Below are 72,089 nucleotides of genomic sequence, written 5' to 3' on the forward strand. Positions count from 1 at the left end.
AGGGACTGAACAAGCACCTGTGTGGCCTGTGAGGAAAGAAATGGACGAATTCTTCTGATGTTATAAAGGAGAAATCCACATGAGCGTTTCAGAATAGCAATGTGAGAGGAGAAGGACAATTGATTGTCCATGGTTACCCCAAGGTTGCGTGCAGTAAACCGAAGGAGAGATCAGAGAATTGTCTAGGGAAATTGCAAGATCCTGAGATGGGGATGAATCACATGGGATGAACAGCAGTTCAGTTTTGGTGGGATTAAGTTTCAGCTGGTGAGTTGTCATCCATGATGAGATGTCAGCCAGACAAGCTGATATCCGAGCAGAAACATGAGAGTCTGAGGGAGGGAAGGAGAGGATGAGTTGAGTGTCATCTGCATAGCAGTGGTATGAAAACCCATGTGAGGATATGACCGCACCAAGAGATCGGGTATAGAGGGAGAACAGGACAGGACAGAGTACTGAGCCTTGTGGGACACCAGTGGAGAGTCTGCGAGGAGCAGATGTGGATCCCCTCCATGTCACCTGATATGACCGACCTTCCAGGTAGGAAGCAAACCATTGCCATGCTGCACCACGAATTCCTAGGATCATGAGGGTGGATAGGAGAGTCTTGTGGTTCACCGTGTCAAACGCTGCTGAAAGGTGAAGGAGGATGAGGACTGAAGACAGTTTGGCTGATCTAGCAGCATGTAGCTTCTCAGTGACGGCCAGAAGGGCAGTCTCTGTGGAGTGTGCCGGTTTAAAGCCAGACTGATTGGGATCTTGGAGGTTGTTCTGTGAGAGACAGCAAGACAGCTGATTATAGACAGTCCGTTCAAGGGTTTTAGAAAGAAAAGAGAGAAGTGATACCGGTCGGTAGTTGCTGATGACAGAGGGATCTAGAGTGGGTTTCTTCAGGATGGGAATAACTCTTGCTCTTTTGAATGAAGTTGGTACATGACCAGATGTTATGGAGGCATTGATGATAGTGGTGATGAAGGGGAGGAGGTCTTGAGAGATGGTCTGGAGCATTGTCGAAGGGATTGGATCCAATGGGCAGGTGGTAGGATTGCAGGATAAGATGATTTGCAGGATCTCTTCTGTTGTGAAAAAATAGATGCACCTTTACAGCAGGTGTGTTTATCGTTACCAATGAGGCACACGCACAACAGGTAATATCATTACCCAGGGTTGCCAAGTTTCAGCAAAATCTCTAAATCAGCTAAATCTCAAAAACCTGAGACTAGCCCTTTTCGTCTTTTTTTTTTATCAGCCTTTGCGTAGGGAAACGAAATCACTGCGGTGAACACACATTCCTGACCTACAAACATTCTCCACTCCATAATCCCCCTTCACCTCTCCTAATCTTTACAGTTACACTTACGGCATTTGGCAGATGCCCTTATCCAGAACAATAGTGCTTTCAAATAGTGTCTATCAAAAATACATTCTGGTACTGGCTCACTAGGTCACAAACTAGGAATCCCATCAGTCCAAAACTCAGCTAATTTAAGTACTTGAAGATGTAGGTCTTTAGACGTGGTTTGAAGGCTGCCAGTGACTCAGCTGTTCGGACATCTAGGGGAAGTTCATTCCACCACCTTGGTGCCAGAACAGAGAAGAGTCTCGATGCAGGTCTTCCTTGTACCCTGAGAGATGGAGGGACCAGTCGAGCAGTGCTAGAGGATCGGAGGGAGCATGGTGGCGCTCGAGGTGTGATAAAAGCTTTGAGATAAGTGGGTGCTGGTCCGTTTTTAGCTTTGTAGGCGAGCATCAGTGTTTTAAATCTGATGCAGCAGCTACAGGAAGCCAGTGGAAGGAGCGTAGCAATGGGGTGGTGTGGGAGAACTTAGAAAGGTTGAAAACCAATCATGCAGCTGCTTTCTGGATCAGTTGCAGAGGACGAATGGCGCTCAGAGGCAGAGCTGCCAGGAGCGAGTCGCAGTAGTCCAGTCTGGAAATGACAAGGGACTGAACAAGCACCTGTGTGGCCTGTGAGGAAAGAAATGGACGAATTCTTCTGATGTTATAAAGGAGAAATCCACATGAGCGTTTCAGAATAGCAATGTGAGAGGAGAAGGACAATTGATTGTCCATGGTTACCCCAAGGTTGCGTGCAGTAAACCGAAGGAGAGATCAGAGAATTGTCTAGGGAAATTGCAAGATCCTGAGATGGGGATGAATCACATGGGATGAACAGCAGTTCAGTTTTGGTGGGATTAAGTTTCAGCTGGTGAGTTGTCATCCATGATGAGATGTCAGCCAGACAAGCTGATATCCGAGCAGAAACATGAGAGTCTGAGGGAGGGAAGGAGAGGACGAGTTGAGTGTCATCTGCATAGCAGTGGTATGAAAACCCATGTGAGGATATGACCGCACCAAGAGATCGGGTATAGAGGGAGAACAGGACAGGACAGAGTACTGAGCCTTGTGGGACACCAGTGGAGAGTCTGCGAGGAGCAGATGTGGATCCCCTCCATGTCACCTGATATGACCGACCTTCCAGGTAGGAAGCAAACCATTGCCATGCTGCACCACGAATTCCTAGGATCATGAGGGTGGATAGGAGAGTCTTGTGGTTCACCGTGTCAAACGCTGCTGAAAGGTGAAGGAGGATGAGGACTGAAGACAGTTTGGCTGATCTAGCAGCATGTAGCTTCTCAGTGACGGCCAGAAGGGCAGTCTCTGTGGAGTGTGCCGGTTTAAAGCCAGACTGATTGGGATCTTGGAGGTTGTTCTGTGAGAGACAGCAAGACAGCTGATTATAGACAGTCCGTTCAAGGGTTTTAGAAAGAAAAGAGAGAAGTGATACCGGTCGGTAGTTGCTGATGACAGAGGGATCTAGAGTGGGTTTCTTCAGGATGGGAATAACTCTTGCTCTTTTGAATGAAGTTGGTACATGACCAGATGTTATGGAGGCATTGATGATAGTGGTGATGAAGGGGAGGAGGTCTTGAGAGATGGTCTGGAGCATTGTCGAAGGGATTGGATCCAATGGGCAGGTGGTAGGATTGCAGGATAAGATGATTTGCAGGATCTCTTCTGTTGTGAAAAAATAGATGCACCTTTACAGCAGGTGTGTTTATCGTTACCAATGAGGCACACGCACAACAGGTAATATCATTACCCAGGGTTGCCAAGTTTCAGCAAAATCTCTAAATCAGCTAAATCTCAAAAACCTGAGACTAGCCCTTTTCGTCTTTTTTTTTTATCAGCCTTTGCGTAGGGAAACGAAATCACTGCGGTGAACACACATTCCTGACCTACAAACATTCTCCACTCCATAATCCCCCTTCACCTCTCCTAATCTTTACAGTTACACTTACGGCATTTGGCAGATGCCCTTATCCAGAACAATAGTGCTTTCAAATAGTGTCTATCAAAAATACATTCTGGTACTGGCTCACTAGGTCACAAACTAGGAATCCCATCAGTCCAAAACTCAGCTAATTTAAGTACTTGAAGATGTAGGTCTTTAGACGTGGTTTGAAGGCTGCCAGTGACTCAGCTGTTCGGACATCTAGGGGAAGTTCATTCCACCACCTTGGTGCCAGAACAGAGAAGAGTCTCGATGCAGGTCTTCCTTGTACCCTGAGAGATGGAGGGACCAGTCGAGCAGTGCTAGAGGATCGGAGGGAGCATGGTGGCGCTCGAGGTGTGATAAAAGCTTTGAGATAAGTGGGTGCTGGTCCGTTTTTAGCTTTGTAGGCGAGCATCAGTGTTTTAAATCTGATGCAGCAGCTACAGGAAGCCAGTGGAAGGAGCGTAGCAATGGGGTGGTGTGGGAGAACTTAGAAAGGTTGAAAACCAATCATGCAGCTGCTTTCTGGATCAGTTGCAGAGGACGAATGGCGCTCAGAGGCAGAGCTGCCAGGAGCGAGTTGCAGTAGTCCAGTCTGGAAATGACAAGGGACTGAACAAGCACCTGTGTGGCCTGTGAGGAAAGAAATGGACGAATTCTTCTGATGTTATAAAGGAGAAATCCACATGAGCGTTTCAGAATAGCAATGTGAGAGGAGAAGGACAATTGATTGTCCATGGTTACCCCAAGGTTGCGTGCAGTAAACCGAAGGAGAGATCAGAGAATTGTCTAGGGAAATTGCAAGATCCTGAGATGGGGATGAATCACATGGGATGAACAGCAGTTCAGTTTTGGTGGGATTAAGTTTCAGCTGGTGAGTTGTCATCCATGATGAGATGTCAGCCAGACAAGCTGATATCCGAGCAGAAACATGAGAGTCTGAGGGAGGGAAGGAGAGGATGAGTTGAGTGTCATCTGCATAGCAGTGGTATGAAAACCCATGTGAGGATATGACCGCACCAAGAGATCGGGTATAGAGGGAGAACAGGACAGGACAGAGTACTGAGCCTTGTGGGACACCAGTGGAGAGTCTGCGAGGAGCAGATGTGGATCCCCTCCATGTCACCTGATATGACCGACCTTCCAGGTAGGAAGCAAACCATTGCCATGCTGCACCACGAATTCCTAGGATCATGAGGGTGGATAGGAGAGTCTTGTGGTTCACCGTGTCAAACGCTGCTGAAAGGTGAAGGAGGATGAGGACTGAAGACAGTTTGGCTGATCTAGCAGCATGTAGCTTCTCAGTGACGGCCAGAAGGGCAGTCTCTGTGGAGTGTGCCGGTTTAAAGCCAGACTGATTGGGATCTTGGAGGTTGTTCTGTGAGAGACAGCAAGACAGCTGATTATAGACAGTCCGTTCAAGGGTTTTAGAAAGAAAAGAGAGAAGTGATACCGGTCGGTAGTTGCTGATGACAGAGGGATCTAGAGTGGGTTTCTTCAGGATGGGAATAACTCTTGCTCTTTTGAATGAAGTTGGTACATGACCAGATGTTATGGAGGCATTGATGATAGTGGTGATGAAGGGGAGGAGGTCTTGAGAGATGGTCTGGAGCATTGTCGAAGGGATTGGATCCAATGGGCAGGTGGTAGGATTGCAGGATAAGATGATTTGCAGGATCTCTTCTGTTGTGAAAAAATAGATGCACCTTTACAGCAGGTGTGTTTATCGTTACCAATGAGGCACACGCACAACAGGTAATATCATTACCCAGGGTTGCCAAGTTTCAGCAAAATCTCTAAATCAGCTAAATCTCAAAAACCTGAGACTAGCCCTTTTCGTCTTTTTTTTTTATCAGCCTTTGCGTAGGGAAACGAAATCACTGCGGTGAACACACATTCCTGACCTACAAACATTCTCCACTCCATAATCCCCCTTCACCTCTCCTAATCTTTACAGTTACACTTACGGCATTTGGCAGATGCCCTTATCCAGAACAATAGTGCTTTCAAATAGTGTCTATCAAAAATACATTCTGGTACTGGCTCACTAGGTCACAAACTAGGAATCCCATCAGTCCAAAACTCAGCTAATTTAAGTACTTGAAGATGTAGGTCTTTAGACGTGGTTTGAAGGCTGCCAGTGACTCAGCTGTTCGGACATCTAGGGGAAGTTCATTCCACCACCTTGGTGCCAGAACAGAGAAGAGTCTCGATGCAGGTCTTCCTTGTACCCTGAGAGATGGAGGGACCAGTCGAGCAGTGCTAGAGGATCGGAGGGAGCATGGTGGCGCTCGAGGTGTGATAAAAGCTTTGAGATAAGTGGGTGCTGGTCCGTTTTTAGCTTTGTAGGCGAGCATCAGTGTTTTAAATCTGATGCAGCAGCTACAGGAAGCCAGTGGAAGGAGCGTAGCAATGGGGTGGTGTGGGAGAACTTAGAAAGGTTGAAAACCAATCATGCAGCTGCTTTCTGGATCAGTTGCAGAGGACGAATGGCGCTCAGAGGCAGAGCTGCCAGGAGCGAGTCGCAGTAGTCCAGTCTGGAAATGACAAGGGACTGAACAAGCACCTGTGTGGCCTGTGAGGAAAGAAATGGACGAATTCTTCTGATGTTATAAAGGAGAAATCCACATGAGCGTTTCAGAATAGCAATGTGAGAGGAGAAGGACAATTGATTGTCCATGGTTACCCCAAGGTTGCGTGCAGTAAACCGAAGGAGAGATCAGAGAATTGTCTAGGGAAATTGCAAGATCCTGAGATGGGGATGAATCACATGGGATGAACAGCAGTTCAGTTTTGGTGGGATTAAGTTTCAGCTGGTGAGTTGTCATCCATGATGAGATGTCAGCCAGACAAGCTGATATCCGAGCAGAAACATGAGAGTCTGAGGGAGGGAAGGAGAGGATGAGTTGAGTGTCATCTGCATAGCAGTGGTATGAAAACCCATGTGAGGATATGACCGCACCAAGAGATCGGGTATAGAGGGAGAACAGGACAGGACAGAGTACTGAGCCTTGTGGGACACCAGTGGAGAGTCTGCGAGGAGCAGATGTGGATCCCCTCCATGTCACCTGATATGACCGACCTTCCAGGTAGGAAGCAAACCATTGCCATGCTGCACCACGAATTCCTAGGATCATGAGGGTGGATAGGAGAGTCTTGTGGTTCACCGTGTCAAACGCTGCTGAAAGGTGAAGGAGGATGAGGACTGAAGACAGTTTGGCTGATCTAGCAGCATGTAGCTTCTCAGTGACGGCCAGAAGGGCAGTCTCTGTGGAGTGTGCCGGTTTAAAGCCAGACTGATTGGGATCTTGGAGGTTGTTCTGTGAGAGACAGCAAGACAGCTGATTATAGACAGTCCGTTCAAGGGTTTTAGAAAGAAAAGAGAGAAGTGATACCGGTCGGTAGTTGCTGATGACAGAGGGATCTAGAGTGGGTTTCTTCAGGATGGGAATAACTCTTGCTCTTTTGAATGAAGTTGGTACATGACCAGATGTTATGGAGGCATTGATGATAGTGGTGATGAAGGGGAGGAGGTCTTGAGAGATGGTCTGGAGCATTGTCGAAGGGATTGGATCCAATGGGCAGGTGGTAGGATTGCAGGATAAGATGATTTGCAGGATCTCTTCTGTTGTGAAAAAATAGATGCACCTTTACAGCAGGTGTGTTTATCGTTACCAATGAGGCACACGCACAACAGGTAATATCATTACCCAGGGTTGCCAAGTTTCAGCAAAATCTCTAAATCAGCTAAATCTCAAAAACCTGAGACTAGCCCTTTTCGTCTTTTTTTTTTATCAGCCTTTGCGTAGGGAAACGAAATCACTGCGGTGAACACACATTCCTGACCTACAAACATTCTCCACTCCATAATCCCCCTTCACCTCTCCTAATCTTTACAGTTACACTTACGGCATTTGGCAGATGCCCTTATCCAGAACAATAGTGCTTTCAAATAGTGTCTATCAAAAATACATTCTGGTACTGGCTCACTAGGTCACAAACTAGGAATCCCATCAGTCCAAAACTCAGCTAATTTAAGTACTTGAAGATGTAGGTCTTTAGACGTGGTTTGAAGGCTGCCAGTGACTCAGCTGTTCGGACATCTAGGGGAAGTTCATTCCACCACCTTGGTGCCAGAACAGAGAAGAGTCTCGATGCAGGTCTTCCTTGTACCCTGAGAGATGGAGGGACCAGTCGAGCAGTGCTAGAGGATCGGAGGGAGCATGGTGGCGCTCGAGGTGTGATAAAAGCTTTGAGATAAGTGGGTGCTGGTCCGTTTTTAGCTTTGTAGGCGAGCATCAGTGTTTTAAATCTGATGCAGCAGCTACAGGAAGCCAGTGGAAGGAGCGTAGCAATGGGGTGGTGTGGGAGAACTTAGAAAGGTTGAAAACCAATCATGCAGCTGCTTTCTGGATCAGTTGCAGAGGACGAATGGCGCTCAGAGGCAGAGCTGCCAGGAGCGAGTCGCAGTAGTCCAGTCTGGAAATGACAAGGGACTGAACAAGCACCTGTGTGGCCTGTGAGGAAAGAAATGGACGAATTCTTCTGATGTTATAAAGGAGAAATCCACATGAGCGTTTCAGAATAGCAATGTGAGAGGAGAAGGACAATTGATTGTCCATGGTTACCCCAAGGTTGCGTGCAGTAAACCGAAGGAGAGATCAGAGAATTGTCTAGGGAAATTGCAAGATCCTGAGATGGGGATGAATCACATGGGATGAACAGCAGTTCAGTTTTGGTGGGATTAAGTTTCAGCTGGTGAGTTGTCATCCATGATGAGATGTCAGCCAGACAAGCTGATATCCGAGCAGAAACATGAGAGTCTGAGGGAGGGAAGGAGAGGATGAGTTGAGTGTCATCTGCATAGCAGTGGTATGAAAACCCATGTGAGGATATGACCGCACCAAGAGATCGGGTATAGAGGGAGAACAGGACAGGACAGAGTACTGAGCCTTGTGGGACACCAGTGGAGAGTCTGCGAGGAGCAGATGTGGATCCCCTCCATGTCACCTGATATGACCGACCTTCCAGGTAGGAAGCAAACCATTGCCATGCTGCACCACGAATTCCTAGGATCATGAGGGTGGATAGGAGAGTCTTGTGGTTCACCGTGTCAAACGCTGCTGAAAGGTGAAGGAGGATGAGGACTGAAGACAGTTTGGCTGATCTAGCAGCATGTAGCTTCTCAGTGACGGCCATAAGGACAGTCTCTGTGGAGTGTGCCGGTTTAAAGCCAGACTGATTGGGATCTTGGAGGTTGTTCTGTGAGAGACAGCAAGACAGCTGATTATAGACAGTCCGTTCAAGGGTTTTAGAAAGAAAAGAGAGAAGTGATACCGGTCGGTAGTTGCTGATGACAGAGGGATCTAGAGTGGGTTTCTTCAGGATGGGAATAACTCTTGCTCTTTTGAATGAAGTTGGTACATGACCAGATGTTATGGAGGCATTGATGATAGTGGTGATGAAGGGGAGGAGGTCTTGAGAGATGGTCTGGAGCATTGTCGAAGGGATTGGATCCAATGGGCAGGTGGTAGGATTGCAGGATAAGATGATTTGCAGGATCTCTTCTGTTGTGAAAAAATAGATGCACCTTTACAGCAGGTGTGTTTATCGTTACCAATGAGGCACACGCACAACAGGTAATATCATTACCCAGGGTTGCCAAGTTTCAGCAAAATCTCTAAATCAGCTAAATCTCAAAAACCTGAGACTAGCCCTTTTCGTCTTTTTTTTTTATCAGCCTTTGCGTAGGGAAACGAAATCACTGCGGTGAACACACATTCCTGACCTACAAGCCAGTGGAGGAAGCGCAGCAATGGGGTGGTGTGGGAATCTTTGCAGTATAACTTACAACTGAAATGGTTCTGTTCATCATAGACACACTGACTGCACTTACACTTTGCCTGTTTGTGAAAATGGATTAGATTTATATTTTGAATATTTGCTATAAAACAAGATCTTGGAGCTGTGGAGTATTTTTTAAATTACCTCAATCTGGCAACCCTGCCATTAACGGTCCTGCCTGCTGCTCCTTCCCTGAGCGTGGGGCAGCGTGATTCCAGCCCCAATGGATTATTATTATTATTAGTGCTTGTTTGTTGCAGTTCCTATTTTATAATAATAACTAAATGATAGTGCAACATCTAGAAAGAGAAGCAAATCACTGGAACATCAGCTTATATATCCATCAAATAACAACGCTTTTTTAAAAATCGCTAGTCACTCAAAAGTGTTAATTAGCATTTAAACAGAATTTAAAACGTATGGAGTTGTGATTGAGGGCTTTATGCCTCTGTTCAGTGCCGTGACGCGTGTGAGCGAAGGAGGGCGAGGCGTCGAGCAAAGAGCTCGTGAGAAATCGTTCCAGAGCGCATGTTAAAGTTTGTGCGTGAGTAAATAAAAAGAAAAAATGAAAAGCAAGGCAATGCAGATGTATGAGGACATCGTTAAATATTTGACACACAGGTTCCTGTTCCAGTTTTATCAGCGTCCGTGAGGCGAGTTCAGCCGTGAGATAAGTCCAAAGTAAACTCTGTGCTATTTATCATGCTTGTCATCTATTTAAAGTAAATATACAATACTCCAGTAGATAGCGAAATCTCTTATTAATATATGTGCTAATATAAATAATAAAGCTGATGGATATGTATGAATTCTGATGAAATTCCCAGCGAGTAGCTTTCACACAGAAACACTTAAAACAGTTAAAACAGTTCACGCAGGTTCTTCATTTTGTTTTTCTAGATTTTTTTTTAAACTTTTCTTTGTTCTTTGTTCTTTATTGCTAATATTTAGAGGTCATTAGCATGAAAAGTGACATTAACACAGAAATTAAAGAACTGTAAAATAAAAGAAATAAGTAAAATCTAAAATAAAAAACACAGACCCTACATGTCATGCACTGACAAGTCGATATCCATCATTTTTCCCAAAATGATTCTGAATTCATGCGCTTTTCTACTTTCCTGATGTCACACTAACCCCAGTGCCTTTTACTGGGATTTTTAAACACACTTCTGTTTGTGTTTAAAGATTTATTTTATACATTTTATAAATGTACCTTTTGCTTTTAGAGATTTCTTTAAAAAAATTTACAAAAAAAGGAAGACTTTTTTGAGACTTTTCTACATTTATTCTTTTAACTTTTACTTGTGTTTTTGTTTAGTTTTGTTGCTAATTATTAAATGAACTTCTTAAAAATAAACTAAAATATGTATACTTCGATTTTTAAACACACTGTAGCCTTTTCCTTTGTTTAGTTTTGTTGCTAATTTTTTAAAAGTCATTAGCTGTGTTGTGGAAAGTGAGAACATGAAATGTCTATTAATGAGGAAATAAAAGAAAAACGAAATGAAAAAATAAAATATTTAGAACCTTTGACTATTTAATATCCAAATTTTTTCCCAGAATTCCAGTTTCCTGATGTCGTGTTAGCTACATGCTAGCTAACCCCAGTACCATTTACTGAGATTATTAAACACTCTGTAGCCTTTGTTTCTTTTTATATGATCACAAATACGACAAGCGTGTTCTAGACCGAAATACGAGCCTTTAGCAGTGAAGTGTTGTCTCCAGGTGAAGAACTGTTCATACAGCTTCTGGTTCTGGTCCAGAAATATGAGATGTTTTGCCAGTTCCTGAGGGGATTTGAAATCGTCCACATGAATGAATGAATCTGCTGGAATGAAATCCTCGTAGTTCTCCCTGGGTGGACCGAGAACCACAGGAACCGTGCCGACTTTCAGAGGGTTAAACAGCTTTTCTGTGAAGTAGTCTTTATGGATGGAGTTCTCGAACGATAAGTAGAATTTACAGCTGGACATGATTTTATAATACTCTTCCAGACTTAGTTTTCTTTCGAACGCCCCACCGTACGTGTGTATCGGAACGTGTTTCCTTAATTCGTAAAAATATCGGACTCTTTTAAAGTGCGTGTCCCAGTTGTTGACGATCCAGCACACTAATTTGTCCTTCGGTGGGATTTGAAAGGTTTCGTCCTCCTCAGATGCTTCTACGATTCTCCCGTAAGGAACCCAGACGTCCGAGTCTCTGCGATAACTCGCCGTCAGGTTGAACACCCCGTCGAGCCGAGCTTGTCTCTGGGAATTCACAGGAGACTCCATGTTCATCCACACCCACTTCTGCAGCGGTGGTCTCCTCATCCTCAGCAGCTCGGAGATGTTGCTGTGGATGTCTCTGTGATGAAACATCACTCCGTCAACCTTGTCGTACTCGCTCCAGTCGTCCGTTAAGCGACAGCCGGCGATGTCGAACATCTCGCTGCAGGACCCCGGCTTGACCCGATGTCCAAACGGCCACCTCCAGATCAAAACCACGGTGTCGTGGTCCTGCTTTCTCCTCCAGTCTGCAGGACGTCGAGCTTCTTCTTCTACTTCTACTTCTACTTCTTCGTCTCTAGCGACGTTGTGGTTCGACGTTTCATCGCTACACGACTGAGAACTTCCAGACGGCGTGTACAGAATGTGGAACAATCCTTCAAAACACAGCAGGGTGACGAGGACCAGGAGAATCGGTCGGCGTCCCACTGGACATTCGGACTTCATTATTTATTCCTGAATAAAAATTAATAAAACAACACAAATTATTTCACCATCAAGAAATTACACGTAATAATCAAACATCCTGACGAATTTAAATAACATTTATATTAAATATAACCGTCATTTTAAAATGTATAATTTTACCGTCATTTTAAAAAAAGTATAATTTATTTAAAATTATAACTGTGTGTGTAAATACTATATATATACAGTACTGTGTAAAAGTCTTGGCACCCTATTTGTTTAGTACAAACTTTGTTATAGATGTTTATTTTCTGACTTCTACATTATTGATTCAGTACAAAAACATTTTAGATTCCAAACATTAGTTTTCCAGCACAAAATGAAATGTTCCAGAAAAATGTTTGTACGTCAGTAAAGAAAGCAGCAGATTCCATAAGAGACACTTTTCAGATAAAAACATAATGAAGGCTGCTGGGTTTCGCTGCAGAAATAAGAAGCGAGTCGACAGTCAAAGTCTCCAGAAGAACTGTGGCTGCTTCTGCAAGATGCTCAGTAACACTTCCAGCTCATTTCCTTATAAAACTGCACACACTGCACCAGAATCAGAACCAGAATCAGAACCAGAATCACCTTTATTGCCGAGTACCGTGGGTTTACATGTACAAGGAATGTGTCTTGGTGTACTGGTGCTTAGTAATAATCATAAAATACAAGAAGTAAAAATAATGTCAATAAGATAAACATTATAAGGAGAGATAAGAAAGTAAAAGAGAGAAGAGAAAGTTATGAAATGAGAAGCATAAATATAAAGAAACTATAAAGCTATGAAAACTATGAGCATAAATATAAAAATTTAGGAAAAATAGAGAGTTTAAAATAAAAAATAGAGACAGAGACATTAACTGTGCCTGAGACTACTCTTTTTCTTTTTAAAGTGAAGGATCATCACGTTAAATATTCACTTTGTTTAATTTATTACTGTTTACTGTTATTTATAGTGTTTTTTTAAAATGTAGAAATGTTTAATTTCATTATTTTTAAGGCGTCTTTATATATAAAATTCTAACTTTTGTATTTAAGAGCAGATAATGAACTCACCTGATGTTCCCCTTCTGGCTGCTCTTCAGTGTGTCAGTGTTGGTGTGTGTGCTGAAACCTTCTTATGTTACACCAAGTTCTGGTGTTCACACCCAGGTTTACTCTCTGAATGAAAAAATGACCCATTTTAAACAAACAGTGTGTGTCTGTGTGTGTGTGTGTGTGTGTGTGTGTGTGTGCATAATGGGCGTATTATGTGTAGTATCACTTCACTCAGGAAGAGAAATGAGGAACCGGATTTCACTTTACTTACTTTAATCTATATTTATCTCATGTATATAATCTCACCACGATTGCTGTTCAGTCTAAGAATAATAAAGAATTATTATCTCACTATCAGATACTTGGTTACTGCTTTCTCATTTTTAATATAAACTACAGATCATGATGTTTACACCACAGCGCTGTCGAATTCTGGACTCTGATTGGTCAGAAGGTGTTGATTAATTCTCTAGAACAGCAGCTCTGACAGTAGCGCAGGTTTATATTAATGCACTCGCTCTAATACGTTATTGTTTCTATAGTAACAGCTCATTCACAGGGACGTGTACAGCGGACGCTCCGTATAAATGGGTTAAAAAACATGTAATCATTGATAAGGTGAAGTTTTCTGCAAGGAAAATGTGTTTATGTAACGTTTATGGAAGGAGTCTCCAGTGTCAGCGCTTTGTAACAGTCAGAGGTAAAGCTGGAACTTTAAGTTTTCCGACGTCTTCAGGACAGAGGAGTTTACGCTTCTTTGCGGTTTCTCAGTAACATGCGGAACAAGCTGCGTTTTTTTTGTCTCATTAACTTCAAGAGAGAGAATAAAGAGAGGCTGGTGAGGGAGCGAGTGTTTATAGCTGCTATAACGTAAGCGACAACAGGAACTCACTTGTTTCACCGACATTAAATGTAACTATACTCGATCTCTTGGTGAGGTCATATCCTCATGGGTTTTCATACCACTGCTATGCAGATGACACTCAACTCATCCTCTCCTTCCCTCCCTCAGACTCTCATGTTTCTGCTCAGAGCTCAGCATGTCTGGCAGACATCTCATCATGGATGACAACTCACCAGCTGAAACTTAATCCCACCAAAACTGAACTGCTGTTCATCCCAGGTGATTCATCCCCATCTCAGGATCTTACAATCTCCCTGGAGAATTCTCTGTTTTCACCTTCGGTCACTGCACACAACCTTGAGGTAACCACGGACATTCAACCATCCTTCTCCTCTCACATTGCTAATCTGACACGCTCATGCCGAATTCTCCTTTATAACATCAGAAGGATTTGTCCATTTCTTTCCACACAGGCCACACAGGTGCTTGTTCAGTTTCTTCTCATTTCGAGACTGGACTACTGCACCTCACTCCTGGCAAGTCTGCCTCTGAGCATCATTCATCCTCTGCAACTGATCCAAAATTCAACCTTCCTAAGTTCTCCCACACCACCCCATTGCTGCGCTCCCTCCACTGGATTCCTGTAGCTGCTGCATCAGATTTAAAACACTGATGTTCAACTACAGAGCCAAAAACAGACCAGCACCTGCTTATCTCAAAGCACTTATCACACCCTACACTGCACCACGCTCTCTCCGATCCTCTAGCACTGCTCAACTGATCCCTCCATCTCTCAGGCTACAAGGAAGACCTGCATCGAGACTCTTCTCTGTTCAGGAGCCGAGGTGGTGGAATGAACTTCCCCTAGATGTCCGAACAGCTGAGTCACTGGCAGCCTTCAAACCACGACTAAAGACCTACATCTTCCTGAAGTACTTAAATTAGTGCTTTATTTAAAAAAATAAAACATCATGCTTTGTCTGTGTGCTTTTTTTACTATATCACCTCCCCAACAGAGTTTCTAGGCTGATGGTATTCTCAGTCTTAATCAGTGTAATTGTTGGTAAATTGCTGTTGTATAAGAGGAATAGAACACTTGGGGACATGCTGTTATAGGAAAATAATCAGTGTCTTCTCTTCAGTTGTGTTTTATTCCTCACTGAATGTTCTCGCTCTTGATTAAAGTGTTTGAAGGAATCGTGTATAATTAGATCTGTATAATTTGTTTTTTGGACGCGGTGGAGCTTTTATACTGTCTGTGATGTAAAGTATTAAAATTTTAAAATTTATTTTACTGAATGTTTGGGAGTTATATTTATAAAAATATTTAATACAAACATTATAAATATTTTAATCTAAAAAAATGAATATTTAAAATAACTCCCTAACAGTCAGTAAAATAAATTTTACATTTTAATATTTTAAATATTTATTTTATTTATTCATTACTGTATTTTATTATTTTAACTGTAATATATTTTTAACTTTATAAATGTTAACGATTGTATCTTTTTAACTGTATAAATATTTAACTGAAATATATTTTAACTGTATTTTATTTTTATCTGCACAATTTTTAAGTTATTTAATTTTAACTGTATAGTTTTTAAGTGTAATATATTTTATTGTAAATAGTTTAATGTAATATATTTTAAGTGTAAAACTGTTTTATTTTTAACTGCGTATTTTTAAATGTTATTTATTTTTATTTTATTTTGCAATTGTATACTTTTAATTATAATTCATTTTTTAATCTCTATAATCAGTTTGTGTGTTCAGTTTTAATTTATTGATAATTTTTTAGGTTGTTAATGTTTGTTGTTGTCGTTGTTGTTGTTTTGTCGTGTTGTGGACTCTACAGTAAAATATTATTATGTCCCAAACTCCAGAGGGCGCTCTGAGACTCAATAAACACTGAGAACGAGGACATAAGAAGAAGACTGCAGGCCGCATCCCAAACGCAGTCTGAAGTGCACTACGTAATGCAGGCTACATGTACGCCATTTTGTATGTACTCTGTAGTGCGCGTGCATAGGGAGTATCCTGTCGTTTAGGATTGAGCCATAGTAACCGGCGCCGTTAGCTTAGCTTGCTAAGTGACTACATGGTTAGAAGGTTATTAGCTAGCTTCATGCTAAGTTGGATTCAACAGAAATTTCCCTAATGAACGTTTTTTTAAACTGCGCTACAATAAAAAAAATACTTTTATACAGTTTTTATGAATTTTAATTGTTAACCTTGTTCGTGTTTGGTCAGATTTGTGACAGTTAGCAGCTGGCTAATGAGCGAGTTGCTAAGCTACAAACAGCTCTCCGCTGCCTATATAGGTGCACTACATAGGGTGTGTTAGTACACACTCCACACTCTACCTAGTGCACTACTTATCCCATAGGGCGTGATTTGGGATGAAGACGGTCGCTTGAGATGATCTGTGGTGAGTCCAGAAGGTTTTTATAGAAGTTTAATTTTGTGTCAGTGTTTGAAGTTGATTTGTTGACGTCACATATGCGGATGTTTATCACCATGTTTATCACCACTAAAACAATTTAGAGTTAATTTAAATCGCAGAAGATGTACACACATTCTTTATAATAATAATAATATAATAATCACATCAGAAATGTGTATCAAAGTGAAAGTAAACATTAGGCTTCATGGACAACAACATCTGTTTACAGAAACTATTCTATGAACCAGTCTTCCTACCAGGTCTTCCTACCAAACTGCGCTCCATCTACACTTCCTACCAAACTACGCTCCATCTACACTTCCTACCAAACTACGCTCCAGCTACACTTCCTACCAAACTACGCTCCATCTACACTTCCTACCAAACTGCGCTCCATCTACACTTCCTACCAAACTGCGCTCCATCTACACTTCCTACCAAACTACGCTCCAGCTACACTTCCTACCAAACTGCGCTCCATCTACACTTCCTACCAAACTACGCTCCATCTACACTTCCTACCAAACTACGCTCCAGCTACACTTCCTACCAAACTACGCTCCATCTACACTTCCTACCAAACTGCGCTCCAGCTACACTTCCTACCAAACTGCGCTCCAGCTACACTTCCTACCAAACTACGCTCCAGCTACACTTCCTACCAAACTGCGCTCCATCTACACTTCCTACCAAACTGCGCTCCATCTACACTTCCTACCAAACTACGCTCCAGCTACACTTCCTACCAAACTACGCTCCATCTACACTTCCTACCAAACTACGCTCCAGCTACACTTCCTACCAAACTGCGCTCCATCTACACTTCCTACCAAACTGCGCTCCAGCTACACTTCCTACCAAACTACGCTCCATCTACACTTCCTACCAAACTACAGTCCAGCTACACTTCCTACCAAACTACGCTCCCGCTACACTTCCTACCAAACTACGCTCCAGCTGCACTTCCTACCAAACTGCGCTCCATCTACACTTCCTACCAAACTACGCTCCATCTACACTTCCTACCAAACTACGCTCCCGCTACACTTCCTACCAAACTGCGCTCCCGCTACACTTCCTACCAAACTACAGTCCAGCTACACTTCCTACCAAACTGCGCTCCAGCTACACTTCCTACCAAACTACGCTCCATCTACACTTCCTACCAAACTACGCTCCAGCTACACTTCCTACCAAACTACGCTCCATCTACACTTCCTACCAAACTACGCTCCCGCTACACTTCCTACCAAACTACGCTCCATCTACACTTCCTACCAAACTACACTCCATCTACACTTCCTACCAAACTACAGTCCAGCTACACTTCCTACCAAACTACGCTCCATCTACACTTCCTACCAAACTACGCTCCAGCTACACTTCCTACCAAACTACGCTCCAGCTACACTTCCTACCAAACTACGCTCCCGCTACACTTCCTACCAAACTACGCTCCATCTACACTTCCTACCAAACTACGCTCCATCTACACTTCCTACCAAACTACAGTCCAGCTACACTTCCTACCAAACTACGCTCCATCTACACTTCCTACCAAACTACAGTCCAGCTACACTCCCTACCAAACTACACTCCCGCTACACTTCCTACCTAACTACGCCCGGCTGCACTTCCTACCAAACTACACTCCTGCTACACTTCGTATGAATCTACACTCCCGCTACATTTCCTACCAAACTATGCTCCAGTTACACTTATTACCAAACTACAGTAACTAAAAAATTATGCTCTAAATACGCTTCCTATGACATAAAAAACTACGTCTGTTTTTGCTTCCTGCAGAACTGCATTCAAACCTTGCTTCATATGAAGTTATGCTTTAACAGCGCTTCATGTGAAACTACATTCCAGCCACGCACTTAACTATTTCGGGTTCAGCCATTTTGTAGTTTTGTCAATTTTCTGACACATTATATTCCCTGGATAGTTCACTATAATATTATCCTGTGAGTACAAGGAGCATCTGATGCACCATTTATCCTGAACTTAGGTACTGATTCCTGCCTCCAGACTCCAGCTAGAGTCATGTGACCTTAAGTTTCATGATATCGTAGATGTGATATCACAGTGTTTACACAAGGGTGAATCTTTAACTTCATAGCAGTAGCTTGCGGTATACTTACGTTATTTTTTTTCTTTTCAGATTCGCAGAGTCACAGTGTGACGAAAAATGGCTTTGCGGCAGATTCTGTTTTTGCTCAGACCACACGGGAGCCGATTATCACAATCAGTTACTGTGTTCAAATACTTCAGCACAACAGAAGCAGACTACAATGAAACAAAAACAGACTTCAGTGGTGATAAAACAGACTCTTCTTCCCATGGTTCTGGTTCTGAGAACAAGTCTTTGTTGGAGAACCTCAGTGTGCTCGGCGTGGATGTGCAGATGGCGCGGCGCCGTCAGCCTGGTGTTTTCCGCAAAATCCAAACAAACGAGCAAGGATTGATTGATTTCCTTGAACAGAAAGGCGCGAGCCGTGATATAATCGCTAGCATAATTTCCCGTTTTCCACGTGCCATAACAAGATCCGAGGAACACCTGGCGGAACGCTGGCGTCTGTGGCGCAGCATCTTCAACAGCGATGGCGAAGTTGTTAAGATCCTAAACCGTTCTCCAGAGTCATTCTTCCGCTCAAGTGATAATGGCAACCTCGAGAAGAATATACATTACCTAAGTTCACTGGGGATAAAGCCTAAAGATCTGCACCGTCTCCTAACCATGGCACCGAGGATCTTCTCAAACACCTTGGCACTGAACCGGACGATGGTGGAGCTCTTGGAGAATGTGTGCATGAGCCTTGGAGGTACTGACAGTGAGAAGTTTGCCCGCACTGTCATTTCCAGAAACGTGTACATCCTGATCCGGAGCACGAAGCGTGTCAGGTCCAACATCGAGTTCCTCTTGAGTGCACTGGAGCTCAGTGATGAGGAGGCGCTCAAGCTTCTGCAGAGCCACGGCGCCAAAATCCTCGACCTGTCGCACGAAAGTATGAAGACGAACTTCAGAAACCTGCAGCTGAAGCTAAAGTCTCTGGGCTGCAGCCAGGTGCAGGTGAGGGAGCTCATCCTTAACTACGCTCCCATACTCTTTGTCTCCTCAGACACGCTGAACCAGAAGCTGGACTGCCTGATTGAAGGTGGGATCGACATCAAACGCATCATCGAGAAACCTAAAGTGCTGGATTACAGCGTCGCTACCCTGAAACAGCGGCTGCAAGATCTGCACCAACTTGGTTATGACTTTAAGGTGAATGGAATCAGCATCTTGGATTTGAGCAGCAAGCGTTTCAAATCTAAAATGGAGAAACTGCGAGAACTTGGAGTGTGAGAGGCCGTCAAATGTAGGGGGAGAAGATTGTTCAGCAAAAGGGTCAAACAAAATCAAACTTATATATATATATGTACGCTGAAGTGTGTAGTATCTACATGTATGTGCCTGTCCTATGTCTGTTCCTATGTCACATTAGGTTGCTAAATAGCGACTGTGTCTAATACATGTTTTTCTAATTTGCTAAAGTGCTATTCAGGGTTGCTTGTTTGCTAGCATGCAGTTGTGCTAAATGGCAGGTTTGCTAAGGGGCTAATATTAACCAGCTTGGAATTGACCCTGCCATTTATGGTCCGCTATACAGCCAAAAGTATGTGGCCATCTGACCATCAAACCCATTTGTCAAACTGTTACCACAAAGTGTCTAGAATGTCTCTGTATGCTGTAGCATTACACTTTCCCTTCACTGGAACTAAGAGGCTGAAACCTGTTCCAGCATGACAATCCCCCTGTGCACAAAGTGAGCTCCATGAAGACATGGTGTGTGAAGGTTGGAGTGGAAGAACTCGAGTGTCCTGCACAGAGCCCTGACCTCAACCCCACTGAACACCTTTGGGATGAACTGGAACACCGACTGAACCCCAGACCTCCTCGACATCCCAACATCAGCGCCTGACCTCACTAATGCTCTTGTAGCTGAATGAACACAAATCCCCACAGCCACGCTCCAACATCTAGTGGAAAGCTTCTCAGAAGAGTGGAGCTCATTATAACAGCTGGAATGGGAGGTACAACAAGCACATATGGGTGTGATGGTCAGGGGTGCACATATTTTTGGCTGTATAGTGTACATTTGCTTGTTTGCTACTTGGCCACCATTTGCTAACTCAGTGGCAGAGTAAACTCCATCTGTCCAGGTGGAAATATCAGAAGAATAAAACCCAAGCTCTTATGGTCTACAGCGAGATCCTCATCCAGCACTAACAAACTTTCATCGAACAGAGACAGAAAAAAAACAGGTCTCAAGATGGCAGACAAGGGGAAGATTAGAATACAGCGTATTATTCACCATATATCTCATACAGTGTTAAACGTCATGTCTTATACCACACTGACACTGCTGACAGCGGGAACATGACGAGCTGTGTTTTGTTTTTTTATCTTATGAACTTTAAGAGAGAGAATAAAGAGCCTGGTGAGGGAACGACTGTTTGTAGCTGCTATAACGTAAGTGACAACAGGATCTAACTTCTGTCACAGATGGTTAACATTAAATGTGCAACATTAAATATAACTATAAATGGATAAAAATCATGATCCATTAATAAATTAAATATGATCATTGTGGTGGTGTTTTTTTTATTTTTTACTTTTTTTAAATTACTTGTTTTGTTATGTTGGTTTCTCACACCATGGGTCTGAGGGAAACGAAATTTCAATCCTCTGTGCGTCCTGTACATATAGCAGAATTGACAATAAAGTTGACTTTGACTTTGACTTTGTATATATCTGAAAATGACTCAATATACATTCACGTGATGTCCGTGGATTGGAGGTACTTCAAGATGATTGACTCAAATCAAAGCACAGCAGACTGCGAACAAGAAACTTGATAAAACATCTGAAGACTAAACATAAACAAATTTACCGCTAGCTGCAGCACGCAACAAACATTAGCAAGTCGAGAAAATGTCAGCAGATAACCCCAGGGCAGTGAAAATAACAGAGGCACTCACTCAGTATATTGTTCTTGACCATCAACCACTGTCAGTCGTTGATAACGTGGGATTTCGACGCCTTCTTAATGTTTCAGAGCCCAGGTACGACATTCTCAGTCGTTATTGCTTCACAGATACGGTGTTACCAAAGATCCACGACTTTGTGAAAAAGCATATCATGAACTTGCAGCGTAACAGCAGCCAGCTTTACTACTGATATTTGGACTATTTGTGTGTCCAGTGTCTCTGCAAGCAAAGCAGTTTCGCTGCTAAGCAATAGAGCTCGCTCCTTGCTGCCTGACCCATCCTGATGCCCTACTTCTGGTTGGAGTTCTCATCGGTTGAGTTCGCTCACTGCTGCTGGGGCCCCATATAGACGGTCTGAAGAACCATTTGGTTTGCTGGGGATGGAGCCATCTGGGAGCTGTGGAGATGGCTTGGGGATCACATATGGGGAGCTGTACTGTAATGGCTTGGGACTGCGATTGCTGTAGTGGTTTGGGGCTGCAGTTGCCACGAGCAGCTTCGTACTCAGGACTCCATCAGTGGACAGTGGATAGATTTTAACCAACCAGACTTCTTGCAAAAACTGTGACGAATTTACTGGTTGCACTATTTGTCCATATAGTACACAATAGAAGGGAATGATTTATAATCGCACTATCCGCTGCACCCAGATGAGGATGGGTTCCCTTTTGAGTCTGGTTCCTCTCAAGGTTTCTTCCTCATATCGTCTCAGGGAGTTTTTCCTCACCACCGTCACCTCTGGCTTGCTCAAAGGGATAAATTCACATATTTACAATATATTTTTTAATGAATCCATTTATTTCTGTAAAGCTGCTTTGTTACAATGTCCATTGTTAAAAGCGCTATACAAATAATATTGAATTGAATTGAACAGAGAGTGTATGTGAGGAAATGCTTGAAACTAGGGCCATTCCAAAAAGTTCTGTCCATGTTGTGCTCTGTGATAATGCCAAAAATATGATAAAGGGGACTGATGATGCTGGACTGCCAAGCCTTTCGAGTGTTCCTCACACACTCCAGCTGGTTGTGACAGTGGTTTGCTGACGCTGTGGTGGTCGGACACAAAATAGTTGGCCACTTTAAACATTCTGCGTTAGCATAATCCCACTTAGAGGACATTCAGCTACAGTTAAACCAACCTATTAAAAGACTGCAACAAGACATGCAAAGCTGTTGGAATAGCACAATCTACATGCTGCAGTCTCCAATTGAGTAGAAACGTGTCCTTCGAATATGTTAACCAATGGGATCTGCTGGAGAAGACACTATCTGTCTTAGCTCCGTTTGAAGAACTGACTCGACAGGTGAGCTCTTCAGATGCCTCGGATGTAATTCCTGCTGTCGCAGTTTTACAGAGATTACTGTTGAAAGAAAAAGACGAGGACCACGGAATAAAATCATTGAAGTCCACTTTGCTTGCTGTTGTGCAGAAGCGCTTTTCCAACGTGGAGCAAAACCCATTCTACTGCATCGCGACTGTACTAGGTCCAAGGTAACTAAATAGTCTAATGTGTGTATTGTAATTCATTTAGATTCATTATAGCATATTAAAACGGACCAATGTGCATTTTTCGTGATTGTTTTTTATTATTATTGTTATTATACTTTATTACTGTATTATTGATAATTTACTGATATAGATATGGCTGTCAGTCCACTAAATTCCCTCTTAATTTTTACTTTTTAGGTAATCGTTATTTACTAAAAAATTAATTTGACATAAAGCCTAGTGTGCATATCCTCAGCTAATGTGAAAATATCTTTCCAAAGTCAAAGGGTTCTGGATGCCAAAAATCAGACTTTGTTGAATCAACCAACAAAGCCGAGATGTCTAGATCATCTGATTTACATAGTAATGGCTCATGCTTTTATACTATTCTAAAACAGTGATCGCATTAGGTGGAGTTTTCTCATTTTTTCTTGTAATCACAGCCCTGATCTCTCGCCACAATTATTTCCTTGTCCCTCTGTCTTAGTTTTAACTGTGGTGCGAGCTCAGTCATTCTATAATATTCTTATAAAATCATATGCATAAAGTCACTCTCTTCATGAGTAAAATGTACTAAATGTACTAAATCACTTATCATTTCTAAATATTTTAACTCTTGAGTGGACTTAGGGTTAGTTCCAATCATACTTAAATCATACTTAAGTCATACTCTGATTACAAAAATGCTTCTATAGTTTCACTCTAGGAACCACATCTTCAAATAATTACTCTGTTGAATGTCCTTGTTAGCTGAATTCCAGGTGCAGGATTGCTGTTGCGACACTCTCGGCTTCAGTTACAGGTTTTCGGTTGTTGTTATAATTATAGCTGTTATTTTTTGAGATTTTTTCTATTTATTTTTTCTGAGAAATTGTTTGAGCTTTTGGTTAACAGTGTTACAGCTAAAAATGAGTTAAAATGTTCATCAGAAATTACTTATTAGTACTTTTCACCGTGGCTTCTGTCAATCTATCTCTCACGCACCTCCTCACTCTGCTTTCTCTACCTTTACATTACCAACTACTTCAGAGATTTGACTTCGACTTGTCAGCTAGACCCTCTACCAGCTCCTTTAGTGAAAGCTTGTTTACCAGCCCTGTTGCCATTGATTACTAAAATTGTTCACGCCTCGCTTGTTTCTGATTCTGTACCTCCATCTCTTAAATCTGCTATTATTACTCCCATACTTAAGAAACCAGGGGCTGATCCATTTAATTTTGATAATTTTAGTCCGATTTCAAATTTACCGTTTATCTCTAAGATTGTGGAAAAGTATATTGCAATTCAAATTCATGAACATCTTTCCAATAATAATTTGTTTGAACATTTTTAATCTGATTTTCATCCCCACCATAGCACTGAGACTGCTCTTGTTAGAATAAGTAATGATCTGTTGCTGGCAGCTGATTCTGGGCTATTAACCATACTTGTTCTTCTTGATTTGAGCGTGGCCTTTGATACTGTCTCACATAAGATACTCCTCGACAGGTTAGCTTCTATTGGGATTACTGGCACTCCTCTGTCTTGGTTTAGGTCGTATCTTTCTGGTCGCCCTCAGCGTATTCAATTAAAAAGTTTCAGATCAAGAACATCTACAGTCACCACTGGTGTTCCTCAGGGTTCTGTTTTGGGCCCACTTCATTACATTTTGAGGAAGCATGGTATTCATTTTCATTGTTATGCGGATGACACCCAACTTTACCTGTCTGCCAAACCCACTGGTTCTTTTCCTCCTCCATCTTTGTCCAGTCGTTTAGCTGAAATTAAAGATTGGCTTTCAGCTAACTTCCTGAAGCTAAATGGCAACAAAACTGAGGCCCTACTTGTTGGCACTAAGTCTGTTTTGTCTAAATCTAATTGTTTTTCCTTGTATATTGACAATAATGCAATCTGTCCTTCCTCACAGGTTAAAAGTTTGGGTGTTATCTTGGATAGTACACTATCCTTTGAAACTCAAATTAGTAATATCACGCAGACTGCATATTTCCACCTGCGTAATATTAACCATCTCCGTTCTTTTCTCTCAATCAATAATACAGCAGTTCTTGTTCATGCACTAGTCATATCACGTATAGACTATTGTAATGCCCTTCTAACTGGTGTTCCATCTAAATTGCTATATAAGCTTCAGTTGGTTCAGAATTCTGCAGCACCTTCTACTGAGCGCATTTCTCCAGTTCTTCAGCAGTTGCATTGGCTTCCAGAAAGGTATCGAGTTGAATACAAGATCCTGTTACTTACGTACAAGGCACTTCATAATCTTGCACTCCAATACCTTACTCAACGTCTTCATGTTTACACTCCTCCACATGCTCTCAGATCCTCATCTTCAGTTTCTCTTGTGGTAGCTCAGATTCGACTAACTACTACGGGTGCCAGATCTTTTAGCTATGCTGCCCCTCGCCTATGGAGCTCCTTTCCCCTTGATATTCGTAACAGCGATTGCCTGCGGACTTTTAAAAAGCGTCTTAAGACATATCTTTTTATTCAGGCTTTTTCATAATATGTTTTACTGAGTCTTTACTGTGTTTTATTTGTATATGCTGAGTGTTTGTTGTGTGCTTTTGTCTTGTGTAGTGATTTGTATTTTTATTTTTATTTTTGCCTGCTTGTGAGGTGACCTTGGGTGTTTTGAAAGGGGCCATTAAATAAAATGCATTATTATTATTATTATTATTATTATTATTATTATTATTATTATTATTATTATAAAATGGAGTCTTTTGTGCTCCATTCTGTTCACAAATTGTCCTAAAATTGATGTTGTTGACAGTGAAATTGTTGGATAAACAACAGTCGAGTAAACAAGCCATCTTCAAATCATCTGTCTCGCTGTAATGCCGTGTAACTAAAAATACCATCAATATCGATGAGTACTACAGCGGAAGTATCGGTACTCGTACTCGGTCTTAAAAATCTGGTATTGATGCATCCCTAGTTATTACTGCACCGCCATTTTGTCACTCTGTTGTGACATACTGTATAATTACACTGAAATTTTACCTGGAAGTAGGTTAATTATCACCTGGTAGCTAATGCTAGCTCGTTAGCCCTATTTATCAGAAAAATCAATGTATATACCACAATTTCTTATGTAAATTATATTTATAAAATGTATCTGTAGTGTTAAAGAAGCAGAATAATGAGCCAATAATGAAAGTAAAACAAGACAAACTTTAAAGCCAAAATTGTTTTGGAATTATTTTTTTTAAGTGTTAATTAATTAGTCTCTATGTTATCTATTACAGCTACATTTAATTGACAGAAAAATGTAATATGAAGGCATAAAGTGATGAGGATTTATAAGTTAGATATGGAGACGTTCAGATATGAACACCGTGTTTATGACTAGAGTCCATGAGCTAGTGTTAGCAGTTGATGCTAAGTGGAATTTTAGCCAAACAAAAGCTTTTCTCAGAAATTTAACGCCACATCTGAGGTAAATGTCAGTGTTCTGGATGTTTCTGTCTCATTTCCAGTCTCACTTTGTCTTTACAATATCTGTATAAAAGATACAAAAAGACTGTCTAGCTAAATCTTTAGCCTCTGTAGCTAGCTTATGCTTAGCGTGCTTGTGTTTCTTGCTGTTGCTAAGCAACAGTTTCCTCATCACTTTAACAGTGAAGTTACGAGTTTCATCTTCCTTCTGATTTTTTTAAAAATGATTTATTTATGATCAAGTTTTTCCATTTAAGATTTACAATTTTGAAAAAAATTATATGTTTCTCTGTAATCTTACTGGATAACTTTGTGACTGAATACAGATTTATGTACATTTGTTTGGAATGATAATTTTAATGTATGTTTATTTAATCTAACAGGATTCTATTCTTTATTATCATTTTATTGTCTATTTTTTAAAATAAAAAAGTCATTTCTTTGGTGTCCTAAAAATTCATAAAGATGTACATTTTAAAGTAAATTTTTAAAAAATCTCTTTTTTTTTATTCATGCCGAAAACAACTTACATGAAATTGTATAAACAGCTACAGAACACCAACAATAAATGAAAATAAATTAATAATAAAATAAACAACCAAAAGCCAGATATTTAACATTTAAATAAGTTCTATTCATTTATTTATAATATGTATGTAATAATATTTATAATAGTATAATATATAGTAATAAATAAATAATTAAATAAATAGTATAATATATTAATTTATTATTCATGTTCATTGAGAGCTATTTTTGACATTTCAAAGATTTTTTTTGTGCCCATCTTAGACACAAGAATTATAATCTATCAAATAAATTGACATTAGAGGATTCTTGCATAACATAACATACACAAATTTGCATTTATGTATAAATTTTTTTTACCAAGAATAATAAATAAATTAACAACATACTGAAGCCAGTAGTCTGTGTTGTAATAAAGAAAAATATTACTGAAAGGGTTTATACATATTCTGATATTTGTTTTTTGGTTTTGGTTTTTTTTTCTGAGAGATAGTTACACAACTCAAAAAAAATCTCATATCCATAAATGTAAAGTTTTTAGGTAGGTTTTTTTTTTTTAAAAGGAATAACATTGACTCAATTCAAAAGCAATTAAAACCATAAAGATCTGTAATTTGTGAAACTGTATATTTACCTCGCGGTTAGATGAGATTACATTTAAATAGAATACATTTAATGAGTAAATAAGTAAGTAAATAAATAAATAAAGCCACTTTTTCCCCTTTTTTGTAAAAAAATTTACCATGAAAAAAATAGTCTTAGCTTATATACATTTAGTCATGTTTATATTTACTTTACTTATTTTACTTTTGGGGCTGATGAATAATAATATACATAATGTAATGTAAACAATAATGTGTGTCTATATATACATATATCACAATTACATATGATATATTCATTTAATATAAAATAATAATAATTTTTTTTATTAGCCGGGTCGGAACTAAAGTGCGGGCGCTTTGTTTGGAAGCCGGACGCTTTTCGGTGTTGCACCGCTACCCTGTCACGCTTCTGCGGGTGAGTTTACAGTGAATTGTGTGATTATACACGAAATAAACAAATGCATGAATGCGCGAGGATTTTAACATTTATCCGAGCTTTAACTTTAACTGTGGATCAAAAGCAGCAGCTTTAAAGTTTATTAGCGGAACTTTTATTAAACGGTGTGTTTATTGGCCAGGTCCTAGAGCTTATGTACATTCATTTTACTAAATAATACAGTTTTATCTAGAATACATTCTAATTATAGTTTAATTCTAATTCTCTTATGGCTAAATAGAATTTTAAAACAATTTGCAATTTGCAAAATGCATTTATTACCCAGATTATTTACAGAACTTCTTTAATTATATTGCTCAGACTGTTTACTGTGATGATGATGATGGTGTTTTATGACGATGATGGTGGTGATGAAGATGATGGTGTTGGTGGTGATGTTGGTGATGATGGCGATTGATGATGATGATGATGACGACGATTGATGATGGTGTTGTAGGATGGAGGGTAGTGGTGGTGGTGATGATGATGATGGTGTTGGTGGTGGTGGTGATGATGGTGTTGGTTGTGGTGGTGATGAAGAAGATGATGATGGTGGTGATGATGGTGTTGTAGGATGGAGGGTAGTGGTGGTGATGATGATGGTGTTGGTTGTGGTGATGATGGTGTTGTAGGATGGAGGGTGATGGTGATGATGATGGTGGTGATGGTGATGATGGTGTTTTATGACGACGATGGTGGTGGTGGTGATGATGGTGATGATGATGGTGTCGTAGGATGGAGGGTGATGATGATGATGGTGTTGGTGGTGGTGGTGATGAAGATGAAGATGATGGTGTTGGTGATGAAGATGATGATGTTGTTGTTGTTGTAGGATGGAGGGTGATGATGATGATGGTGTTGGTGATGATGATGTTGTTGTTGTTGTTGTTGTTGTTGTAGGATGGAGGCTGGTGATGTGAACAGTGCAGAGACCAGCACATTGCAGACTGCAGACAGAGGAGAAGCAGCTCTGAAGATACAGTAAGTTCATCACATTCTGGATTGTGATTGGTCAGAAGATGTTGATTAATTCTCTATAACAGCAGCTCTGACAGTAGCGCAGGTTTATATTAATGCGCTCGTTCAGATATGTCATCGTTTCTATAGTAACGGCTCATTCACAGTAACAGTCAGAGGTAAAGCTGTAACTTGAGATTTTCAGGACAGAGGAGTTTCTCTTTTTTTGTCTTATTAACTTCAAGAGAAAAAAAGAGAGGCTGGTGAGGGAACGAGTGTTTGTAGCTGCTATAACGTAAGTGAGAACAGAAATTAAAAAACTTTCACAGATATTTCACAATAGTATAATTAATTATAACTAACTATAAACAGATAAAATGTATGAAGTGTCATTTAAAAAAAAAAATAAAACATTGTAATCATTAGCAAGTTCCTGTGGTGTAAGAGGAATAAAACACTTGGGGAGGTGATGTTCTAGGAAAATAATCAACTTCAGGGTGATAACAGTCACTCTGCTTCATGTCGGGCCTCATTGCACAAGCCTGGTGTTGATTAATTTCCTTTAATGGCACCTCCCATGTGTTTTATTCCTTCCTTGGCATGTTGCGATGTTTTGCCGTCCGTCAGTGATCAGTTTTACTCTCTGACTTTCTGAACTTGTAGGTACGTCACAAACAAGGAGAAGTTTTACGAGTTCCTGGCTGATGGATTGAAGAGTGAGAAAGCTGAGGATGGAAAAACATCAACTGAAGCTCCTGCAGATGGAACGGAGGAACCGAGCGGAGAACCGGAGACGAAGAGGCGGAAAGTGGACGGTGATGAGCAAACGGAGGAGAAGAAGAAACGAAGAGGCCAGAACAAGTCGAGACCTCACCTGAAACCTCACAGCTACGAGGATCGCAGACTCTGCCCCTCACTCATACGGGTATTTACACACTAGGGCTGCAACTAACGATTAGTCGATTAATCTACTGACTATTGAAACGATTAATCGACTAATCGGATTATAAATCACATAATTACTCAATGGCTCCTATTTACCTATAAGCGTTTAAATTTAGCTTGAGTTTGTCATTTATTCAACTCAACATCTATTCAACATCGCTGCTCATTAGACTATTTTTAAGACAAAGGTTTAATAAAAAAATAATCCATCATTTTCCATTTAAAAAAAGGAAGGCTGATATAAAAAATTAAATTGAAAATCAAGTACCTACTTTTTTTGGTAAAACAAGGACAAGTAGCAGAGATTAAAAAACTACAACAAAACAACAAACCACAGAAAACTACACAGTTTGACCTTAAAAAAAATAATAAATGAGCATCTTTTGCAAATTGCAGCTATATAAGACTACAAAGCCGTTACAGTTTATTTAAACCTAAGAAAGTCAGCATCTCTACATGGTCCTGTGTGAGGCTTGCTCTCTCCTGAGTGCAAATATTCCCCGCTCCTCAACCATCAACCATCAGCCACAGAGAGTGGTCTGGTCTCATGTCGGTGACCAGCATGTTGAGAATAGACTCCGTGAGGACAGTCGCTTGCTCAAGTACATGTTCGTTTCTTTCGTAGAAAACCATCTAAGGTAGCTTTAATTTTCTTCAGACTGCATAAATATGATTTAAAAAAAAGAAACGTCAGACAAATGGGTGGCATTACTCTTTTAAACTCAAATACGCCACTGAAAGTAGACATTCAAGCCTCATTTTTGTTAGTGATTGTAGTATCTTGCGTGTTATGTATAGCCTATACATAGCTAGCTCCCGTGCCAAGCAAGGTCCGCCTTACAGATCTTACATGTTGTCCTTTTATCTCCCGTATCTAGAGAGAAATGCTCCCAGACTTTTGATGTTTTCGGACATGCCGCCGCCATTTTTTAAATGTTTTGTTGTCACTTCCTGTTCGCAATTACCCGACGTAACCAACGAATAATCGACAAATAAATTCGTTGGCAACTAATTTTGTCATTGAATTTTGTCTACTATGTCGATTATTCGTTGCACCCCTATTACACACACACACACACACACACACACACACACACACACACACACTTGAGTTACTCCTGGAGTATGTATATTTTTATTCATGTTTATTTAAAACAATGTTTAAATAGTAAATAAATGCAACAAATATTTAATAATAATAACAATGATGATGAATAGTTAAATCTAGCTTTTTCCGTTTAAAATTACTGTCTAAGGCTAAGAGTTTTTTAACATTTGCAGAGTTTGAGAGAGTGACTCATGCATTCATTTCATCCAGACTTGACTATTGTAATTCTCTTTATATTGGAACGAGTCAATCCGATATTAGTCGTCTTCAGATGGTTTAAAATGCAGCCGCCAGGCTTTTGACTGGCTCTCGGAAATTCAATCATATTTCCCCAGTATTACGTTATCTGCCCTGGCTGACGATTGGTTATAGAACTGAATTAAAAATTTAGCTTTTTGTTTTTCAAGCTCTGAACGGATTAGCTCCAAAACACCTTTCTGACCTTTTGAGTTTAAATAACTCCGCTAGATCATTAAGGTCATCACAGCAAAGATTGTTGATGCTTCCGAGGTCTAGACTTATGTCGAGGGGCGACCGAGCTTTTTCTAGCATTGGTCCAAAATTGTGGAATATTCTCCCTTTATCCCTAAGTCTAATCTCTGCAGAGTCTGAATTAAAATCTAAGTTAAAAACTTTCCTTTTCTCTCAGGCCTACAACTGTCTTTGATGTCTTGTCTTTTCTGATTGGTATTTTTTATGTAAATTCCCTTTATCATTCCTTTGCGGTCTTTTTATTCTCTTTTTATTCTCTTTTTATTCTCTTTTATTCTCTTTTTTAGATATTTATCTTTTGTCTTTTATGTACAGCACAATGGCCAACTATTGTTGTGTTTATTTGTGCTATATAAATAAAATTTTATTTGATTTGATGATAAAAAATTTTATATAATAATAAAGAAAAATTACTATTTTTAGTATTTAGTATATGGTAAATAAGGGCATATTAAAGTCAGATGGTTTTTCATCAGAATTAAAATGTTAGCCTCAAGGATCAGCGTATTTTAAAATATATAAAAATGTCCTGAAGTTGGTGAAAATAAAATTGAATTGAGTTTGATGTATTTGTGATATGTGTGTGTTTTAACCTCGATCACACAGGAGTCTGAGAGGAAGTGTTTCTATGGCGAGAAGTGTAAGTTCATCCACGACGTGGCTGATTACATGTCCACCAAACCGGCGGATCTGGGAGACGCCTGTTACCTTTACGACACCTTCGGCAGGTGAGACATTAACGCGTCACATGACCGACATTTCATCAACAAACAAAGATAACAGTACATACATAAACAGTATAGATAAATATAACCAATTACTCTGTGCGTGTGTGTGTGTGTGCGTGCGTGTGCGCGTGTGCGCGTGCGTGTGTGTGCATGTGTGTGTGTGCGTGTGTGTGTGCGTGTGTGTGTGCGTGTGTGTGTGTGTAGATGTCCGTATGGAGTCACCTGCAGGTTCGCTAAAGCTCACACAGGCCCCGACTACAAAAACCTGGTGAACGAGGAGCTCTGTAAAAGCCTGGAGATTAAAGAAACCGTGCGGAACCATCTGGATAAAGAGCTCCAGAGACGACTCAGGAAGAGACAAGTGTCCTTCAAACACTCTGAGAGCTTCCTCAAGAGCATCAGCGCAGGGAAGAAACAAGACAGGAAGTCGACCGCGTCAGAAAACGCACCAAATGAGGCAGGACAGGAAGTGAGCCAGTGTGAGACCAAACAGGAAGATCCTGCTGCTGAGCTCAAAACTGAGGTATAATGGACACAGAGGCCACGCCTCCTTTACTGCGACTGACACGCAGAGGCCACGCCTCCTTTACTGCGACTGACGCACAGAGGCCACGCCTCCTTTACTGAGACTGACACACAGAGGCCACGCCTCCTTTACTGAGACTGACACACAGAGGCCACGCCTCCTTTACTGCGACTGAAACACAGAGGCCACGCCTCCTTTACTGCGACTGACACACAGAGGCCACGCCTCCTTTACTGCGACTGACACACAGAGGCCACGCCTCCTTTACTGCGACTGACACACAGAGGCCACGCCTCCTTTACTGCGACTGACACACAGAGGCCACGCCTCCTTTACTGCGACTGACACACAGAGGCCATGCCTCCTTTACTGCGACTGACACACAGAGGCCACGCCTCCTTTACTGCGACTGACACACAGAGGCCACGCCTCCTTTACTGCGACTGACACACAGAGGCCACGCCTCCTTTACTGCGATTGACACACAGAGGCCACGCCTCCTTTACTGAGACTGACACACAGAGGCCACGCCTCCTTTACTGCGATTGACACACAGAGGCCACGCCTCCTTTACTGAGACTGACACACAGAGGCCACGCCTCCTTTACTGCGACTGACACACAGAGGCCACGCCTCCTTTACTGCGATTGACACACAGAGGCCACGCCTCCTTTACTGAGACTGACACACAGAGGCCACGCCTCCTTTACTGCGACTGACACACAGAGGCCACGCCTCCTTGCTCATTGTTCTGGTCTGATTTATAGGAGAGTCAGATGAAGCCACCTCCTGTGAAGACCGTTGGGCCATTAACGGATGATGACATCATCAAACTGCGCCCATGTGAGAAGAAGCAGGTAGAGTAGTGAGCAGCTGTCTTCTTAATAATATCCAGGGGAAGTGAACAATCCTGATTCAGGCTAAGGGCTAATCCATTTCCTTTTCACACAGGTAGATTTCAGAGACAAGCTCTACCTGGCTCCATTAACAACGGTGGGTTACCTGTGTGTGTGCGTGTGTGTGTGCGTGTGTCTGTCTGTGTGTGTGCGTGTGTGCGCGTGTGTGTGCGTGTGTGTGCTTGTGTGTGCGTGTGTCTGTCTGTGTGTGTGTGTGTGTGTGTGTGTGTGTGTGTGCTCCATTACATAGACAAATGGAAGAAGTTTATGTGTGTGTTTATTATGGACAGTGTTTAAAGAGTGTGCCTGCCCTGTATCTGATAACTGAGTGTGTGTGTGTGTGTGTGTGTGCAGTGTGGGAACCTGCCGTTCCGGCGTGTGTGTAAGCGTTTTGGAGCTGATATAACGTGTGGAGAAATGGCTATGTGCACAAACCTGCTGCAGGGTCAGGCGTCTGAGTGGGCTCTGCTCAAGAGACACCACACTGAGGACGTGTTTGGAGTGCAGGTATACACACACACACACACACTCTCTCACGCACACACAAACACGCACACACAAACACACACACGCACAAACGCGCGCGCACACACACGCACAAACACACACGCACAAACACACACGCACACACTCTCTCACACACACACAAACACACACACACTAACACGCACACACACGCACGCACACACTCTCTCACACACACACAAACACACACACACTAACACGCACACACACGCACGCACACACTCTCTCTCACACACACACACACACACACACACTCTCTCACACTCACACACACGCACACAAACATGCACACATGCACAAACACACACGCACAAACACACACACACTCTCTCTCACACACACACACACACACACTAACACACACAAACACACAAATAATGTAGATGTCTGTATCTGTCTATCCAAGTGCTGGTACAATAACAATATAATCTGGAGCTGTTTCAATGTGATTTAGAGTCATTTCTATAGAATATGAATTAGAGCTGCGATGAAAAGATTTGGAGCCGATAAAGTACTGTTAACAACTGTTTCAATACAGTTCACATACTTGCGAATATGATTCAGAGCCGTTTCAATATGATTCAGGGAGATTTTTATGATACTCAGAGATGTTTAAATAAGACTTCGGGTCATTTCATTATGATTTGGAGTTGTTTCAATGCCATATGATTTTCTGATTTTCTGATTGGATTTTTGATACAGAGCTGTTTATATAAAACTCTTAGGTTCGTGTATATTTTAGTGTCACTAATACATTAATATATACTGAGCGTGTGCATAGAATGAGGGGTGTTAGTTAACAGGAGTGTGTGTGTGTGTGTGTGTGTGTGTGTGCGCGCGAACGTGCGCACTGAAGGTCAGTATCATTAGTAAGAAAATATTTCATCAGGATGAAAACATTTTTCTCACTCTTTGTGATTTTCTGATGGTACACAGATTCCTGACACGTTAAAAGAAACACAATAACAGACACACAGTATAATAACATCACACACACACACACACACACACACACAGTGTAAGGCCAGAGAATTTCAGTGTAAAGTTCAGTCATGTGACCTGAGAGTACATCTATATTAGTATTAACATATACAAATACAAAAGAACCTTTGCAGTGAGAGCGGTTGCCATGGCGATTCTCTGTGTTTCAGCTGGAAGGATGTTTCCCCGACTCCATGAGCCGCTGTGCTGAGCTCCTCAACCACAACATCGACGTCGACTTCGTGGACATCAACTCTGGCTGTCCTATAGACCTTGTGTACAAGAAGGTACACACACACACACACTCACTCACTCACTCACTCACTCACTCATACACACACATACACAACTCTGACTGTCCATTAGAGCTGTTGTACAAGAAGGTACACACACACACACACACAACTCTGACTATGTGTATATATATATATATATATATATACAGTTCTGTGTAAAAGTCTTAGGCACATGCAAAGAAATGCTGTAGAGCAATGATGCCTTCAAAAATAATGAAAGTAAATGTTTCTACATTAAAAAAAATCCTATAAAGAGCAGTAAACAGTAATAAATGAAACAAAGTCAGTATTTAATGTGACGATCCTTCACTTTAAATAAATAAAGCAGTATCTGAGGTGCAGTGTGTGCAGTTTTATAAGGAAATGAGCTGGAAGTGTTACTGAGCATCTTGCAGAAGCAGCCACAGTTCTTCTGGAGACTTTGACTGTCGACTCGCTTCTTATTTCTGCAGCGAAACCCAGCAGCCTTCATTATGTTTTTATCTGAAAAGTGTCTCTTATGGAATCTGCTGCTTTCTTTACTGACATACAAACATTTTTCTGTAACATTTCATTTTGTGCTGGAAAACTAATGTTTGGAATCTAAAATGTTTTTGTACTGAATCAATAATGTAGAAGTCAGAAAATAAACATCTATAACAAAGTTTGTACAAAAAAAAAAAAAAGGGGTGGTGTCAAGACTTTTGTGCAGTTGTGTGTGTGTGTGTGTGTGTGTGTGTGTGTGTGTGTGTGTGTGTAATATTTCCTTAATGCCCTTTAGGCCTATACAGAACAGCAGGTTTAAAGAATATTAAATTTTTTTTGTATTTGAAATAAATGAGTGATTTGAACTTGACGGGGTATTCCGTAAATAAAAATGCAGTAACTCATTGCACATTATAAGATTCGAAGCTGAACAGATTGAGGAGTAGGATATGAAAGTTTTTCTGAATTTACCAGATTGTCTTGAATACCAAACGTTTGTTTTATACACTTATACGAACGATTTACACATAAATCTGTTCGTATCCAGCTGGATAAATGAGGCCCATTGTGTGTATGTTAGTGTTTGGAGGAGTGTGATGTCTGACTCGGATGCGATGTGTGTGTGTGTGTGTGTGTGTGTGTGTGTGTGTGTGTGTGTGTTTTCAGGGAGGTGGATGTGGCCTGATGACCAGAACCAACAAATTTGAGCAGATTGTCAGAGGAATGAACTCCGTAAGTTCTGTTTACTGTCCTGTGTCTCATTCTATATATGGAGAACGTTCCCATATGTATTCCTGTATTTGTTCTGTAGGTTCTGGACGTGCCTTTAACGGTGAAGATCCGTACTGGAGTGCAACAGAGCTGCAACATCGCACACAAACTCATCCCTGAGCTGAAGAAGTGGGGTGTGTCTATGATCACGGTGTGTATACACACACACACACACACACACAGAACACACACACACACACACACAGAACACACACACACACACACAGATGGGGAGGTTGTTTAGACGAGGGTTGCCTGGACAGATGCTTGACTAGAAGCGGTCGTTGCTTGTACGGGGATGAAGAAGGGGAGGGTTACCTACACGGTGAGGTCGCCTAGATGGGGATGATTAACTAGACTGGCCGGTTATCTAAATGGGCAGTTACATGGATGGACATTACATTACAGTCAGCTGCTTAACCGGGGCGGTTACCAAGATGGGGCCGTTGCCTAGACAATTACTTAGATAAAGAAGTTGCCTAGACAGTGCCGTTACTTAGACAGGGAGGTTGCAGAGACAGGTTCCTAGATGGGGCATTACCTAGAGGGAAGGATTCCAAGAAGGAGGAGTTTACCTAGATGGAAGGTTACCAAGACGGGGGCATTTCCTGGATGGAGTGTTACCTAGATGGGGAGTTACATAGATGGAAGGTTACCTAGAGGGACTGTTACCTAGATGGAAGGTTACCTAGAGGGACTGTTACCTAGATGGAAGGTTACCTAGATGGGGAATTACATAGATGGAAGGTTACCTAGACAGGAGGTTACCTAGATGGAAGGTTACCTAGAGGGACTGTTACCTAGATGGAAGGTTACCTAGAGGGACTGTTACCTAGACGGGAGGTTACCTAGACGGGAGGTTACCTAGACGGGATCGTTACCTAGATGGGAGCGTGTTTTTGTTTATACTTTATTGTTTATTGTTTATCAGTTACACGGTCGATCCCGAGAGCAACGTTACACCAAACTAGCCGACTGGAGTTACATCGACACCTGCTCAAAACTCGCCGATCCTGTTCCCCTGTTCGGTAACACACACTTAAATTATTACTACATTACTTTCTCTTCATGTTTTACTTGCTTTTTTTACTTTAACTGTCTCTCTCTCTCTCTCTCTCTCTCTCTCTCTCTCTCTGTAGGTAATGGTGATATTCTATCGTACGAAGACGCTATGAGGGCCAGAGAGACAGGAGTGTCTGGTATCATGCTAGCGAGGTGTGTATCTGCAGTAGACAAGCCTTGATGTCATCTTTTAATAGCATGTCTTCCTGTCTCACTGGGGGTCTGGGGTGTGTGTGTGTGTGTGTGTGTGTGTGTGGGGGTGTGTGTGTGTGTGTGTGTGTGTGTGTGTGTCAGAGGTGCTCTCATTAAGCCGTGGCTCTTCACTGAGATTAAGGAGCGGCGACATTGGGACATCTCGTCCTCAGAGCGTCTCCAGATCCTTCAGGATTTCACACACTTTGGATTGGAGCACTGGGGCTCGGACACACAGGGGGTGGAGAAAACACGCAACTTCCTGCTCGAGTGGCTCTCCTTCACCTGCAGGTTCAGAGATAAACGATTAGGGTTTTGAGATTAAGGTTTAGGGTTTAGAGTAAATGTGGGAGGTGAAACTGGGGCAAAATGTCATTTAATATTTTCATTCGTTTAAAAGCAGTGTTTAAATTAGTTGAGATTTTTCAATGAAACTAGATTGTAGTTGTTATTGCTGTTTATGGTGTGTGTGTGTGTGTGCGTGTGCGTGTGCGTGTGTGCGCGTGCATACACACAGGTACATCCCGGTGGGACTGCTGGAGCGTGTACAGAAGATTAATGAACGTCCTCCGTATTATCTGGGTCGTGATTATCTGGAGACTCTGATGGCAAGTCAGCATGTGGATGACTGGATCAGGATCAGGTGAAGGACACACACATACACACACACACACTCACACACACATACACACACACACATACACACACACCAACCACATTGGGGTTATTAGTTCTTCATTAAGCCTATGGTTTTGGTGGCTTTGCAAATAAACTTGTTTATCTGGTTTATTTTGTTCAGCTATTTATTTATTTATTTATTTATTTACCATCAGTGAGATGTTGCTGGGTCCCGTGCCGAAGAACTTTAGCTTCCTGCCCAAACACAAAGCTAACGCCTATAAGTGAAGTGGAAATACAACGTGACCTAAACTCTGACGCGTAAACACAAAGCTGTTTCTGATTTTAATGATTTTATGGAGTGTATCAGTGATTATCATCTGACTGAAATAAAGCTGTATAAATTTATTATGAAAAATATCCTTTTCTGTGAGTTTTCTATTTTCTTGTGTCCTAAATACAAAGCGTGTGTGTTTGTGTGTGTGTGTTGTTTTGGTATCATGTTGTTTCCTGCACTCGTGAGTTAATGGCTGTGAAAGTGAAATAATTAAATAGTTAAATAATTAAATAAAGGTGTTAGATTACTAAATGTTCCTTGCTTTGTTCATCAAAATTAGCTGTAAAAGTTACATTGCCAGCTGTAAAAGATAAATGATTGTTTATAGGTTATATTATTAACTGTGTAAAAGTTATTAATTGTAAAAATGAAATGTATTAATTACCATTATTAAGTGTAAAAGCTATTAACTGTAAAAGTAAGTAATGAATAAAAGGAAATAAATAAGTAACTAAAAAGGTTACATTAGCAGTAAAATGTACAGTTCTCTATGAAGGTACTGGAACATGAGGCCAGTTATTTTGTTTTTGCTGTACAATGAAGACATTTGGGTTTGAGATCAAGGAAAACAAGCAGTTGATCGGAAACACTGTGAGAGCTGTGAAGAAAACCCCAAAACAACAGTCAGTGACATCACCGACAACCTCCACAGGGCAGGAGTGAAGGTTTCACAATCCACACTTTGAAGAAGACTTCATAGAGGCCATACCACAAGATGCAAACCTCTCATCAGCAGTAAGAATCAGAAGGCCAGATTGGAATTCACAAAGAAATGCAGAGATGATCCACAAAAGTTCAGGAACCAAGATGAACCTCTACCAAAGTGATGGAAAGACCAAAGTGTGGAGAAAGAAAGGATCTGCTCATGATCCAAAACATATGAGCTCATGGGTGAAGCATGGTGGAGGTAGTGTCATGGCTTGGGCTTGCATGGCTGCTTCTGGAACAGACTCACTAATCTTTACTGATGATGGAGCTCATGATGGTAGCAGCAGAATGAATTCAGAAGTCTAGAGAAACATTCTGTCTGACAATTTACACAGAAATGCATCCAATCTAATTGGGAGGAACTTCATCATGCAGCAAGACAACGACCCAAAACACACTGCAAACACAACAAAGGACTTCACCAGGAGAAAAAGTGGAAGGTTATTATTATTATTATTATTATTATTATTATTGTTAGGGAGCCAATCACTGAAGATGCGTAGGCTCCCTATTGCTATTCTGCCTTTTCTTCTTCTTCTTCTTCTTCTTCTTCTTCTTCTTATGGCTAGGGTGTCTATAGCAGCCCATAGAACCATCTGGTAAAAAGTTGTGAAATTTGGCGCACTGATTGCGGAGGGTCTAAGGAACATTCTAACCAAATTTGGGCCAAGTGCTTCCACGCTCTAGTGCCACCATTGGGTCAAATTTGGGCCTAAGTTGGAAATACATTTATGGTCATAACGTTTGAACCATGTGTCCAAAATTTAAAATCCAAAGGTCGAGATGAGTTCAACGCACCCTATGATGTCAATTTCCACCTAATTAGAGTTTCTGCCATTTTGGATTTTTTTTCACTACTCCTCCTACAAATTATGTCCAGTTAACAGCAAATTTGGCACAAATCATCTTTACATGAACATCCTCTGTACCTGCAGCTACTATTGTTGGTGCAACATCTCCAACTGATTGCAACTTTCCACCATGTCAACAGTGTGGGATTATCTTCTATTATTCCATGATTATTTGTTAATGGATACATGATTTATTCATTTTAAGCTCAGTTCAAGTTAATGTGATTTCTGTAACTGTCTTTGTTCACTCATGATGTACATGTGTCTCTTCCTTGGGTCGTGATGTTCAGTCCTTGCTCATGTTTCTCTCTAATCTTAGCCTTGGACATTATCTATAGGGTCTAGCGCATGTCCTCTTGCACACGCACACATCAGTATAAAAGCCTTCTGTGTCCAGCTGTTGTTTAAACTTTCGAACGCGCAGGTTGCATGCAATAAACCATTTCTTTTATTATAACATGGCTCTTGGTCTCCAGTCATTTTACTTCTAATGAAACTGCAATATTTTGATGGTCATCCAGAAAGATTTACGACAACAATAACAACCACTGTAGTAGCCACTGCTTTGAGTTCTAACTATCTAAATCTGGTAGCAACACTGCTGCAAACTCTTTTCCAGCTGAACCAACCACCACTGCATGAAAATATACAACAGCTGCAACTGAAGCAGGAACCAAACCAGCAGCATCCACAGTCACTGCATCTACTCCTGAAAGACTACTACGTTAGCTAAAATTGCCACAACTGAAGCTGAAACTGTAGTTGTGAAGATCACTACAGTAGCAACTACAACTTCAACAACAACACAAGTACTGAGGTTTCAAGCCCATTGTCATCAACCTCTATAAAGACAACCTCGGTACCTGAATCTCCTACTACACCAGTTGTGAACTCTGTAACAGATAAAACTATATTTACAATTTCTTTAGAAATTTACGCAGGTTTCTATCAATGAAAGTAAAATAACAAACAAAGCAGCAGGAACCCCAGCAAATACAACCTCATTCCTTGAATTTCTTTCTACTCCTGTTGCAAAAACTTCAACAGCTAATACTGTAATAAGCGCCGTTACACCACTTTACCCCACAAGACCTTTAACACGAACAACAGTATCAAATGCACCACTACAGCGGCTAAACCTAGTACACCACTGCTTGATCTACTTTACCTCCTGAACCAAGCGATTTTCTTATGGGTATAACATTAAAACTGCATATTCTCAGTGTTTGGTGCACTGTCGATCAGAAAGTTATGCATATGACCGTGGTTCTACAATTACGTACAGGACCAACAGGGTTTCTTTTAAAACTGCTTGAGGTTTTATTGTGTGTTCGTTTCCCTGCCGAGTAGAAATGGGCCGCGACACCATGTGGGCAAACTATAAAAGACCTCATCAGCTCAATTATTATTTTCAATAATAATATTTTCAATATTATTATTTTCAATTTAAATAATTAACTGTAGAATTTAAATGATTAACTTCACAAATTACATCTTTTACTGTCAAAGTTCCATTAAATGTTAGTAACTTTAGTAAATGTGAAAATTAATATTAGTAGCCATAAACATTACATTATTATCTGTAAAGATTATATTGTTAACAATGTTACAACTGTAAATATTACATAATTATAATCATAAACATTATTTTATTAGCTGTAACAATGACATAATGAACTGTAAATGTGACATTACTCTAAAAGCTACTTTATTAACTGTAAAATTGATAATATTCTTTTAAAATTTGAAGAGTGGAAGTTAGATTATTAACTATAAAAGTTATATCCATTGTCACTTTAAACACTACACTTTACACTACTGCCACTTTATCGTTACTTGCACTGCTTCATTATACTGTGAAACCTTTTTAGTGTTAACTGTTCTTATTGCATACAGGTTCTCTTATTCAGACTATAAACTGACTTTTGTGTATTGTTTATTTTTATTATTCTTCCTGCCTTGTTCCTTATTGTATTTATTTTTTTTGTATCTTTATTGTCTTTGTAATTTATTTTGTTGGTTTGTTGCCCTTCTACCCCATCTTTCTCGTGAGGAAAAAACAAAATATGAATTTCATTGTACCAACGTACATATTACAATAAAGATCTTGAATCTTGAATCATTTATCTTCAGTACCTGCTTTATCCTGGTCAGGGTTGAGGTGGATCCAGAGCCCATCCTGGCAACATTGGGCACAAGGCAGGAGATTAACCTCAGATAAAATTAGCATTATTAACAGTAAAAGTGGCATTAATAACTCTAGGCTTTATGGTTCATTGTTGTGGTGTTTGGACAGGAACATCAGTAAGCTACTCCATACTGGATGAAGTGTTCCAGTAGATAAAACTCATGTGTTTGTGTCTTCTGCTACTCAGATCTCTTTATCATATACTGTACATCACACCAATGTTCTATAAAAAACAATATTAAGCACATTAGGCGCATCTCCAAATGCAGGACATGATGAGCTGGATAATTCTAGCGATAGTGTTAACTCATGTAAAGCCATCTAATCCAGGTCCAATCTCACTATCTTCAACATCCAACTCTGAGGAAACTTCTGGAAAAACGCGTCTCCTCTGGTCAGCAGAGCTGGATGGAGAACTGGGTGAGGAATAAATTTAGAGTGAATACAGGAGTGTGAATGACGGTAACTACAGCAAAGGGAAAATAATTATTAATTATTAAATGAGAAAACTCGGATTTAACGTGTAGTTAATCAAGCGTACTTGTTAATGAATTTGACTTGCTAATGAAAAATACTGCCTGATATTCCTCCACAGGACGGCAGAAAGAAACAGATGGAAAAGAATCACAGGCTGCGTTTGACTGCGACAGTGAAAGTCTGCTGAATTTTCTCCAAATCAACACACGATCTGTACCTTCTCATAGGTAAGACCTGCTTCTAAATCTTGTCTAAATTTAAAGACTGCATTCCAACTCATGTTTTAGCATCATCTGGTGATTTGCAGAGTGTACCAGAGAAGAATTAGGGCAAACAGGAAGTACTGTTTAAATTAAAATTGAATAAAAATGACTAAACAGGTGGGAAGCAGGTGATAAGTCTGTACTGAAATATTCAGGCACATCAGATAAATATGTTTGATCATATTTATGCATTTATTGAAGCCATTAAGAGTTGTTTTTTATATTTATTTGTTTGTTTATTTGTTTCTTTTTATTTTTTAACTTTTCACTGCAGTTGGATTTAACATCATTTATACTTATATTAAGTTATTAACCCCTGTAAACTGCACAAACTGTCCAGCGAAAACATTTAACATAGGTGAATTTATGTAATATTTTTCAGATTATGATAAAACGAATATAAGATTATTAAACCTATGTCTCGACATTTTGACTAATTTCTTGACTAAGTTATTTTTTTAATCTATTGGCAGATAATTTTGCTTCTTTCTAGAAAAAAAATGCATGAAATAAACAGAATTATACGCTAATATAAACAACAGCTAAATATAAATATAATGACTATAATAATTTTGATAATAGTTGATACTGATTATGCAGTGAATACGCTGAATTCACTGGCTAATTCAGGCGCCATTCGTGAGGTTAATATGGGTGTGTTAGTGTGAGAATGTGTGCAGGAGTTAGTAAGTGAGTATAAGTAGGAAAAACACTAAGCTGTACAAAACAGAGAATTATGTAAATGAACAGGATGAGAAAATACTGAGTTCACCTTCAACATTAATTTTGCTTTCAGGACTTTTCTATTTTGTCAGTGTTTTCTCGTCTTTCTAATTTAGTTCTCTGTTCTGCACAGCTTAGCGTTTTTCCTCTGTGTGTGTGTGTGGGTGTGTGTGGGTGTGTGTGGGTGTGTGTTAAATTGCGTATATACATTATTATGACTTGAAGACAAGGTGACAGATTAAGAGGCATTCATGTGCATTACTGTATATAGTGACCTTGGTAAGGGCACTCACTAAAGGTTACTTTCTGTCTGGAAAGCATTATTTCCACCAAAGAAGTACTCTGCAATCCAAATAACAAACCCTGGATATCCCGTGAGCTGAAGGCACTTCTTAACAGGAAGAAAATAGCCTTCAGGGCTGGAGCTAAGGAGGAAGCAAGGCAGTTACAGAGAGAGCTGAAGGTTAAAATATGGAAGAGCAAAGATTCATACAAAAGGAAGCTGGGAAACAAGCTGCAGCAGAGATGTGCAGCATTAGAGATGTGTGGAATGGCATGAAACAGACATTTTCAAGATCAGCAATGGACCTACTGATGGTGGCAAGGATTGCACTGGGTCCATAACTGTTCCTGCACCACATATTGATCTACTTCACATTTCACTACAACACCCACAGCTGCACTCCCACTCCCCTGTACATCCCACATCTGTAGCGCCTACCGCTCACCCTCTCATCTCTGGGCTCTGTCTGGCATCCAGCATGGTAACGACAAGCACATCACAGATGCCCTACAGTCCGAAAAGCTCCACAAGCAGGGATAGACCTCCTACTGCACACCCTGGGCTCACCTTTACGGTGGATCAGGTATAGAAGGAACTGCTGAGACTCCACCATGGCAAGGCAGCAGGGCCAGATGGTGTTAGCCCCAAAGTACTTAAAACCTGCACTGACCAGCTTTGTGGAGTGATGCGGCACCTTTTTAACCTGAGCCTGAGAAAAGGTTAAGTTTCCAAGCTGTAGAAGACCTCATGAATTGTTCAAGTACCCAAGAAAGGGGGCCCAACTGCCTCTAATGACTTCAGCTCAGTGGCGGTAACATTGTACATGAAGAAAGACCCTGGAAAGTCTAGCTCTAGCTCACCTCAGACTTGGTGCATCACTAGACGCCCCTGCAGTTTGCTTATTGACACCATATAGGTGTTGATGATGCAATAAACTACCTACTGCAGAGGGCCCATTGTTCTTTGATTTCTTCAGTGCATTCAACACATTTCAGCCCTTGCCATGCGGACTACCAACATCTTCTGGATCACAGACTACCTGCCATCCAGACCTCAGTTTGTGTGTCTACAGAACTGTAGACCAGGTGGTGTGCAGCACACGAGATCCACAAAGGAAAGTCCTGTCTCTTTTTCTGTTTATGCTGTATACATCAGGCTTTAAGTACAACTCAGCAATGTGTCACCTGTAAAAATTCTCTGATAACACTGCGGTTGTTGGATGTGACAGTCACGAGCAGGAGACAGAGAACAGGACCATGATTGACAGCTTCACTGAGTGGTGTGGGAGGAACAACCTTCAGTTTAATGTGGCCAAAACCAAAGAGATTGTGGTGGACTTCAGGAGGAAGAAGACCCTGCTAACCCCTGGCTCCATCCTGAGAGAGGAAGTGGTGGAGACCTACAAATATCTGAGTGTACATCTGGACAACAAACTGGACTGGACATGTTACACCGAGGCAGTCTACAGGAAGGGACAGAACAGACTCTACTTCTTGAGAAAGCTCAGGTCTTTTAACATTTGCGGCATTATGCTACACATGTTCTATTGATCTGTTGTGTCCAGCACCATCTTTTATGCAGCAGTGTGTTGAGGGAGTGAATGCCAGATGCCAGCAGACTGAACAACCTGACCAGGAAAGCTGGGCAGGTCATTGGGACCAACCTGGACTCCCTGGAACTGATTGTTCTGAAGAGGATGCTGGACAAAGCTTCTCACCCCCTCCATGATTATCGAACCAGTCAGCAGAGCACCTTCAGCCCAAGACTAATCCAGCACACTGCAGCAAAGAGCGGTACAGGAGGTCCTCCATACCTGCTGCCATCAGTCTCTATAGCTTATCCTCTAGGTGTTTTCTATGATTGCAGGCAAACAGACACACCTCCATACAATTTACTCATGTACAATACCACCAACACACCTTTATACTTTATACATTATCTGCCTACCTCAGATAGTTTCCATTTATCTTTAACTCACTGTCACTTTATTTCACATGACTTTGTATGCATCTACCTTACACTGACTTATAGATAAAGTGTGTCTTGTTAGTATTAGGTGTCTATAATGTCATGTGTAATGACCTGTCCTAACACGTGTAATGTCTGTAATTGTCTGCTGCTGTGACAAAACCATTTCCCTCAGGTATCAGCAAAGTACTCTATCTATCTATCTATCTATCTATCACCACCCCATTCCCACAGAACCCCAGCACCCTATCTCGGTGTGCCATAACAGCACCCCCACCTCATCCTTGCGTGGCCCCAATACCATCCCCACTCCATACCCACAGCACTGTAACGCCATCCGCACCTCACCCCTGCATGCTCTAACACCGTCCCCACTCTGTCCATGCATGGCCCCAACAGACCAATCATCTTATCTCCAATCATCACAGAGCTACAACTGTCTGACACTCTACTGTAACAAAATAAAGACATATAGGTTAACCACTTGCACGTTACTCTACTTGTTTGTTCATTTAAATGACAAGCCTCTGGTTTCCCTCAAACAGCTGCTGCAGGACTGAAGTCATGTGGAACTCCATCCCACCTCACTGATCAGAATCTACTACACAGGCTGCTACCTGCAGGACTGGGTGAGATTTTATATCCTTTAAAATTTAAAGTAAGTATTTTAATTAAATGAATGCAGTGAACTGTATATTGGCTTCTCCTTATGTTGGGCAAAACACACAGTACTCAGTGAAAATGGGCTTCTCTAATAAAACCCTGAAGGAGGATAATGTTACACCTGAAACCTGCCCATCATCCACATCTGGACCTCGTCTACAGGTTCCTGTAGTTATATGTGGCAGTAAGGATGTCATCGGTAGGTTATACCATAAATATTAAATCTAAATAGCAGGGCCAGCACATCCATTAGGTGGTATAAGTGACTGTCCAGAGCTCTCTGGTGGTGAAGTATGGTATTTTTTAAAGGTGCTTTTGGGTTCTAGTTGTTATGAGAAGAGTTGTACTTGGTATCATTTCAATTTCAATACATTTTCAACACTACTACTTGATAAACATTCCAAATATATAATATTTGATACTTTCAATGCTCCCATACTAATTAGTATTGGCAATAGACCAATACTGATTTGATTTTGTATTCTATATAATGTCTGTTACTCGGATAGGCGAGATGAGGATAATAAACTGAAGAAAACAAATTTCATGTCCTCAATGTTTGAAAAAAACAAAAAAAAACAAAGCAGCCTCAGGAACTGAGACTTGGGTATATTTTTTCTCATGCCGTTGATGAAAATTAACAGACACAACAGCACCATTAAGTAAAAAAACATTATAAATTATCCACTACGAAACAGTGACACAAGCAACTCAGCTAAGCATCTGGCTTATGAGCATCATGACTTTGACTTCAGTACTATCCAGACAGATTTCCAGACATATGTCTGTTGTCAGTTAAAGTCAGTGATTATGGTGCAAATGATTATGATTATAATGATTATGTCCAAATCACAATTCTTTATATGGACATAGATACTCATACACAACTTATCTAGGTTAGCTAACTTAAGTGCTCTTATAGTGACAATCACATTTCTACATGGATGGTCTACATTGTATTCTTGAAATTAAAATTTGTTTTTTAATAAAGACTGCATATTTAAAACATTGAAATTGTGCATTAGTATATTCTCCTCACAAAAAAAACCCACAAGGTATACACACACACACACGGAGAGAGAGAGAGAGAGAGAGAGAGAGAAAACAAAAAAGGTCCTACCTAATTTAGAAGTAAACATCTTTTCTTTAAAAAAATATTTTTTAAAGAAAAGACTTGTAAAAAAATATCAAATGTTTGTATTTTCATGTGTTGCTGTACCAGTTAGAGTACATCTATAATTGGCTGAATGAACTGTCACAGTACAATAATACAAAAATGAGACAGAAAAAAGTCCTACATCTCAACAACATGTACCATTCAAAAATCTATAGCGTACTATAGCAAGCCAGCTAGTGAAGACCTAAATTAAAATGGATATTCTTAAGATTACAGTGGACTACTTAATGTAATTTTGACTAAATGACTACATACACAAATGCTAATATTAATATTAATCAATATTATTAATCAGTATTATTGATTTAACAAAAATGAAAGCTGTATTTCTTGACATCTGATTTTAGGAATGGTCTAGTTAGCCTAGGCTGGTTTGTGCACACCTGACCATAACACTCACATGTGCTTTTTAAACATCCCATTCCATTTAGTCTCCCTTTACTATTATAATAAGCTCCACTTTTCAGGAAAGGCTTTCCACTAGATTTTGGAACTTGGCTGTGGGTGTGATGGTCAGATGTCCAGAAACCATTGGCCAGTTAGTGCTTATATACTGTATCAAGTGTGATTGCTTTAAGTGAAGTGACTTGTGGCCAAGTAGGGTGACCCATACTAGGAATCTGTGCAAGTGCACACACACAGTAGTAAACACACACACCCGGAGCAGTGGGCAGCCTTGTTTGCTGCGGCGCCCGGGGAGCAGTTGGGGGTTCGGTGCCTTGCTCAAGGGTCTCACCTCAGTCGTGGTATTGAGGGTGGGAGAGAGCGCTGGTCATTCACTCCCCCCACCTACAATCCCTGCCAGACCTGAGACTCAAACCCATGACCTTCAGGTTCACCTTCAGGTTGCAAGTCCGACTCTCTAACCATTAAACCACGACTACCCCCAAAGACTACATGGGAAGCCAGGCTTCCCCTAAAATGTGTGACATTGGAGAGATGTTTGAAGTCACTGAGCTCTTCAGGACAACCCATTGTACTGCCCATGTTTGTCTATGGAGATTGCATGGCTATATGCTTGATTTATGCGCCTGTTAGCAATGGGTGTATATAATGTGTTTGGAAAGTATTCATAATCCATAATGAGAGAGTTACAAGATTTAGCATCAGACCATAGTATCCTTTCCCTCATGCTCTCAGTGTCCTTTAAGTGCCTGCCATATACCTTTCACTCAAGAGTGGCTTCCATCTAGCCGCTCTACCCTTAAAAAAAGTATTTCTGAGATAGTTGTCCTTTTGGTAGGTTCTCCCACTCATTCTGAAGCTGTGTTCAAGTGGCTATTGGGTTCTTAGCCACCTCCCTGAGGAAGGACCTTCTAGCCTGTTGACTGAGTTTGGCCGGCTCTAAGAAGAGTCCTGGTGGTTCCAATCTTCTTCCTTATCTCAATGATGAAGCCCACTGCATTCCTGGGAACATCCAAAGCTTCAGAAATGGTTTTATACCCTTTCTCCAGATCTATGTCTCAACATAATTTGATTGCGGAAGTCTACGGCGAGTTCTTTGGACTCATGGTTTGGATTTTGGTCTGATATGCACTGTGAATTGAATTTGCTACAGGTGGACTCCGGTCCAGTCAAGTGTAAATGAGAGATTTCCATTTTTGGTTTTTAATAAATTAGGAAAAAAATTTTAAAAACATGTCTTTGCTTTATCATTATGGATTATTGTGTGTAGATTAACAGCCAAAGGGGTTTGAATACTTTCTGAACCCATGTATATAACGTACAGTATATGGATATCATGTTAGGACAGGTCTTGAGGCCCATTTTTTCAAGGTCTCATATGCAGCGTCCAGCGACTCATGGGGTGAATCTGTTAATATTGTAATGTAATATAATCCAGTGGCTTGGAATTACATGGCACCATGTGATATGTTTAGATATCGTATTATTCCTTTCATTTTCCTAAGCTGGATATACCTTCCTTGGGAGAGAGGAACACGTCTCAAGAACTTGGTTTAACACAAGAGAAAACTAAAGATTTCCTGATTATTACAGTGAACGACTGCAGGATGGAGGTAACAACACACTTTTAAAACAATTTTTCAACCAGAAAACCCCTTTAATAGAGTTAATTATGTATCATTAGCAAAATAACTATTTTCGCTATACTAGCAAAATCATGTCTCCTATCTACATGTATTGAGTGTAAATTTGAGCATAATGCTTTAACAATCTGAAAAATACTCGCAGCTAAATAATCAACATCAATATCAGAAACATCAATAATTATAGCAAGTATAGTAATTAGACTAGTATCAAAGTCAAATAACATTAATAATCACTATTGCACATGCAGGAACCTTAAACACAATTTAGGCTTATGGAATATAGATAGAATGGTTTTCCCACAATGTTGTATTAACACAAAATTCAGTGACATTTACTCTGATTATATTATATTACCAGACCTGCCAAAGCTATAGCTAACATTAGACAAGTATATAGTTAACATCACTTAACTATATTTATTATGGATGCCACTAATATAATCTCTAAAAAAGGCACTTTGAGTTTTGAGCTGACAATTTTGACCTAAAAAAGATTAAATATTCATACAATGAATTATCAAATCTAACACTAGTGTGGTTTCCGACAACACACCCTCCCATACACTCCTTAAACCTGTAATGCCATTTTTTTTAACTAAAGGCTTTTTCCTGTCTTTTTTAAGCTAAACAACACCAAACAAACAAGATGTAAATGTAATGATTTTGTCTGGATTGAGGTCTTTCATGATTTTGTTTATATGACATAAGCATGTTTATTTGGTCAGGATGGAAACTTGGCTCATCTATATTAAATAAACTTTCAATTAAATCTGACTATCCATTATTCATTTCGACACACAAATCTGACCTAGCGTCAAAGCACCTGAAGCTGACTCATCAACTGTATCTAAATCGCCACTCTTTTTGATGTCAAACAACTGTTTCATGATTCAGAGGTAGATTGGTGTATACATTGATCCGGTTGCTCATCTACACAATGTTGTATTAAGTTTAACTTTTGCAAATTACACTTACTATGTTGTAAAATAGAAGCTGCTGTTTTGGTTAAGGCGAGGTAGCTAGTGAATGATAGCAAAGGTATCTAGAAGTTAATGCTACTAACAGTGAGCTAGGTGGCATTAGTTCTGTGGTGTTGCAGCTATACACAGTTAAATTTAAATCACAACTTCCAAAAAAGTATCTGTGCCTGCGGGGGGCGTGGTCGAGTGTTGGCTGAGGAGGCGAGTTGAACCGGCAGGTAACGCGTGATGATTCTCACCTGTGCCTTATTACCGATTAGCTACTTATATGTGTTTCTGCTTTCAGGGACTTCTGTAACCAGAGAGAGAGTGGCTTAGTTGGCGGTGCTTGTAACACACACATACAGATAGATCGTGAACTTGACCTTTGAACCTGAATGGGGCAAAATCCGTGAGCTAGTGATGGCCCCTATTCAATTACAGAGTAACTCTGGATGGCCATCTGTTTCATCATGTGCAGCAGTGAAAGACCTTGGTGTGATTATTGACGCCACTCTTTCATTTGAAGCTCATGTAGATAATATTACTAGGATAGCTTTCTTTTTTCTCAGAAATATTGCTAAGATAAGAAATATAATATCACTACACACTTTCTCTTACAAAGCCCCACAGTTATGGAACATCCTAATGGACCCGCTTCTGCTTGGAGACGCACTCACCTGAAAATCACTCACAGCTGCTGAAGACGGACCCGCATGAATAGCATACAGCTCACTATGGGTTTACTGTGGATGGTACTACACAGACACCCTGAGATGGCTATGGATGTTCTTTCTTGGATAGCTTTAAGACAGCAATTGCTAAGAACAGTTTACACTCAAGTCTCCATCACTGAATGGTTTATAACTTCAGTTTGATACAAGATATACTGTCACCTCTGGCTTGCTTATTAGGGATAAATTTAAATTAAAATGTTATATACGGTTGTCTATAAAGCTGCTGACAATGTCCATTGTAACAAGTGCTATACAAACAAAACTAAATGGAATTGGACCACCCTGACTGACCTCAATAAAAAGAGAGTGCCAGATCCCGTCCAGTGGACGGAGCCGTGCAAGTGGGCTTTTTGCCAGGTGAAATGAAATTTTTGTGTGGGGGCCTGCTGTTGCATTCTCCTGATTTTTCTGTCCCTGTTGTTCTGCAGACTGATGCGTCAGATAGAGGGCTGGGGGCCGCTTTGTCCCAGGTGGTGGAAGGGGAGGCACATGTGGGGGGACTATGGGGCATGTCAAATGGTCGAGTGTCAGCTGTAGATGGAGAGGAGGCAGGTTGAACCGGCATGTAATCAGCTCCACACACACATGCGGAGCATGAATATGACACTTGAATGGGGCGAAAGCTGCAAGCTAGGGATGGCCCCTTTTCAGCTGGTTTGTCTTTTTGCTTGAGAAAAAATAAACACGAGCCTGGAGTTCTGCTGAAATTCTGCCTGACTCCTGAGTCTTCCTCTGCACACATACACACCGAGTTCTACAGTATCCTTTAGTTTTGAGCTAAAATCATTTGTCATTTGGGTTCGTTGGCCTACTGAATGGCACTTGGGCACATACTACCATAGAATTTTTTTATTGCTTTTATTGTTTCTTGATATTAAGTCTGACTGATGCTAAGCTTAACTCATGTTTTCTTCCTGACAGGACCATGCTGGACTTGTGTGTGAGATTTCTACCACTGAAAGTGAAAGAAGAACCACAGCATTAGAAACTCCTGCAGAGATGACCTCAGTATCTGCAACTTCTAGTCTTGGTGCAACAACCGATTCAACAATCTCCACACTACCTACAAAAACAAGCAACACAAGTACTCAGGTTTCTACCACTAAAAATGAAACAAGAACCACATCATTAGCAACTCCTGCAGAGTCGAGGTCACTCCCTGCACCTACTACTCTTGGTGCAACAACCGATTCAACAACAAGCTGCATGAGTACTGAGATTTCTACCAGTGAAAGTGAAACAAGAACCACATCATTAGTAACTCCTGCAGAGATGACCTCACTCCCTGCAACTTCTACTACTCTTCATGCAACAACTTCCACAGTACCTACAAAAACAAGCTTCACAAGTACTGAGGTTTCTACCACTGTAAATGAAACAAGAACCATAGCAGAAGCAACTCCTCCAAAGATGACCTCACTAGCTGCAACTTTTACTACTCTTGGTGCAACAACTGTTGCAACAACTTCCCCAGTACCTACAACAGCCAGCAGCACAAGTACGGAGGTTTCTACCACTAAACGTGAAACAAAATCCACATCAGCAGCGATATCTACAAAGATGACCTTAATACCTGCAACTACTATTAGTGCAACAAATGATGAAACAATGTCCACAGTGCCTACACCAACAAGCAGCACAAGTACTGAGTTTTCTACCACTAAAACCGAAACAATAACCAAAGCAGAAGCAACTCCTGCAGAGATGACCTCACTAGCTACAACTTTTACTACTCTTGGTGTAACAACTGTTGCAACAACCTCCCCAGTACCTACAACAGCCAGCATCACAAGTATAGAGGTTTCTACTGCTGAAAATGAAACAAGTACTACATCATCAACAACTCCTGCAGAGGCGAGCTCACTAGCTCCAAATACTACTACTCTTGGTGGAACAACCTATGCAACAATCACCACAGTACCTACAACAACAAGCTGCACAAGTGCTGAGATTTCTACCACTGAAACTGAAACAAGAACCACTTCATTAGTAACTCCTGCAGAGATGACTTCACTACCTGCAACTTCTACTACTCTTCGTGCAACAACTTCCACAGTACCTACAAAAAGAAGCAGCAGAAGTACTGAGGTTTCTACCACTGTGAGTGAAACAAGAACCACATCAGCAACAATTCCTCTAAAAACAACCTCAGCAACTGCAGCTGCTACTACTGTTTGTGCAACCATTGGTGCAACAACCTCTGCAGTTCTTACACCAAAGGCAAACTCACTTCTTGCAAATATTACTACTCTCAGTGCAACAAACAATGCAACAACCTCCACAGTACCTACAGCAAAAAGCCACACAAACACTGAGGTTTCTACCACTGTAAATGAAACAAGAACCTTAGCAGAAGCAACTTCTGCAAAGATGACCTCACTAATTGCAACTTTTACTACTCTTGGGGTAACAACTGTTGCAACAACCTCCCCAGTACCTACAACAGCCAGCATCACAAGTACGGAGGTTTCTACCACTGAAAGTGAAACAAGTAATACATTATCAACAACTCCTGCAGAGTTGATCTCACTACCTGCAACTACTACTCTTGGTACAACAACTGATTCAACAACCACCACAGTACCTAAAACAAACTGCACAAGTACTGAGATTTCTACCACTGTAAGTGAAACACCAACCACATCAGCAACAATTCCTCTAAAAACAACCTCAGTAACTGCAACTACTACTACTCTTGGTGCAACCACTGAAGCAACAACCTCTGCAGTTCTTACAACAAAGGCAGGCTCACTTCTTGCAACTACACCCACTGCAACAAGCTGCACAGTACCTACACCAAAAATCCACACAACCACTGAGGTTTCTACCACTAAAAGTGAAACAATAACTGCAACAGAAGCAACTACTGCAAAGATTACCTCAGTAGTTGCAACTTTTACTACTCTTGGTGCAACAACTGATACAACAACCTCCACAGTCCCAAAAACAACAAGCAGCACAAGTACTAAGGTTTCTACCACTAAAAGTAAAACAAGAACCACATCAGCAGCAACATCTGCAAAGATGACCTCAATACCTGCAACTGCTAGTACGCTTAGTGCAACGAATGATGCAATAACCTCCACAGTACCTACACCAACTAAATTTTCTACCACTAAAAGTGAAACAATAACCACAGTAGAACCAACTCCTCCAAAGATGACCTCACTAGCTGCAATGTTTGCTACTTTCGATGCAACAACTGTTGCAATAAACTCCACAGTACCTACACCAACAAGCATCACAAGTTCTAAGTTTTCTATTGCAAAAAGTGAAACAAGGACCACATCAGCAAAAACTTCTGCAGTGACTTCACTACCTGCACTTACTCCTACTCTTGGTGCAAACACTGATGCAACAAGTTCTGCACTGCATACACCAACATGTAGCACAAGTAATGAGGTTTCTACCTATGAAAGTAAAACAAGAACCACATCAACAGCAACTCCGCTAAAATCAACCTTAGTAACTGCAGTTACAACTACTCTTGATGCAACAACTCATGCAACAACTTCTGCAGTATTTACAACAAGCAGCACAAACACTGATGTTTCAGCCACACTGGCAGCAACCTCTACAAAGACAACCTCAGTACCTGAATCCCCTACTACTTCTCTTGTGAACAGTGCAACATCTAAAACTATAACAACTGCTAAAGCAATTCCTACAAGCCCTCTAACACCACCAGTAGCATCCACAACGATAGCTGCAACTAAGTTAACTACTGGACCTTTTGACCACTTTTGGGGTTTTAATGATTTTTTATCTGGTTCTTACAGTCCAACAAGCAGCACAACTGCTGCAAATACAAGCATTAGTACAACATCTTCAACACCTTTTACAACAATTACTGTTGCATGGCCCTTTTTGGAAACAGCAACCACATTCACAGGAACTCCATCAGATGTGATGACTACAACAACTACTTATGCAACAACTTCCACAGCATCTAGAACAACAAGCAGCACTAGTACTATGATTTCTACGACTAAAGCTGAAACAAGTACCACATCAGCAATAACCTCTGCAAAGACAACTTCAGGACCTGTCACTTCTACTATTCTTGGTGCAACAACTACAACAGATTCAACAACAGCTACAGTAATTCCCACCATGTCACCAGTAACAACAGCTGCAGCTGCATCAACTACCACTGAATCAGCAACCACATTAGCAGCATCCACTGTGACTGTGTCTATGCCTGAAAGGACTTCTATACTAGCTAAAAATGCAACAACTTTTACATTGCCTTCACCATCAAGCAGCACCAGTACTGAGGTTTCTACCAGTGAAAGTAAAACAAGAACCGCATCAGCAGCAACTCCTCTAAAAACAACCTTAGTAACTGCAGCTACAACTACTCTTTGTGCAACAACTGATGCAACAACGTCTGCAGTATTTACAACAAGCAGCAAAAATACTGATGTTTCAACCACACTGGCAGCAGCCTCTACAAAGACAACCTCAGTATCTGAATCCCCTACTACTTCTGCAACTACTCCTACTCATGGTTCAACACCTGATGCAACAACTTTTACATTGCCTGCACCATCCAGCAGCACCAGTCCTGAGGTTTCTACCAATGAAAGTAAAACAAGAACCACATCAGTATCCGAATCCCCTACTACTTCTGTTGTGAATAGTGCAACAGCTAAAACTATAACAACTTTTAAAGCAATTTCCACAAGCCCTGTAACACCACCAGTAACATCCACAACAGCAGCTGCAAGTAAGTTAACTACTGAACCTTTTGATTGCTTTTGGGGTTTTAATGATTTTCTATCTGGTTCTTACTGGGCAACAAGCAGCACAACTGCTGCAAATACTTTAACTACTGATACAAGCATTAGTTCAACATCTTCAATGCCTTTTACAACAATTACTGCTGCATGGCCCTTTTTGGAAACAGCAACCACATCCACAGCAACTCCATCACCTCCAACTCCATCAACTACTGATGTAAGAACCGCCACAGCAACTAGAAGTATCACTAAAGCTGAAACAAGCACCCCATCAGCAGTAACCTCAGTAACTTCAGTACCTGAATCTCCTACTACTGTTAAACAAACTGCAACAGTTAATACCACTACAGCAATTTACACCACAAGATCTGTAACTCCATCAGCGCCATCCACTGCATTGGCATCCCCTACAGAGGCTAAACCTAGTAGCTCCAGTCCTTGAACTACTTTACCACCAGCATCTACAGAAAGTAGATCTTTTTTCTGATTCACTTCTATGCCAATAAAACTATTTAGTAATATATAATATTAATAATAAGAAGAAAGCAGTAAATCTTCCATCAGCTGAGGCATTTATGTGTGAGTTTCCTCACTAGTGGAACTAGTGTAGATTATGCGTATATTATCTGGTGAAGTACAAATAGGAACTCGTCACCTGGCGACTATAACTCAAATAGGAATACGTCGCCATGTGAGTACTCTATATAAGAACCCATTAATCCTCTGTCTATGTCCATCAGCCCAAGTGACCCTGATAGCTTGATGTTTTTCCACGTAGTCATAGATACACACTTCCACTTTTATACTGTATGTTCCGGACCACCAGAGCAGTTTAGTTTGAAACTAGCATAAGCCACATATCAAGGTAATTATGAATGATTTGTAATATGCCCTGATAGATTCCATCAAACAATAACAAAAAGCACTTAAAATATAGACACTGTTTGTTTTTATTGAGGCTGAGGATCACGCTAGTGTCGACACAGATCACATGGCAAGCAATGAAGAAACATTTATCTGTAAAATCTGGTGAAGGTAGATGATCAGCTCCTGTTGTAGCCAGTTATGAAGATCAGAGATCACTCTGGAGAGCAGAGGGTTGAGGCCATAGACTTTATTCTTCCAAAAAATAACGCCGAGCGGTTCTCTGCAGAGAGAGCTCCCCAACTCTTCAGAAGGTCATTCTTATAAACATTTACATGAAAAGAAAACTTCCACATCCAGTTTTTCCAAAGACCCAACATTCCCATATATGCTTATGTTAGTGTTTAAGGCAGCCTTTCTCACTTAAATTTACAGCTTGTTCCTGCTCTCCCCACCTAGCAGGATACCGATGCCTATGTAAGGTCATATAGATCACTTTCAGGTCTCCGTGTCACCTTGTGCACTACACTGGTTCCATACATCTATAACATTGAGGATTACATGTTATCAAATATGAGTACACATTTCATTGTTAACATTTTATGGTTACAATATTTCTATACTCCATACCACTGTTTTGCAAGACTGTCCAAAGTGATAACCCTTGAAGAGTCACCCATAGTTTGCGTAGAAGGCACCTACGCCCATGCTTGCTCACTCGATCACTTCCTTTACCCAATGGGCTGACTGGTCTGTAGACAGCGGAAGAGTTTCATGCTGTTCCCCAAAGCACACACATAGCTGGTCAGTAAGCCACCAGCCGCCAATTTCACATAACACTTGACTCGAAACTTGACACTTCAGAGCCTGGACACAGGGCAGACCTGGTTGTTCCACTGTAATAAAAGTGCACCTTCCTCCTGGTCCAGGGGACTAAGCACTTGAGCTTATTTTTGTTTCTGCTGCAACAACGCAGCAAAGGAGCATATTTTTCTTCCTTACAGGTTTCAGCAGCTGTGTCTGCTGCGTCTGCATCTGTTTCAATACCTGACAAGTGTCAACACCAGTGCTATTTACACCTGGAAAGGAAACAAGCAGACAGAAATCTCCACTAATTCTGAAGGTTTCATCCTCATGGTTCAGAATTTAATGAAGTAGAAACAACATTATTCTTCAGATTTAACCTCACACTAATAACATTTCATCTATACTTGCTATCAGCAAAATCAAGAATAATTTAATATAAAGATAAATCAATATTTGTTGCTTGAAATAATATTAGTTATCAACTCTACACATTATATATTTTAGTGCTACAATTAAATAGGAAGAAACAGTTTCATTTTTCTCATATCGCTGTGTGTATGAATGTGTATATGTTGTGTGTGCAATAATTTTTTCTTCTGATTAAGGAGCTCAAGTGGTGCTTTGACATTCCTCACAACTATTTTTTCTAAAAATTCTTTTCATCAGCAGTTTGAGATATACAAATGATGTTGCATTTCAGTCAGCAAGTAAACTGAAAATAACTAAACTGAACTAAATATATAGAAATAAAACAAATTCAGAACATGAAAGAAATAAACTGTTGCTCTGAAACACACTATATACACATTTAAAGATACAATGCATTTGAATGTATAACAATAGAAATCTACAACAGTGGAATTAAATTTGTGTACTTAATTGGTTTAGCTTTACATAGGACTAGCTTTACATATATCAGAGTTTCCCTTCATTAACTTTAAGCCATTTCAGTCTCATTCAGGCTTGGAACAGAGAAAACACCCGAATGTGCAGTGCAGAGCTACTCATTTTATGTTTTCATTGCTTCATCTGCCTGACAATTTTATCTAAAGTGACTTACAATCGAGGCAGGATACAAAAAGGTCAGCGTGATGGCATGCTGAAGTGCTTGACTGATTTAAACAACAGCCACTAATGTCTGAATCCAAACAAACTTGACAGTAACTTAATGAATTATCTAAACCTAGAGAGCAGTGAAGAGCTTAGCGAGAGCCTTTTTCAGCTATGGAGGATTTCTCTTCATCCATGCCTGTCCACATTAATCAGGACGATATTCTAGACTCAAAAGACGCCGTGTGTTTTTGGAGGTATGTCGTACATGTTTCAGCTAAGGTCGAATATCAGTGGTGCTGATGGTGATGGAGAGCCGCAGGGTCGTCACCCAGAGGCACCTGATGTGTCTGAGTGTTAGATAAAATCATATTACTGACTCTTACTGATGGAGAAACGCAGACGGTATAGCAATATTCCCAAGTTAGGAAAACACTGCTCCAACAAGTATCACTTGCACAAACTCCACTATCTTCCAAATGTGCAAATTCCAACCATTTATTCTCCACCAAGTGATGGTTGGAAAAGGGAATAGTGTGTGGGAAGACACACAGCCGAAAACACACCAACGAACCATGTTTACGAGCTGCTACTGTAGAGCAAGACACGCATTTAATTGGAAGAACACAAGACTAGTAGAGGAAGAGTCATAAAAAAAAAACGTAATCATTTTCCAATGATTGACAAACTACAAAATTAAAAAGAGAATATCTTCATAACTCTTTTTGTGTTTGTTTTTTAAATGTAGTATCATACTGGTGTCCATAACACTGAAGGACAGGCACAAAAATAGCTCTGAAACACCCATTCGGATTCACAGCCTTCTGATCAGTAGCTCAAAACTTTTCCCGCTGAGCCACTACTGCTATTCTCCAGGTTAATGATTAAGAAACAGTGATGTAGAATAAGCACCAAGAAACAGCACTATGTTGTGAAAATTCAGTACTAAAAACTTCAAGTCTTCCCTGCAACATGTCAGCTATGGTCCCAATTAAACTGACTGAAGCTGTTGGTCTGACTTTCTGCCTTGGATTGCCCCCAAACTGCCCTTGACCTTGATGTTCTGTGGGACCACATTATTTGGATTTGCCCTCTGGTGCTGCTGCTGTTCCTGCTTACTGAGTATAACCTGGAACTGTTTGTGAGTTACCTTTACTGGAATGCTGCCCTGTTGTTTATTAAACATGTGTACATGCATCCTAACCATCTGTCTGAGTCGTTCATACATTTCAATCATTTTACATTTAAATGTTTACATGTTGTAAAATAATCCTATTTCAGTGTGTAATACTGAATCCAACTGTGTAATAAAATCTCGATGGATGGATAGATGCATCCACTGGAAAGGATATTTTTAATGAACAAAACATATTTTCTCTATTACTGGAACTAGTTTGATTGGGTTAAAGAGATAAATCAGACTTTATTATCGTATTAATTGAAATAATATAATATAAAATATTATATTTTATTATAGAAACTTAGAAAGCATTTTCACCTGGGCAGGTTAATGTACTCTACGTAATATAAGATACATAACACAAGCCTCCAAGACCACCATGTTCTGCTCACTAGATACAGGGTTCTTCAGGGGTTCCTCTGTGTAGTTAATGATCTTAGCTTCTAAGGTAAGTTACAAGAGGTCATGAGGTTTAATGTTCCCTGCGTAGTGCACTAGATGAGGATTAATGTATTCTGCGTAGTGCACTAGATGAGGATTAATGTGCACTGCGTAGTGCACTAGATGAGTTTTAATGTATTCTGCGTAGTGCACTAGATGAGGATTAATGTATTCTGCGTAGTGCACTAGATGAGGATTAATGTATTCTGCGTAGTGCACTAGATGAGGATTAATGTATTCTGCGTAGTGCACTAGATGAGGTTTAATGTTCCCTGCGTAGTGCACTAGATGAGGTTTAATGTTCCCTGCGTAGTGCACTAGATGAGGTTTAATGTTCCCTGCGTAGTGCACTAGATGAGGATTAATGTGCACTGCGTAGTGCACTAGATGAGGATTAATGTATTCTGCGTAGTGCACTAGATGAGGATTAATGTGCACTGCGTAGTGCACTAGATGAGGATTAATGTATTCTGCGTAGTGCACTAGATGAGGATTAATGTATTCTGCGTAGTGCACTAGATGAGGTTTAATGTTCCCTGCGTAGTGCACTAGATGAGGATTAATGTGCCCTGCGTAGTGCACTAGATGAGGATTAATGTGCACTGCGTAGTGCACTAGATGAGGATTAATGTATTCTGCGTAGTGCACTAGATGAGGATTAATGTGCCCTGCGTAGTGCACTAGATGAGGATTAATGTATTCTGCGTAGTGCACTAGATGTGGATTAATGTGCACTGCGTAGTGCACTAGATGAGGATTAATGTATTCTGCGTAGTGCACTAGATGAGGATTAATGTGCCCTGCGTAGTGCACTAGATGAGGATTAATGTGCACTGCGTAGTGCACTAGATGAGGATTAATGTATTCTGCGTAGTGCACTAGATGTGGATTAATGTGCACTGCGTAGTGCACTAGATGAGGATTAATGTATTCTGCGTAGTGCACTAGATGAGGATTAATCTATTCTGCGTAGTGCACTAGATGAGGTTTAATGTATTCTGCGTAGTGCACTAGATGAGGATTAATGTATTCTGCGTAGTGCACTAGATGAGGATTAATGTATTCTGCGTAGTGCACTAGATGAGGATTAATGTGCCCTGCGTAGTGCACTAGATGAGGATTAATGTATTCTGCGTAGTGCACTAGATGGGGTTTAATGTATTCTGCGTAGTGCACTAGATGAGGATTAATGTATTCTGCGTAGTGCACTAGATGAGGATTAATGTATTCTGCGTAGTGCACTAGATGAGGATTAATGTATTCTGCGTAGTGCACTAGATGAGGTTTAATGTATTCTGCGTAGTGCACTAGATGAGGATTAATGTGCCCTGCGTAGTGCACTAGATGAGGATTAATGTATTCTGCGTAGTGCACTAGATGTGGATTAATGTGCACTGCGTAGTGCACTAGATGAGGATTAATGTATTCTGCGTAGTGCACTAGATGAGGATTAATGTGCCCTGCGTAGTGCACTAGATGAGGATTAATGTATTCTGCGTAGTGCACTAGATGAGGTTTAATGTATTCTGCGTAGTGCACTAGATGAGGATTAATGTGCCCTGCGTAGTGCACTAGATGAGGTTTAATGTATTCTGCGTAGTGCACTAGATGAGGATTAATGTGCCCTGCGTAGTGCACTAGATGAGGATTAATGTATTCTGCGTAGTGCACTAGATGAGGATTAATGTGCCCTGCGTAGTGCACTAGATGTGGATTAATGTATTCTGCGTAGTGCACTAGATGAGGTTTAATGTGCCCTGCGTAGTGCACTAGATGAGGATTAATGTGCCCTGCGTAGTGCACTAGATGTGGATTAATGTATTCTGCGTAGTGCACTAGATGTGGATTAATGTATTCTGCGTAGTGCACTAGATGAGTTTTTATGTGCCCTGCGTAGTGCACTAGATGAGGATTAATGTATTCTGCGTAGTGCACTAGATGAGGATTAATGTATTCTGCGTAGTGCGCTAGATGAGGATTAATGTGCCCTGCGTAGTGCACTAGATGAGGATTAATGTGCCCTGCGTAGTGCACTAGATGTGGATTAATGTATTCTGCGTAGTGCACTAGATGTGGATTAATGTATTCTGCGTAGTGCACTAGATGAGTTTTTATGTGCCCTGCGTAGTGCACTAGATGAGGATTAATGTGCACTGCGTAGTGCACTAGATGAGGATTAATGTATTCTGCGTAGTGCACTAGATGAGGATTAATGTGCACTGCGTAGTGCACTAGATGAGGATTAATGTATTCTGCGTAGTGCACTAGATGAGGATTAATGTGCACTGCGTAGTGCACTAGATGAGGATTAATGTATTCTGCATAGTGCACTAGATGAGATTTTATGTGCCCTGTGTAGTGCACTAGATGAGTTTTTATGCGCCCTGCGTAGTGCACTAGATGAGTTTTTATGCGCCCTGCGTAGTGCACTAGCTGAGTTTTTATGTGTCCTGCGTAGTGCACTAGCTGAGTTTTTATGTGCACTGCGTAGTGCACTAGCTGAGTTTTTATGTGTCCTGCGTAGTGCACTAGCTGAGTTTTTATGTATTCTGCGTAGTGCACTAGATGAGGATTAATGTATTCTGCGTAGTGCACTAGATGAGGATAAATGTATTCTGCGTAGTGCACTAGATGAGGATTAATGTATTCTGCGTAGTGCACTAGATGAGGATTAATGTATTCTGCGTAGTGCACTAGATGAGTTTTTATGCGCCCTGCGTAGTGCACTAGATGAGTTTTTATGTGCCCTGCGTAGTGCACTAGATGAGGATTAATGTATTCTGCGTAGTGCACTAGATGAGGATTAATGTATTCTGCGTAGTGCACTAGATGAGTTTTTATGTGTCCTGCGTAGTGCACTAGCTGAGTTTTTATGTGTCCTGCGTAGTGCACTAGCTGAGTTTTTATGTGCACTGCGTAGTGCACTAGATGAGGATTAATGTATTCTGCGTAGTTCACTAGATGAGGATTAATGTATTCTGCGTAGTGCACTAGATGAGGATTAATGTATTCTGCGTAGTGCACTAGATGAGTTTTTATGTGCCCTGCGTAGTGCACTAGATGAGTTTTTATGTGCCCTGCGTAGTGCACAAGATGAGGATTAATGTGCACTGCGTAGTGCACTAGATGAGGTTTAATGTATTCTGCGTAGTGCACTAGATGAGGATTAATGTGCCCTGCGTAGTGCACTAGATGAGGATTAATGTGCACTGCGTAGTGCACTAGATGAGGTTTAATGTATTCTGCGTAGTGCACTAGATGAGGTTTAATGTATTCTGCGTAGTGCACTAGATGAGGATTAATGTGCCCTGCGTAGTGCACTAGATGAGGATTAATGTGCACTGCGTAGTGCACTAGATGAGATTTTATGTGCCCTGCGTAGTGCACTAGATGAGGATTAATGTGCACTGCGTAGTGCACTAGATGAGGATTAATGTATTCTGCGTAGTGCACTAGATGAGGTTTAATGTGCACTGCGTAGTGCACTAGATGAGGATTAATGTATTCTGCGTAGTGCACTAGATGAGGATTAATGTGCCCTGCGTAGTGCACTAGATGAGTTTTTATGTGCCCTGCGTAGTGCACTAGATGAGGTTTAATGTGCACTGCGTAGTGCACTAGATGAGTTTTTATGTGCCCTGTGTAGTGCACAAGATGAGGATTAATGTGCACTGCGTAGTGCACTAGATGAGGTTTAATGTATTCTGCGTAGTGCACTAGATGAGGATTAATGTGCCCTGCGTAGTGCACTAGATGAGGATTAATGTGCACTGCGTAGTGCACTAGATGAGGATTAATGTATTCTGCGTAGTGCACTAGATGAGGTTTAATGTATTCTGCGTAGTGCACTAGATGAGGATTAATGTGCCCTGCGTAGTGCACTAGATGAGGATTAATGTGCCCTGCGTAGTGCACTAGATGAGGATTAATGTGCCCTGCGTAGTGCACTAGATGAGGATTAATGTATTCTGCGTAGTGCACTAGATGAGGTTTAATGTGCCCTGCGTAGTGCACTAGATGAGGATTAATGTATTCTGCGTAGTGCACTAGATGAGGATTAATGTGCCCTGCGTAGTGCACTAGATGAGGTTTAATGTATTCTGCGTAGTGCACTAGATGAGGATTAATGTGCCCTGCGTAGTGCACTAGATGAGGATTAATGTGCCCTGCGTAGTGCACTAGATGAGGATTAATGTATTCTGCGTAGTGCACTAGATGAGGTTTAATGTGCCCTGCGTAGTGCACTAGATGAGGTTTAATGTATTCTGCGTAGTGCACTAGATGAGATTTTATGTGCCCTGCGTAGTGCACTAGATGAGGATTAATGTGCACTGCGTAGTGCACTAGATGAGGTTTAATGTATTCTGCGTAGTGCACTAGATGAGGATTAATGTGCCCTGCGTAGTGCACTAGATGAGGATTAATGTGCCCTGCGTAGTGCACTAGATGAGGATTAATGTATTCTGCGTAGTGCACTAGATGAGGTTTAATGTGCCCTGCGTAGTGCACTAGATGAGGATTAATGTATTCTGCGTAGTGCACTAGATGAGGTTTAATGTGCCCTGCGTAGTGCACTAGATGAGGTTTAATGTATTCTGCGTAGTGCACTAGATGAGGATTAATGTGCCCTGCGTAGTGCACTAGATGAGGATTAATGTGCCCTGCGTAGTGCACTAGATGAGGATTAATGTATTCTGCGTAGTGCACTAGATGAGGTTTAATGTGCCCTGCGTAGTGCACTAGATGAGGTTTAATGTATTCTGCGTAGTGCACTAGATGAGATTTTATGTGCCCTGCGTAGTGCACTAGATGAGGATTAATGTGCACTGCGTAGTGCACTAGATGAGGATTAATGTATTCTGCGTAGTGCACTAGATGAGGTTTAATGTGCCCTGCGTAGTGCACTAGATGAGGTTTAATGTGCACTGCGTAGTGCACTAGATGAGGATTAATGTATTCTGCGTAGTGCACTAGATGAGGTTTAATGTGCCCTGCGTAGTGCACTAGATGAGGTTTAATGTATTCTGCGTAGTGCACTAGATGAGGATTAATGTATTCTGCGTAGTGCACTAGATGAGGATTAATGTGCCCTGCGTAGTGCACTAGATGAGGATTAATGTATTCTGCGTAGTGCACTAGATGAGTTTTTATGCACCCTGCGTAGTGCACTAGATGTGGATTAATGTGCCCTGCGTAGTGCACTAGATGAGTTTTTATGCACCCTGCGTAGTGCACTAGATGTGGATTAATGTGCCCTGCGTAGTGCACTAGATGAGTTTTTATGTGCACTGCGTAGTGCACTAGATGAGGTTTAATGTGCCCTGCGTAGTGCACTAGATGAGGTTTAATGTATTCTGCGTAGTGCACTAGATGAGGATTAATGTATTCTGCGTAGTGCACTAGATGAGGATTAATGTGCCCTGCGTAGTGCACTAGATGAGGTTTAATGTATTCTGCGTAGTGCACTAGATGAGTTTTTATGCGCCCTGCGTAGTGCACTAGATGTGGATTAATGTGCCCTGCGTAGTGCACTAGATGAGTTTTTATGTGCACTGCGTAGTGCACTCCATGTGCGCTATGGTGTGCTGTTGAGACGCGCCCCGCAGCGGTGTGATCAGTGATCAGTGCGGGTGTTGTCAGGAGGAAGTGCGGGGTTTCTCCGGGCTCGGTCGCGTGCTTCTGGTCGTGTGGATGATGCGTGAGTAGCGCGCGGAGGTCGCCATGTTCCCCGGGGTGGTGTACGCCCTGCTGGCGGGGTTCCTCGGCGCCGTGGCCTCGTCCTCCGCCAAGCTGTCCCTCGGCACGGATTATCTGAAGGGCGTGTGTGAGACGGGGCTGAGGACGTGGGGAGAACAGAGGACATTCAGACACGCCGATGAGACCACCGCGTGCGAGTGGGTGCGTCATCACCGCCTATTCACAGCCTCCTGATTCTTTATTATAGGGGGAAAGTGGGCGGGGCTTGTGTTACTGACCATCATCTACAGTCAGAGTGCAGACTAGTCAGCTTAGGGTTAGGTTAGATTAGGTTAAGACAGGTTAGGTTATATTAGGTTAGGATAGGTTAGGTTAGGTTAAGACAGGTTAGGGTAGGATAGGTTAGATTAGGTTAAGACAGGTTAGGTTAGATTAGGTTAAGACAGGTTAGGTTAGATTAGGTTAAGACAGGTTAGGGTAGGATAGGTTAGATTAGGTTAAGACAGGTTAGGTTAGATTAGGTTAAGACAGGTTAGGTTAGGATAGGTTAGATTAGGTTAGGATAGGCTAAGATAGGTTAGGTTAGATTAGGTCAGGTTAAAAAAGATTAGGATAGATTAGGTTAGGATAGGTTAGGTTAGATTATGTTAGTATAGGTTAAGTTAGGATAGGTTAGGTTTGGTTAGTTTAGGTTCGGTTCGGTTCAGTTTTATCGTCATTGTTAGAGTTCTAGTACAGAGACGATGAAATGCAGTCAGCATCCAATCCGTAGTGCAAGTAACAGATAAGTTAAATGCGGTAATAAGGTTGTGGTGCAGTAAGTGAACAGTGTAGAGGTAAAGGTAAACAGCATGATGCATAACCAGTAATGCAGATGGAAATAAGGTTAAAAGGAATAAATAAGAATTAAGGTGCAGTGAGCTGAGATAAACAGTATACAGGTAAACAGCATGATGCAGGAAGTGTGATGCGGCAGATAAAATGCAGATGTGTAAATAACAGTCTGATATAAATTACTGTAGTATGACAGATAATTGCAGTAAAGTGCAAGTTCTTGTAAATTATCACAGATACAGTATAGTACGGTGTGTAATGCTAGTGTTTAGTTATGAGGTGGAGGCTGGCAGTTAACGCTTAGAAGGTTCAGCAGAGGTACAGCTGAAGGGAAAAAGCTGTTCATGAGTGTTTTTGTGCTTTCAGTGGTTTCAGTAGTAAATAGCTGTATTGAGAGTTAAATAAATTAATGTAAATGGTGTGTTTTAGCTGCACATCCCCCTGCGTTTGCTCTGTGGCGGACTGCTCTTCACCTGCAATGCTGTGATGTGGACGTTCCTGTCAAAGGCCCTCAGGTACTCTTCATCCTCGACCCGAACCACTGTGACCACCACCGCCTCCAACTTCATCTCCTCTGTGAGTATCGCCAACCCTGTCTTTCTTCTTTTTCTTTTTAATTAAACAATGATGTCATACTTCTTATCCGTTTATAAAAAAAACAGGTTCTCACTTACATTAGAGAAGCTACAAACAATCGTTCCCTTGCTAGCCTCGCTTTTTTTTTCTCTGTCTTGAAGCTTGTCTTGAAATTGCAGCTTGTTACAAAGCGCTGATACTGGAGACTCCTTCCGTAAATGTTAAATAAACGTCTCCTAACAGAAAGCTTCATAAAAAACATCAATGATTCTACAGAGTGTACCAAAAGTCTCCGTACATACACAGGGGAAATTCACACTCATTAGCAAAATGTAACTTTATTTACAAAACTTTCTCTACATGATTGCCATTTATTTCATATAACTGAATCTCCATAGCAACCTTTCGACATCTTCCCGATCCAGCCATGAGAATGATTTCAGTGTGTTCTTCTTTTCTCAAATGCGTTCTTAAAGGCTGTCTGAAAAAAAATATATAATATAAACAAAGTATAAAAATTATGGAAGGCATTTTGCTAAAAAGTGTTAATTTCCCCTTGATGTATGGAAATCTTTGGGATACACTGTACAGTCTCCTCCGAAAGTATTGGAACAGCAAGACCAACTCTGTTGTTTTTGCTACACACTGAAGACACTTAGGTTTGAGATGAATATGAGAAGACAGATCAGAATTTCAGCTTTCATTTCCTCATATTCACATCTGAATGTCTTAAATAAATTAGAAAAATTAGAACAACTTTCTTATTTATATATAATCTTCAGTAGATCGTGCACTTCCTTCAGTAACAGATGGTGGATTTTCAGTGTAGTCGGCCAATAACTGCAGAGGAGTTCAAAATTTTTTATTTAAAACAAAAAAAAAGTGGTGAGGTCTTATGGGATTTTTGAGCCCTTGAACAGGCTAAAAAAAAAAAAAAGTTAATAACCCCTGCCCTAGACCCTGAACTCCCAAACCCCAAATTTCCCCGGAAAAAAGGGTACTAAACTGTAGTACATGTTTACATTTTTACTAAAATAAGAAAAAACTAATCACAACCTATGTATGTACCTCAAATCTCCTTTTTAAAGGTCCACTACATTCACCTTTCCAGGTAAAAGCTACATATTAAAGGTACAAAAGGTGTACGCTTAAGGTTAAAATCTCAGCATGCGAGGAAAGGCACAGTTTAGTACTTTTTTTCCTTCTTAAGGGTGAATCAACCACTAACTTTTATTTTAAACACTAATTTATTCGAAACGCAACCCCTAGCCTTGAAGTTGAACCTTCTCCACCTTGCCTCTTTTGCTATGTAGAGAAACGGGAAGTCTGAACTCGGAATTAACTAAATTTCACGCTTGGCACATTCAAGCTACAAAGCGGAGAAAAAAAAAAACATTGATGTGTTTGTTTTGTTAGCAACAAGCTAGCCAGCTAACATGCTAAGTGTGTGTTTTGTTAGCAACAAGCTAGCCAGCTAACATTCGTGATCATGATGTATTTACTTTCACAAAACAGCTACCTTTTAAGTGTTATAGATTTAGCCAACTGATGTGTACGTGTCAATTTAAAGTAAGTACTACTATGAACTCGTTTAAATAGTGACGTTTATTTATTGTTGATGGAGTGGTTGGCCATGTTGACATGACATCACATGCTGATCTCAGGGACGAGGACATACTCCTGATTCTCCAAGTTGGAATTCTAAGTGGATTCCTAGTTGGAGGTCAGAATTTCCAAGTTAGTCAAACGCAACCTATATGTATTTTCATTATTTCCATCAGTAGGTTATGGGCGTGGCCTCCTATCCGGCAGGTTTTATGCTAGGACAAGGACATGTATTCGGTTTATTTTACGATTTATACACGTTAGTATTCTTTTTGCAGAAAAAAAAACACAAGAAGAGTTTGCTGGAGCCAATCATTTGGGTTTATAGATTTTATTACATCATAAATTTGCATACAGTTGAGAACATTCAGATGATGCTAGTCGCTGTTGTTGGAAGCTCGATTTAGTGTCATGCATGTTAACAAAACGGTGTGATTGTGGTTCCATGATGACCTTGTTTGACCTCTTATTATTATTAGCTTTACGGAAAACTCTAAAAACATCTACGATGCGTCACCCCTTTGCGAACTTTATTTAAGTGAATTAATTGCATGTGACATTGAGTTGTAGTTACATGACGACACCGTATCTGTTCTGTTCCTCAGGCGCTCCTCGGGCAGCTGATCTTTGGGGACAGCCTTGTCGCTCTGTGGTGGGTCGGGGTCTCGCTCACACTCTCGGGTCTCCTGGTGCTACAACGCTCTTCCTCCACCAATACATACTCCGAGACCTCTAAAAAGGACGAACGAGACGACGTGAACTGAAGACACACGCGTCACGACGAGCAGCAGCCGCTTTCAAAGATTTAAAAGTGCTGTGACCAAAAGTAATCAAACTAGATATGAGAGCTAAAAACAATACAGCCAAAAAATACTAATGTGGCTAGCAAAAAAAAAAAAAAAAAGAAAGTGAAGATGACAAAGCACAAAAAGAATTTAGAAAAAAGTCTAAAGTAGAATTTAGAAACTTTGCTATGGTTTAAAACTAGCAAAGGATTTACTCATAGCTCCATTAATTACTCTTGGTTTATTTGTGATGTGATGATTTAAAGGCATAATCCTCAGTGAAATTGCTGATATTGCTAATAACGAATGAAATTTTTTGCATGGATCCTACCTGCTAGCTTGTCACGTTAGTATTGTGGCTAGATATTGTAACAAGGGCAGCCTGAAAACTAGCCATGTGCTAATCATTAGTTATACAAAATGTCACTATATTTAATGCAGACAGTGTTTTTTTTTTTTTTAATATAGTCACTAGTCCAGAAGCGGCTGGCTATGTAGGGTCCTTATTTAGGACACGTTTAAAGGAGCATCATCCGTGTCCTTCTTGGAGAAAGTCACACCATGATCCTGTTGGAGGATGTTGTTTACAGAAAGGCCATCTTAAGTTCTCTCAGCCTTTGTGGATATATTTATGAACAAGAAGCACAGGAAGATCCCCGTGCTTATGGACGCTTGGGATTATTTTGGAGGACGGAACAGGAAGATGTCCTGATGTGAGACTTCTCAACCATCACAGATCCTTCCAGAGTTTTTTTTTTTTTTTTAATTATTATTAACCATTATAAACACCTCGTTGTAGAGTGAGTATCCTCACGATATCTCCGTGACAGGAGCTTGTGTGAGTATTGGGTCATACCAAAGACTTAAATGCTGGATCTTCTGGTGTGGGATGATGGAGCGATGAAAGCTTAAGTCTTAAAACAGATTCAAGATTAATGGAGGAAAGCAAAGAAAGAAAAGAAGATGACACTACGTTCATGTCTGCTCAGCGTTTTTTTGATTTAGTTCCAAATAGAAACGAAAGTAGCTTTAGTATATAGCATCTAAAGCTAAACACAAAGCTAAACGTAAGCTAGTTAAACACAAATTATCATCAAATCATACTGTACTAGCTGTGTACACTCACCAGAAGCACCAATAATCTCTGCTACTTCCTTCCAAGCTTTATTTTTCTTCATAATGTCGTATATGACAGGATAAGATGAGATTTTTCCTTAATTTTGCATCAAACTGTAAAAGGGAACTAATTGCAGATAAGAACTAAAGTTGTGAGCAGGGAACGTAAGAAACATCGAACGACGCGCACCATAGGACTGATCCTAGGAATTCTTCGTGCGAATTGTTCGGATTTGTCGCCTCTTTACAGCGTCGTAGCTAATTTGTGTATAATTGAGAGAATCTCTTTAAATAACGCTTTGTTTTTACACACAGACGTGGAAAATAAATAAACAAGCATGCTAGCTACTTTGAACTTGGGGTAAGAGAGAAGAATCGAAGCTGCTGATTGGTCCGCCGATTGTGACATCAGCACAATCAGTGTTGGTGTGTTTCAAAGGGAAAGTTTCCCACTTCAATTAGAAATCATTTAAACAGCATAAAGTTTATTTAAAAAAAACAACAACAATGTGCTAAACATTAACAGCATTTGTAATAGATATTTAGATATTTAATCGCTTTTAACGATGGAATCATGGATCATTTACTTTTTCCGTAATGTGTGATGTATTTTCCGAGTGAAACAGGTTCAGGATTTTCACTCAGTGATGATTCATGGTTGGAGAAGGTGGAAGTGAAACTGTCCATGATGTTATTACGATATTATTTTCTCCACCCACATGTGCATGATGTCATCA

General features: G+C 40.8%; 4 protein-coding genes across 6 annotated transcripts in view; 3 read left to right on the forward strand and 1 right to left on the reverse strand.

Annotated features, from left to right (window-relative positions):
• Nucleotides 1–8,855: 8,855 nt before the first annotated feature.
• LOC113523898 (4-galactosyl-N-acetylglucosaminide 3-alpha-L-fucosyltransferase 9-like) lies at nucleotides 8,856–13,091 on the reverse strand. Its single transcript, XM_026909959.3, has 2 exons — nucleotides 12,901–13,091; nucleotides 8,856–11,850 (listed from the first exon to the last, which is right to left on the reverse strand). Exon 2 carries the CDS (start codon nucleotides 11,839–11,841, stop codon nucleotides 10,723–10,725), a length of 1,119 nt encoding a protein of 372 aa, XP_026765760.3. The 5' UTR covers nucleotides 11,842–11,850; nucleotides 12,901–13,091; the 3' UTR covers nucleotides 8,856–10,722.
• Nucleotides 13,092–15,786: 2,695 nt separating this feature from the next.
• On the forward strand, nucleotides 15,787–20,809 carry LOC113523893 (transcription termination factor 1b, mitochondrial). 2 transcript variants are annotated; one of them, XM_026909950.3, is made up of 2 exons: nucleotides 15,787–16,160; nucleotides 18,343–20,809. In XM_026909950.3, the coding sequence occupies exon 2, from the start codon at nucleotides 18,370–18,372 to the stop codon at nucleotides 19,525–19,527; it is 1,158 nt and encodes a 385-aa protein (XP_026765751.1). In that variant the 5' UTR covers nucleotides 15,787–16,160; nucleotides 18,343–18,369; the 3' UTR covers nucleotides 19,528–20,809. The 2 variants fall into 2 exon arrangements, with proteins under 2 accessions (XP_026765751.1, XP_034163042.1); XM_034307151.2 differs by lacking the exon at nucleotides 15,787–16,160 and adding an exon at nucleotides 17,820–18,189.
• Nucleotides 20,810–27,598: 6,789 nt separating this feature from the next.
• dus3l (dihydrouridine synthase 3-like (S. cerevisiae)) lies at nucleotides 27,599–38,690 on the forward strand. Of its 2 annotated transcripts, none has more exons than XM_053237239.1 (16): nucleotides 27,599–27,687; nucleotides 28,609–28,689; nucleotides 29,329–29,590; nucleotides 31,817–31,938; nucleotides 32,143–32,461; nucleotides 33,232–33,321; nucleotides 33,416–33,457; nucleotides 33,715–33,867; nucleotides 35,037–35,153; nucleotides 36,294–36,359; nucleotides 36,439–36,549; nucleotides 37,330–37,426; nucleotides 37,538–37,613; nucleotides 37,755–37,943; nucleotides 38,170–38,295; nucleotides 38,486–38,690. In XM_053237239.1, exons 2-16 carry the CDS (start codon nucleotides 28,610–28,612, stop codon nucleotides 38,556–38,558), a joined length of 1,923 nt encoding a protein of 640 aa, XP_053093214.1. In that variant the 5' UTR covers nucleotides 27,599–27,687; nucleotide 28,609; the 3' UTR covers nucleotides 38,559–38,690. The 2 variants fall into 2 exon arrangements, with proteins under 2 accessions (XP_053093214.1, XP_053093213.1); XM_053237238.1 differs by lacking the exon at nucleotides 27,599–27,687 and adding an exon at nucleotides 27,724–27,833.
• Nucleotides 38,691–66,334: 27,644 nt separating this feature from the next.
• The window catches only part of LOC113523867 (transmembrane protein 42), a 9,874-nt gene continuing 4,119 nt past the window's right edge, over nucleotides 66,335–72,089 (forward strand). The window contains exons 1-3 of the mRNA XM_026909918.3: nucleotides 66,335–66,637; nucleotides 67,700–67,846; nucleotides 70,057–72,089. The exon at nucleotides 70,057–72,089 is cut by the window's right edge and continues 4,119 nt beyond it. Of these exons, the coding sequence (XP_026765719.1) occupies nucleotides 66,461–66,637; nucleotides 67,700–67,846; nucleotides 70,057–70,215 (483 nt within the window). The 5' untranslated portion in view covers nucleotides 66,335–66,460 and the 3' untranslated portion in view covers nucleotides 70,216–72,089. The remainder of the gene's footprint in view (nucleotides 66,638–67,699; nucleotides 67,847–70,056) is intronic.

The sequence above is a fragment of the Pangasianodon hypophthalmus genome, chromosome 9, assembly GCF_027358585.1.
Source record: "Pangasianodon hypophthalmus isolate fPanHyp1 chromosome 9, fPanHyp1.pri, whole genome shotgun sequence".
Classification (NCBI taxonomy): Eukaryota; Metazoa; Chordata; class Actinopteri; order Siluriformes; family Pangasiidae; genus Pangasianodon; species Pangasianodon hypophthalmus.

Coding starts and splice junctions, on each gene's coding strand:
- dus3l (XM_053237238.1), top strand. CDS start 27,739: ATGCGCGAGGATTTTAACATTTATCCGAGCTTTAACTTTAACTGTGGA. Junction 29,591..31,816: donor TCTGCCCCTCACTCATACGG/GTATTTACACAC, acceptor TCGATCACACAG/GAGTCTGAGAGGAAGTGTTT. Junction 36,550..37,329: donor GGGGTGTGTCTATGATCACG/GTGTGTATACAC, acceptor ATTGTTTATCAG/TTACACGGTCGATCCCGAGA.
- LOC113523893 (XM_026909950.3), top strand. CDS start 18,370: ATGGCTTTGCGGCAGATTCTGTTTTTGCTCAGACCACACGGGAGCCGA.
- LOC113523898 (XM_026909959.3), bottom strand. CDS start 11,841: ATGAAGTCCGAATGTCCAGTGGGACGCCGACCGATTCTCCTGGTCCTC.